This window comes from Miscanthus floridulus, chromosome 4, assembly GCF_019320115.1.
Source record: "Miscanthus floridulus cultivar M001 chromosome 4, ASM1932011v1, whole genome shotgun sequence".
NCBI lineage: Eukaryota > Viridiplantae > Streptophyta > Magnoliopsida > Poales > Poaceae > Miscanthus > Miscanthus floridulus.
Genome location: NC_089583.1, coordinates 43903453 through 43975541, shown reverse-complemented (window position 1 = coordinate 43975541; position 72089 = coordinate 43903453). Strand labels below are relative to the sequence as shown.

Genomic DNA, 72089 nt, shown 5'->3' with positions numbered 1-72089 from the left:
AAGAAGTCTTCTGAGTGATGTGCACTTTTTGAAGAAAAAAGTGCACTCACTAAGTGTAGCCCCTAAGCCTCTTGCTATTTGGAACAAAAAGTTGGAGGGTCTTGAATCTGAGTTGTTCAAAGGAACTAAAAATCTCTGCTGTTGCAGTCCTCGAGCATATATCCGGGTTCTTATATTCAGAAAGAACTCAGATGCAGGGTCTTGGCATATTCTCTAGTAGTCTGCTATTGTCAGATGTAGTTGAATGGTGGTGGTTGAGTGTAAATGCTATTTGTTAATGAGTTGTATAGTGTTGGTATATCCTTTCGAATATGCTTATCCTTGAGTACTCTTCCTTCACGCCTGAGTCCTCCTTCATTGAATTATGTCTTTACACTCTATCCTTTGTTAGGCTTGTTTTTGTTCCATTAGTGCTCCCGGTCTATGTACACCGCTTCTTTGGTCTATAAATACCTTCTGTTGTGCTGTCTTGATTCATCGAGCACTTTGTTGCGTGGTCTGAAATCTCCATAATCATGAATATGTTGGTTTGTGAAGTAGAGCAGCCCCCGGGCATATTTTGTAGTTCTTGTGTATCTTGTCGTAGCTGAAGGGAGTCTTGTGATAGGGATTCGAGGTAGGTTAATCCCGCAGCAGCATTGTACTTGGAAGTATGTGGCGGTAGTTGGAGGGAGTCTTGTGATGTGGGATGTGCTCCTTCATCTGGCAGTTCTGGGTTGATCCTCGTTGCCTGCCCTGAGACTGTCCGGTGCAGATCAGCATCATATCCAGCATCACATCAGACTTGGGTAGACAGATGCCTGTCGGCCTTCTCTGCTCCATGTTGTCCCACCGTGCTGCAGATTTCCGCCTTGGATGCACTACGTCCATCCTTTGAGGAAAACAGTGTAGCCGAGGGCGGTTTGTCCTTCCAAGTAGCAATTTGGAACACGTAGTCGTTCCAGAGCCTAGCCATGTTTGGGTTCTTCTTTGCTACTATGCTTTTCATGGTACCAAGTTCGTTGGGTCTTGTAAGATGTGTAATCTTCTATTTTTTGAAACCATTTATAATGGAAAGAATCTTACCTTCTAAGTTGTCATTCTTCATTCTCCTAAAGTCCTGGTTGTTGATGAGATTTCCGAGTTCTTTCTGTAAGGACTGGGTTGTTGCGCTCCTTGTGAGGTAACCTTTCTTTGCTTTATTGTTGATGAGTTCTTTTTGTGGTAATATGATAACTCCGCAGTGCTGCTGGATGGATAAGTCAAAAATCTGCACGCTGAACTGTACCATTGTGTGGATTTGAGCCATTCATCATTTTAGCTGCGTCGTTAGATGGACTGTTGCGTCCTCATGCTATGTTAAAACAGTCCTGGTGGGCCACGTTTTTATCGGTGTAAAATCTTTTTAAAGGCCTTTCTCCTCCTTTTCTTTGGTACCCTGCTTTTGCCTTGAAACCCTAGCCTTCACAACTCCACCATCGCCATTGCCGCCATCATCTGAGCACTGCTGTCTGAGCCTTCTCTTTCCCTAGTTCTTTTTTGCTTCTGCTAGTACATGGGTAGGAAGAAAGCCACAAGCAAGTCCTAGGCAGCCTTTGTGGATGAGGAATCATCACTTTCCATGATCGAGAACCAAGAGTTCATGGCCATGAGGGCTGCCCAGAAGGTTTGGCCGGCTCCGACAATGACTGAAAACCAGCTTCATGAGCTTGTTGGTGATGGTTTGATCTAGAGCAAGGACATTGCTGAATGGAGGGCTCCAAGAGAGCATCGGGTCCCTGCTCCAGGTCCTGGTGAGATTATTCTCTCCGTTTCCTTTATTCGTGCTGGACTTTGTCTTCCGGCTTCTGCTTTTCTTCATCGGTTTCTCGACTATTTTGAGATTAGCCTGAATCACCTTGCCCCCAATGTTGTCCTTCATCTTTCTATTTTCGTTCATCTTTGTGAAACCTTCCTTGGAATTTCTCCTTCTCTTTTCCTCTTTCATTACTTTTTCCGCCTGAAGCCCCAACCCCACCGCGATGACACCAATGTTCTTGGTGGCTGCGGAATTCAGTTTCACCAAGGTCTTAAAAGCAAGTTCTTTGACTATGACCTAGTTGATTCTGTAAGGGATTGGCATGCTGACTGGTTTTATGCTGCCAACTTGATTCCTCCTCTTTCCGTTCACTCCGGCTCTGGTCCCTTGGTTAATGACCGATGGGAAAAGAACCCTGTGACGACTGCCGAACTTTAGACAATCAAGCCTTTTCTCGATAGGATTTGCACTCTAAAACAATAAGGCTTGACCGGCTTCAAGATTATTTCAAGTTTTCTTCATCGCCGAGTTCAACCTTTGAAGGAGCGCGCACATTACGATTTCGAGTACTCTGGGGCAGAGGACCCTTCTCATATGGTCCCTGCCCTTGAGTTGACCAATGAGGAGGTGCTCGAGCATCTCCAGAAGATGCTGAAAGGAGTAAGCGTTGTTCCGCTTGCTGTCCTTGAGTACAGCGCAAAGAACCCACCCCCTGCTGTGAGTTGTTCTTTTCTTTATATGGGTAGTTTTGATTCTCTTTCATTGTATCTACTTTTGCTTAATCTTCCTTGTCTTGTTGTTTTACTCTTTTGTAGGAATTGGGGCGTAATTTCGCTGATCCAATTCCCCTTGATAATCTCCCTACAAATGTGGAGGCTAGGGTAGTCTTGCTGGGGTGTCCTTGACCAGTAAGTTTCAAACTACCATGATGCTTCCTAGTGTTTCTTCCGCATTTTTTTACGTATATGAAGAGTATGTTCCTCGTCTAGTTCCTCGAGCTCCTTGTACTTTCGAAAAGAGGGGACGAGTGGATAGTTCTTCTTCTGCTCCATCTGCTGCCAAGAAGTCTCGCCAGTCGAGTACTCGTCCAAGTACTCTAGTTGTAGCTAGCATGCTCTTAGGTGAGCATATTAATACGCTCTATCCTTTTGTTGTTTGTTTTTATCTTTGATCGAGTACTTTTGTCCTTTTTCAGCCGAAGCCATGGTGGCCTTGGTCAAGGTGAGGAGGAAGAGGATGATGATGCTGCCCTCGTTACTCATCGGTGAGTTCTTTTCTTGTTTCCTTGTTGTTGAACCCTTCTTTTTGTTCTGACTTTGGTCTTGTTCTCTTGTAGTAAGCGGTCATCAGATTCTAGTTCTTCTAGGGCTCAAGTACCGGCTGCACCGCTCCTGCCGTAGGGTGGTGGTGATGTTTTTGCCATTGTGGTTCCCCCTGTGAGGTCTTCTTTTGGTTTCATGAAGAAGAAGATAGCTGAGTGAGTGCATTCTGGTTTTATTTCTTTGCTTCTGTTCCCCTTTTTTCTTATTCTTTTTTACGAGTTTCCTTGTCAACTTTTAGGTCTTCGTCTTCCCCAAGCCTCCAATCAACTTCTTGTCAAACCTCTGGTGCACCCTTGCGTACCGAGTCTCAGGACTCGGAACACATGGTTGGCGAGGTGGCTGTGAGGGGGACGGAGTCCGCAGCTGCTGATTTGCCAGCTCCTGACTTGACCGTGGCCATTGTGGCGGGTTCATCTGAGGGATTGGCTATGGCTTCCTAGGAGATTGCCCTAGTCGTGCCTTCTTTGGCTCGGCCAACTTCTCCTTCTCCTCTTCTTGCCTCCGGTGGTCCGCCTTTGGCTGATGACGTGGTGCAACAATTTGATGCCACTCATCGATTGTCGGAGCTAACCATCGCCTAGGGAAGCTTGTCAACCCTTGTGACTTCTTTTGGGGAAAGGCTCCTAGTAAGTTTTTCTACAGTTATTTCTTTGGATGTTTGTTTTTTTCCTGTCCTTATTTCTTGTTTTTCTCTCTTTCTTTTTGCTCAGTCTTTTTCTCATGATCATACTGACTTCTTTTTCTCGTCTAAAAATGAGAAAAGGTTGTCTTCTAAGGTGAGTACCCTGAAGGCAGAGCTTGACCTCTATCGGGCCAAGTTGGAGACTGAGCGCCAGATGCATTAGAATGAGGAGAAGGCTCTCTGTGCCTGGGTAGTTGAGGTGGAAAAGCAGAGGGATGCAGCTACCTAGGAGGCCTCGAAAAATGTGGAGGCCATGAAGAAAGAGTGCCACGGTATCGCGAGTTCTTTTTCGCTTCCCTTTGTATTCAAATTTGCCTTTTTGTTGACTTGTCTTTTGTTGCTTGGTCTAGCTCTCTGAGTTGAAAAGTAGAAGCTCTCGGAGGGCATCGAGGAGATGAAGACACTCATTCACACTAACCATAATAAGGCTGAGGTAATTACTCGAGCTGAAGAAGAACTCACGCTTGCTAAGTTGATTAGGTGTGGAGCTGACAGAGATCTTGTGCAGGCCCAAAAGACCATTAAGGACTTGACTGGCAATTTGGCAATGGCTACTAAGAACTGGAAAGCTTTATGGAAGTCTTTTCGGTCAGTAGCCAACCTTCTCTGGACTCCAGCAGACGATGGTCATTCTTGGGCCTAGTTCATTCCCCAAGTGTCGACCCATTTCTAGGAATTTGTGAAGAGGTGTGCCCATCTTTGCACCAGGAACATTCTTGCCCAGGTCTGGGTTCTTTCTCTAGATTTTCCTTTGTCCAAGGTTGCCGATGAAGCTGAGAGCCAAGAGTACCTAGATGCTGTTGAGAGGTTGGAGCCTGAGGTCGATGACTTAGCCAGGAAGATTGTAGATAATCTTAACATTGATGTTTCTTCTCCTGATGACAATGCCTGATGTAATCGACCTTTGTATTCTAGCTTCTGTAACAAAACACTATACTTGAAAACTAAATGGAGAATCTTTATTTTTTGTTGATGTCTTCTTTGTCTATGTTTCTTTGCCTCGTAAACAACTCGGCTTTGGTAAATCATTGTCTTGACAAACTTTCTTTATCTATCGAGTGCTTTTCTGGCTTTTGTTTGTGCCTTGTAAACAACTCGGTATAGACCATTATCTTAACAAACTTTGTGTTCTTGTTAGTACTAAAAAGACTTAGGATATCTCTAGCTTCTTCTTCTTGGCTTAGCTCGGAGTGTGGTCAGCATCTGGTCCTATCTCTAGTTGCAAAAATATCCTAGGACCGGCAAGCCCCGAGCACTTCATGGTAGAGTTCTGGAAGCCTCATCTTGTTTTCTTCAAGTCTTGTTGAGCAGGAACAAGCTTTGTCCGAGTGCTTTCTTGAGCAAAACCATGTAGCGCTTCTTGGGATCTTCTAAGTGTAGCCCCTGAGCCTCTTGCTATTTGGAACAAGGAGCTTGAGGGTCTTGTCTTGAAGTTGATCTGATTTATGTTCAGGCTTAGTTTCAGTCATTTTGCTTTTTGGTTTGGGTGTTAGCTTATTAGCTACCCTCATCAATGGGCTCAAGCATGTTTTCAGCTCTTTTGCTCTCGGCCGGTATGCTCAGGCATCTTTTCAGCCATTTTGCTTTTTGGTTCGGGTGTTAGCTTATTAGCTACCCTCATCGGCGGGCTCAAGCATGTTTTTAGCTCTTTTGCTCTTGGCCGGTATGCTCAGGCGTCTTTTCAGCCATTTTGCTTTTTGGTTCGGGTGTTAGCTTATTAGCTACCCTCATCGGCAGGCTCAAGCATGTTTTCAGCTCTTTTGCTCTCGGTCGGTATGCTCAGGCGTCTTTTCAGCCATTTTGCTTTTTGGTTCGGGTGTTAACTTATTAGCTACCCTCATTGGCGGGCTCAAGCATGTTTTTAGCTCTTTTGCTCTCGGCGGGTATGCTCAGGCGTCTTTTCAGCCATTTTGCTTTTTGGTTCGGGTGTTAGCTTATTAGCTACCCTCATCGGTGGGCTCAAGCATGTTTTTAGCTCTTTTGCTCTCGGTTGGTATGCTCAGGCGTCTTTTCAGCCATTTTGCTTTTTGGTTCGGGTGTTAGCTTATTAGCTACCCTCATCGGTGGGCTCAAGCATGTTTTTAGTTCTTTTGCTCTCGGCCGGTATGCTGAAACAACTTAGGGAAAGCCATAATAAGATATATGTTTGTCGAGAAAGAACCATCTTTATTGATCATGAATATTGATAGGTCATAATAGCACATATGTTGTTGATGAGCGCTATCTTTGTTGATCACGAACGTTGATCTCTTGTGGCTTGTATATATATTTTCCCTTGAGTTGTTTTCATGCGTAGAATCGTTGTAGCTGGCTGATGTGCCATGTATTGTTGACTTCTTTTCCGTCTTCAGTTATCAACTTGTATGTGCTCGGTCCGGTGACTTTTGTGACAATAAAAGGACCTTCCCATGGACTGAGTAGTTTATGGCGTCCGTCGATTTTTTGTATTCTTCTTAGTACTAGGTCTCCGACTTATAATGATCAAGACTAGGTATTCTTGTTGTAGTGGCATCTTAATCCTTGGAGGTATCTTGTTGATTGAAGGGTGGCGTTTACTCTAACTTCTTCTATACTGTCAAGCTCTAATCTTTAGGTTTGTTCTGCTTCTCCTTCATCATATTGTTCTATCCTTGGTGATGTCTAGATCAAGTCGGCAGGTAGTACGGCTTCTAATCCATAAACCAGGAAGAAAGGTGAGTATCTGGTGGCTCTGCTTATTTGAGTTCGTAGCCCTCGTATGACCTTGGGTAATTCTTCAATCCATTTTGATCCATAGTCTACTAGTTCTTCATACAATCTTGGTTTTAATCTAGCTAGTATGAGTCCGTTTGCCCTTTTGACCTATCCGTTGGCCTCTGGATGTGCGACTGATGCGTAATCTATTATGAAGCCGTAGTCCTGTGCCCAACTTTGGAATTCTATGGCTACGAAGGGAGAACCCAAATCCATGATGATTCGATTGGGCATGCCGAAACAGTGCATAATGTCTTGGATGAACTCGACTGCTTTGGCTGCGCTGTATTTTGCGAGTGGTTTGAATTCAATCCACTTGGTGAACTTGTCAATTGCTATGAAGATGTACTCGAAGCCGCCTTTTGCTTTCTTGAGAGGTCCTACTTGATCCAACCCCTAGTAGAAGAAAGGCCAAGTAGGTGGGATGCAGACGAGGTTCTCAGCTAGCACATGAGCTTGTCTTGCAAACATTTGACAACCTTTGCATCTTCTAACGAGTTCTTCTACGTCTTTCAAAGTGGCTGGCTAGTAGAAACCGATGCGGAATGCTTTGTCGACTAGTGTTCTTGAAGCGACATGATTTCCACAGCAGCCTAAGTGTATTTCGTCTAGGATCTCTTTGCCCTCTTCAAATGAGACGCATTTTAGGAGTACTCCTAATGATGTGGCTCTTCTATAGAGCTTGTCTCCTACTAGGACGTAATTCTTGCTTCTGCGAACAACTCGGGTAGCTTCTTCTTTTTCCGCTGGCAACTTATTCTCCTTGATGTAATCAATAAAAACCTGGGTCTATGAAGTGGTGATTACCAAAATCTGGGTGCCTTTAGCTGAGATTTCTAGGGTTATCTCACTGGGTTGTTTGATAGAGGGAGTTGATAACTCCTCTATGAATACACCGAGTGGGACCTTCGCCCTGTCTAACCCAAGCTTGGCGAGGACGTCTGCCACAATATTAGAATCACGCAGGATGTGTAGAATTTCTATTCCTTGAAAATGTTTTTTGAGCTTTCGTATTTCTGCATAGTAAGCGCCCATGTTTTCTTTGGTGCAATCCCAATCTTTGTTGACTTGATTGATGACTACTGTTGAATCGTCGTATACGAGTAAATGCTTGATTCTGAGGGTAATTGCCACTCATAGCCTATGGATGAGGGCTTTGTATTCTACTTCATTGTTTATAGCTTGCCATAGTATCTGAAGGACATACTTGAGTTGTTTTCCATCTGGAGAAATGAGGAGAATGCCTGCACTGGCTCCGCCTAGCTTGAGTGATCCATCAAAGTACATCTTCCAGTGATCAAGGATGGTATTTGACATAGGTTGTTGAATTTTTGTCCACTCGACAACAAAATCAACCAGGGCTTGAGATTTAATTGCCTTCTATGGGGTGAAATTGATACTGAGAGCACCAAGTTCAACTGCCCACTTAGATATGCGCCCTATTGCATCTTTGTTGTGTAGGATGTCTCCAAGTGGGAAATCTGTCACCACGGTAATCTTGTGGCTTTCAAAATAGTGACAAAGCTTGCGTGAAGTGATCAGGAGGGTGTAGAGTAGTTTTTGCACATGCGGGTACTAGATTTTTTATTCTGATAGTACTTCACTGATGTAGTATACGGGGCGTTGTACTTTATATAAATGCCCTTCTTCTTCTCTTTCCACGACAATCGTTGTGCTGATCACAGTAGAAGTTGCTGCAATGTACAACATCATGTCTTCATATTTCTTCGGAGGTGTGAGAACGGGTGAGGGATGTGAGATATGCCTTGAGCTTCTTGAAAGCTTCATTGGCTTCTTTTGTCCACTCGAACTTGTCTGTCTTCTTTAGCAATTTAAAGAAAGGTAACCCTTTTTTGCCCAGTCTTGATATGAAACGATTGAGGGCCGCCATGTAGCCTATTAGTTTCTGCACATCTTTGACACTTTGAGGAGGGCCCATTTCTGTTATGGCTTGAATCTACTTGGCACTTGCTTTGATTCCGCAATGACTGACCAAGAATCTGAGTAGTTGTCATGAAGGAACTCTGAATACACACTTGTTTGGATTCAATTTCCACCTCCATCTTTTTAGGTTTTCAAAGGTTTGCTTTAAGTCTTCAATGAGTGTATCCGGGTTCTTTGTTTTTACTACTACGTCATCCACATATGCTTCTATGTTTTTGCCAATCTGATCACCGAGGCACGTTTGGATAGCTCTTTGGTAAGTGGCACCAGCGTTCTTGAGTCCAAATGACATGTTTTTATAGCAGTAGGCACCGAATGGAGTGATGAAAGATGTCTTGCTCTGGTCTTGTTCCTTTAATGTGATCTGGTGATATCCTGAATAGCAATCAAGGAAGGATAATAGGGCAGATCTTGCTGTTGAATCAACTATCTGATCAATGCGTGGTAGCCCGAACGAATCTTTCGGGTAGTGTTTGTTGAGGTCTGTGTAGTCGACACACATGCACCACTCGTCCGTATTCTTTTTCTATACCAGAACTGGGTTTGCTAGCCAATCTGGATGGAGGATTTCTATGATGAATCTAGCTGCCATTAGTTTTGTGATTTCCTTTTTAATTGTTGCCTTCTTGTCTGGTGAGAATCATCGTAGTTGTTGCTTTACAGGTTTGGAGCCTTCATTGATATCAATTCTGTGCTTAGCCAACTCTCTTGGGACCCCTAGCATGTCGGCTGGCTTCCAAGCGAAGATATCTTTGTTGTCCCGAAGAAAGTTGGTGAGCGTGAGTTCCTATTTTGCCGATAGGTGGGCACTGATGGTTGCCGTTTTTGAGGGATCACTGGTGCCTAGGTCGATTTGCTTGACGTCGGCTTCTTTTGGTGGTGCTAGGATGTTGGGTTTTTTAGCTGGTATCTCTAGCTCTTCTGGGCTCATTTCTGCTGCAACAGTGGCTATTTCTTTTCTTCCATCATTGGCATGTGCTTTTACTGCAATTTGGATTGCCTGAACATCACAGTCAAAAGCGCGCTTCAAATCACTCTGAAGAGAGAGGACACCATTAGGCCCTAGCATCTTAAGCAACAGGTACGGATAATGCGGTATTGCCATGAATTTTGCTAGTGCTGGGTGCCCGAGGATTGCGTGATATGATGAATCGAAGTCCGCAACTTCAAACTTGATGAACTCTATACGGTAGTTCAAGGGAGTCCCAAAAGTAACCAGAAGAGTGATTTGTCCAAGTGGCATTGCTGCCTTGCTGAGTACTATGCCATAAAAAGGCGTGCTTGTTGGTGTAATCATCCCAGCGAGTTGTAGTCCCATCTTCCTTAGAGTTTCTAAAAAATGATGTTGAGTCTAGCTCCTCCATTGATTAGTACTTTCGTAACAGTCATACCGGCAATAGTTGGGTCTAGAACCAGTGGGTAATGACCTGTGTTTCCTACGCTAGTCCATTGGTCTTCTCTTGAAAATTAGATTGGATACTATGACCAATTGAGATATCTTGGTGTAGCAGGTTCTGCTGCCATGATGGTTCGTAACGCTAGCTTTTCTTGATGTTTGCTTCTAGAATCTGGAACCCCGGCAAAGATTACTGCTACTATCCCTCTGGATTTTTGGAATCCCTTGTCTTCGTGGTTGTCTTCTTGTTTTTTTCTGATTGCCTTCTTTGGTATTCTCCTTACTATCTTTCCTTGTGTATCGATCTTTGAAGGTGTAGCAATCTCCGATGGTGTGATTTCCTTTGGGGTGCAAGGGGCAATGCATGTTTTCAATGTCGTCATACCTTCTAGGCTTTGAAAACTTCCTTGATTTGTCAGTCACTGCTACGGTGTTGTTTGGACCACATTTTCTTTCTTGATGTCTATTGTTTCAAGGATTTTGCCTGTCTGGGTTGTCTCTGTTGTTTCTATCCGGGAATCTTTCTCGTGTCTTTTCCTCTGTGGTAATCATCTTTTCCACTGTTCATCTGAATTCTTCATTGTTTCTTGGGTTTTCTTTGTAGAAATCTTGAAATTGCCACCTAGCCATGATTCCATGAGAGAAAGCCTCGATTACTTCTCGTTGGGTGATGTCATGTACTTGAGCTCGTAGTTCGCCAAATCATCGATAGTAATTTCTGAGACTTTCACCTCCTTTCTACTTGAGTCCTTTTAGCTCTGCATGGGTGATTGGGTGTGTAATGATACCCACAAAATTTTCACAGAAAGCTCTTTGCAAGTCCTCCCAATTTCTGATTGATCCTGGATTCAATTTGTCAAACCATTGAAGTGGCATGGTTTCTAGGGCCATGGGAAAGAACAAGGTCTTGATGTCATCATCTCCTTCGGCCAATTCAATCGATTGCGAGTAAATCCTGAGCCATTGCTTTGGTTCGGTCTTGCCATCATACTTGGAATGGTTGGATGGCTTGAACTTGTGTGGCAATCATATTGAAGCAAGTCTGTTTGCAAAACAGGGGAATCTATCGTGTGTTCTGGCTTCTGTGTATTATGATTCAGCGCCCCTTCTTGCCAACTGTTGTCTTGGTGAGAGTAGTTTTGCGTAGCTATCCGTGTAGGTGCTTTGCTTCTAGCCTTTCTTGGTTGTTCAACTTGGTCATTTTGACTATGGTTTCTTTTACTTTTCTCTATTGTGACTTCCACTTGGTCCAAGTCTCTCGAAGGCGGACTTCCTTTGATTTTGATCTTCCTACTCATGAGATGTTGCCCTTCCATCATGCGTCCTAAGGACTATTGATCGGAGGAAGTCTCAGAGCTGTTCTTGTTTTTCATTGGGATATGAAGCCGCCCTGAGTTCTTCTAGTGCTTCTCGGATCTTATCGTAGGGTGTATTCACTGCTTGTCCTTCTTCGACCTCTCGCTCTGATTTTCTTCTATTGTACTCGGCTAGATCTGACTCATATTTGATCTAAGCTTCCTTGCATTGCTTAGCATGATATTGACGTCCTTGTTTCAATTTGTTCTTTCTTTCTCTGGCTTGCCTCTGACTCTCAGTCTCACCATCGTGCCCCTGGGTAAATGGTGATATGTTGGACTTAGATTCATCTGAAGACCTAACATCGGGTGCTTCTAGGGGGACCAATGGTGATCGAGGATGGTGAATCATGAACACTTCTTGAGCGTGAGTTGTTCTGTCATCAGCATTGGTTTCTGTACTGTTAGAGCTATTGATAACTTCAGTAGAGGCTTCTAGGTCATAGATCGAGTCTCCTTCTTGGTAGGGTAGAGTTGTTGTTGTCGTATCGTCGACTAGTTGGGTGCCGCCATCCCCAGGAATGGAACCTAGCTAGTGGACGATGTAGTCTTGAGATGTTATAGTTAAGATGAGACCTTCCTGGGCTCCTTTCAGTGGCATTCTAAGCACCGGATTGGTGGATCCTTTGGACCATGTCTGATAAGATGTTGCCATGTTGTGGAGTCTGAACGGAAGAGGACCTGACTTCTTTAAAGTGCTCTGAGTGTACTCTGAGTTGTATCCTTGATAGGTTGACATTGTGCCTTAGAGCCTTATCAGAAAAGAACTTGGTTTTCTAAAAGAACTCAGATAAGACTCCATCTCAGAAGCGGAACTTGAGTTTGAATTAGATGCGTGAAACCGTGAAATCTGAGTCGGATCGGACATCGCAATCTACGTGAATCTTCCAGCAAGTTGATCTGTCATTATCGCTGAAATGGAAAGGTCTTGATGATGATCCAAATCTTCAAGGAGATAGCCTTGGAGCTTGCCATTGTCACCTGCCTCGCAGATCCATGAACCGAAGATGAAGGTTGACCCTGTTGAGAAGATCATGTTGTCGAGGTCCATCGAGCTCTCAGATGCAAAGTCACCAAAAGCCCCTACCTGGCGCGCTAGCTATCAATGTTTGACCACCGATAGCCTGCCACGGGGGTCCCTGGGGTAGTATGTTCAGGCTTCAGTGTATGCAGAACTCGATGGTTAATGCAAGAGACAGTCGATTTATTCTGGTTCAGACCCTCGATCTTTGATCGAGTAATAGCCCTACGTCCAGTCGATGTTAGCCTTTTACGTCAGATTGATCGTAAAGTGTTGTGTCGTACAATTGTTCTCTGAACTCTCGATCCAAGGAACCCTACCCTCCTTTATATAGTCAGGAGGCCAGAGTCCTAGTCGGTTTACAATGAGAGTTCCTAGTAGGATTACAGAATAATACTGCTACTAAGATTACAGGGGAAGAATCCTAGTTAGACTAGATCTTCTCCCTTCCTTGTGGGGTATCTCGTGGGTCCTGCACTGACACCATCCTACTGACCTCCAGCTTGCAGGAACCGGTGGCAGCTAGCCACAATCGGCTACCTGGTGCCTCCTAGCCAGCCGCCAAGACCTCTTAGCCGGTAGCCAGGCACAACAGGCCACCAAGTGTGTTCTGTCCATGTCTAAATCATGTATATTGTTTAGTAGCTAGTTGATGATTAGAGGCACAGCTTTCTGATAAGAGGGAAGGCTAAAACGCTGGTGTTGGTGAACTTGTCGCTAACGTCCACCTGGTCCGCCAACATGCCGGTCGGCAGCTGCCACTCGAACGCGTGCACCAGCGATGCCAGGACCAGTGGCACGACCCGCTCCACCATGGGTAGGCTAGGGCACAACCTATGGCCAAAGCCGAATGAGACGAACTCCAGCTGCTTCCCATGGAAGTCGAGCTCCCTGCCCAAGAACCACTCCGACATGAACTCGTCGGGGCTCTCCCACGCCGCCGAGTCACGCATGATGGCCCATGAGTTGAAGATCACCATGCAGCCCTAGGCCACCGTGTAGCCGCCGATCTCCACCCCATCCTCCACGGCCTTGTGCGGCAGCAGCACAGGCACCACTGGGTGTAGCTGCATAGCCTCTTTCACCATGGCCTGGAGGGGGTACGGCAGGCCCACCGTGTCAGCCTGCTCGATGGTGTCCTTGCCTCCAAGGGTGTCCCTAATCTCCGTGCGTAGCCTGGCCATGACACTCAGGTTGCGGAGCAGCTCGGCCATCGCCCACACCACGGTCAGCGCCATCATGTCGCTCCCGGCGACGAAGATGTTGAATAGGAGAGGAGGTGGGTCGTGGTGTCGCGGGAACAAGGAAACGACACGGGGAAGAGCGATGCGCACGAAAAAGGCTGCACGTATTTTTACGCACGATGCTGGCCTGTTTGCCAATTGCCAAAAGATGGGGAAGGGATATGGGGTACTCTTGGAGATGAGTTTTTCTTTTTTTTTCTTTCCAAAAAACATGGATGGGGAAGGGATATGGGGTACTCTTGGAGATGCTCTAAGCCTCGGAAGGTTCAGGAGGGTCTGAGCGTGGGTTTCAGATATCATAGCTGAACAGGGGGCATACATATGGACGTTATTCCTCTCAAAGATTTCTCAGAAATCTGAGGAACTGTTTGAAAGAGAAACTGGTATTATTTGATTAGAAGGAGAAAGACCCTTAGCATGTCCAAGTCCAATAAACATGGTCTGAACTTATTTTTTGGGAAATCTACATATCATTTTTAGGCAATAATGTTTATTTGTATATATTTAAAGCATTGCTCTAAAAATTGTAGAATGAAGCCTGGAACTTAAACATAAAACTCTTTCTCAGCCTGTTCCTATGTACCCAATGGCTTAAGTTAAAAGAGAACAAAAAACAAGTTAGCGAGCTAGGCCACATTCGGCTTGACCTAGTAACACGTACGTCCCACACGAACCTTAGGTCCGAAAACTTAGGCTCAGGCCGGGAATTTGCCATGACAGGCGCTTGTGACCGTTGTCGTATTTGTTATGGACTCTTTGAATTAATCTTGGCCTTTAGATGATCATAACATCTAATAATGTTGGTTGAGTCATGGCTAGCCTTGGGAGAGGTGCAGGAATAGCTCGAACACACCTTTCATTGGGTGTAAGGAATGGCTTATGGAAGAATTTCTTTTAATACTATGTAGAGAGTAGATATTTGAATACCACTCCTATCTGTTCCATTCACAATTACTTAAAGGAGAAGTCCAAATACTGGCTATAGAAAACTCTATAATCTATATGTTTCCTTTGGTTATAGTAAAGGATAGGATGATGCCTACCCCACCCTGTGCCCTTTGTAAGGGGAAAGAGAAGAATGAGGTTGGACACCTTTTGCTGTCTGTCATTGAGAACAAGGAACATAAACATAAACATTGTTGTGCATTCATTATGGCGAGAAAACATTCTTTGCTAGGCTAAGAACACCTTTCATTCAATATTTGTATCAACATGTCAAAGAAAAAGATTAAGCTAGCAGTTTGTTAAGATACCTTCAGGCTCTGAATTTGTTAGTCGCTGAATTCTTACTCTTGGTAGTAGCAGAATTTTTACTCTCATCGAGAGAGGATGACACTAGAAGTTGGGGCAATTTTCTGGTTTATTTCCAAATGCCATGCCAACCTGAGGGGTTGGGGATACATATTTATAGGCTGCTAGCCAGCCAAGCATATGCCAAGATGCTAGCCAGCCAAGCATATGCCAAGATGCTAGTCTAAGATGCTGTCCTTGATGTTGTCCTAGATGCTAGTCCTAGATGTTGCCCTAGATGCTATCCTAGATGCTAGTCCTAGATGCTAAGATGCTAGTCAAGGGTGCTATGCTGTCCTTGGGCAGCAAGACCACAAGGACCAGTCAAGGATGCTATCCTTCACCATGCAGCCACAAGGAGCACAACTACAGCCCCACAAAAAAAACACAGAGACTTATCCATCATTCTCCCCCTAAGTCTTGTGCATCGTCTTGTGGGAAAGTTGAACCATCCCGGTCCTAGAGCAGAGCTCAAGGAACTTGATCCTCCCAAGGGACTTGGTAAGCAGGTCCGCAAGCTGGTTGTTGGTGTTGATGTAGGTCACCTTGATGCTCCCTTCCTCCAAACAGCCTCGGATGAAGTGGTACCTCACCCGAATGTGCTTACTTCGTTCATGGAAAATGGGGTTCTTTGCCAGGGCCAGAGTGGACTTGCTATCCACCCTAAGCTCCACCGCTCCAGTGTCTCTGCTGAGGAGATCACCAAGCAGTCGAGTGAGCCAGAGCGCCTGAGTCAAAGCGGTGGAGGCCGCTATGTACTCAGCCTCATAGCTGGACAGGGCCACCACCTGCTGCTTGACCGACTGCCAGCTAACGAGGCATTTGCCGAGGAAGAAGAGGATCCCGCTCGTGCTCTTGCTGGTGTCAATGTCACCGCCATGGTCGCTGTCGCTGTACCTGACAAAGTGTACTGCCCTAGGGCACCTAGGGTAATAGAGGCCATGGTTAAGAGTCCCTGCAATGTAGCGGATGATCCTCTTCATAGCCTGCTAGTGCTCCATCATCGGTCGCTGCATGAATCGACTAACGTAGCCGATGGAGAATGCCAAGTCCAGCCATGTGTGGGTGAGGTAGCGAGGGCTCCCCACAAGACGCCGGTACTACGTAGCGTCCACCTCCTCCGTCATGCTATCATGGCTTAGCTTCAGCCTCTCCTCCATCAGAGTGAGAGTTGGGTTGCAATCAATGAGCCTAGCTAGCTCAACAACTCGCTTGGCATAGGTAGTCTGTCGAAGCATGATCCTAGAGTCATCTTGGTGCACCTCAATTCCTAGGTAGAAGGAGAGAGGCCCCAGGTCACTCATTTGGAAGGTGGCCTTTCATCTCTTCCTTGAATGCCGCCACCTCCACATCCTTGGTGCCGGTGATCACCAAGTCATCAACGTAGACACCCACCAGCAGAGCATTTCCTCCACTGCCCTATCGGTAGATGGGCGCCTCATGCGGGCTTTGCTCGAAGCCCATCCCCTTTAGCATGGAATCCAACTTGGCATTCCACACCCTCGGTGCCTGCCGCAAGCCATAGAGGGCCTTGCATAGGTGGAGCACCTTGCCCTCCTTGCCGGGGATCACAAATCTCGGTGGCTAGTGCACGTAGACCTCCTTCTTCAAGTCACCATTAAGAAACGTAGACTTAATGTCCATTAGATGAACACGCCAGCCCTCCTAGGCAGCTAGCATAAGGAGGAGTCGCACGGACTCCATCTGTGCCATGGGAGCAAAGGCGTTGTCGAAGTCGACCCCCTCCTGTTGCACGAAACCTCGTGCCACCAAGCGAGCCTTGTGCTTGACAATGGCATCGGCTTCATCCCTCTTTAGCTTGTACACCCACTTAAGGGTGATCACGCAGTGACCATGAGGAAGGTCAGCAAGCTCCCAGGTGTGGTTCTTCTCAACTGCATCAATGTCCAACTGCATCGCAGTGTGCCATGCTGCATGTCTCTCATCCTCTGCAAATGGCCGAGGCTTGCCATCGACACATGCAAGGTGCAACTGCGCCTCCAAGTCCTTAGGTCATGAGGCACCAATCTCGCCACTGACTGGTCACTGAGAATGTTCTCCATCATATGGTACCGCAACGGCTCACCGTCATGGTATGCGTTGATGCGCTCCTCGTCGTGAGAGAGCGGAGTAGCGAGCTCAACCGGGCTATGTTCGACACGAGCTGGTGTTGGAGTAGACATGCCCGGAGAGGTGCTTGTCAGTGCTAGAGTGCTGGCGTTGCCAGCTGTGGTGGAGCCGGCGAAGGACTCATCGTAGCCGAGGTGTTGGCTGGAGAGTGTAGTGCTATCGGAGTAGCAGGCGCTGGGGTCGGTGGAGGCTTGGGGACTGTGGTAGACGCGCTCGCTGAAGAAGAGCTGCCTACTCCCCTAGCTCCCTTGAAGTGGACATACTCAACAGTGAAGTCGTCGTACGTCAGAGCCGAGCCATCGTCCACCGCCTTGTCCCATGCCCATCATTGCCCTTTGTCGAACACAACATCGTGCGCCGTGCACATATGCTGTGTCTTTGAGTCGAGGATGCGGTAGGCCTTCAAGCCCTCCACATAGCCGATGAACACTCCTGGAGTGCTCCTATCATCAAGCTTGCTAATGTGGCCAAGCTCCTTGGCAAACATGAGGCAGCCAAAGACCCACAAGTGGGAGACCGCTGGCTTGCGCCCATGCCAAGCCTCGTACGGTGTCCTGCCGTCGAGCGCCTTGGTAGGCAAGCGGTTGAGGATGTAGATGGCCGCCACCACCACCTCTCCCTAGAAGATAGCTAGCATCCCCCTCTGCTTGAGAAGGGCCCAAGCCATCCCCATAACCGTCTGGTTGTGCCGCTCGATGATGCCATTCTGCTATGGGCTATACGGTGCGGAGTAGTGGCGCTGAATGCCCTCATCAGCGTAGTACGATGCAAATTCAGCCACCAGGAATTCACCGCCGTTGTCGGTGCATAGCACGTGTAGCTTGCGGCCACACTCTACCTCCGCAGTAGCCTGCGAGCGCCTGATGGCGTCCACAGCCTTCCCTTGATGCCAAGGACCATCACCCACATGTAGCGAAAGAGGTCCTCGATGAGCAGCAGGAAGTAGCATCGTCCTCCTGATGTGGCTGGTGTCACCAGGCCACACAAATCCCCGTGCACAATCTCGAGCCTCTCCTTGGCTCGAAAGCTTGCCTGCTAGGGAAAGGGGAGTCGCCTCTGCTTCATCAACACACAGACATCGCAGAGCTGCTCCACATGGTTGAGGCACAGCAGGCCTCGCACCATCTCCATGGTACTGAGCCACTTTAGGGCCTCGAAGTGAAGGTGCCCGAAATGCTCGTGCCACTACCATGCCTCATTGTCCCGACGAGCAGCGAGATAGAGGGGTTGTGCCACCTGCACGTTGAGGACGTAGAGTCAATTTGTGCTTCTGGTTACCTTAGCAATAAGGTGATGACGACGATCCCAAATCCTCATGACTCCATCCTCAACCACCACGCGTGAATCATTCTCATCCAGCTGTCCCAAGCTGATGATAGAGTTCCTCAACGCGGGGATGTAGTAGACTCTGGTGAGCAGCCTATGCTCACTAGACACGGCGGTGAAGATGACGGAGCTGATGCCCTTGATGCCCATGCCAGAGGCATCCCCAAACTTGATGGAGCCTCAAACGCTAGAGTCAAGCTCGGTGAAGAACTTCCATCGACTGGTCATGTGATGGGTGGTGCCGGTGTTGAGGCACCACCCGTTAGTCTTATCATTGCCGAAGCCATCGCCGAGGAGGGCATGTGCTTTTGGCTCATTAAGGTGGAGGAGAGCCGCTATGGCCAATGCCGCTGGAGGTAGCTTGATGCTTTCATGTGCCATGAACAGAGCTGGCTCCTCCTCCTCCACCTGTGCGACGTGGGCCTAGCCGCGTCATGGCTATCGACAGTCCTTGGCCCAATGGCCAAGCTAGTCGTAGTTACGTCAGGCGTCGTCTCGTGCCGGCTTGTGCTTGCTGGCGCCCTAGGCGCCTCTACGGGCATCACCCTCAGCACGTCCTCACGCCCTGGCCTAGGTGTCTCTACACACCTTGCGTGGCTTGCCACGCTTGTAGCCGCCTATCGCAGAAGAAGGCTCCCCCTTCTTCCGGTCACCTTGGCTGACAAGCCACTACTCCCGAGTGAGAAGGAGCTTCCCGCCAGTGGTGATGGGCCCCGAGAGAGCCTGTGGCTCATCACTGTCGATGACCTTGAGGCGACCTATCACCTCCTCGATCGACATCGTGGAGAGATCCAGCAGAGACTCGATTGAGCGAACCATCTGCTTGTACTTCTCAAGGACACAGCGGAAGAGCTTTTCGACAGCTCTCACCTCGTCGTAGGTGTCATCGCTGAACTGCACCATCTTCTACAATAGAGTGTTGAGACGGAGAGCAAAGTCATCAATGTCCTCACCTGGCTTGAAGGCTAGGTTCTCCCACTCCTTATGAAGTGCCTATAGTGTGGACTGGCGGGCGCGATCGCTGCCGATGCGTGCTGCAGCGATGGCGTCCCAATCCTCCTTGGTAGTCCGCTTGTTGGTAAGTGAGAACTGCATCTCGGATGGGACTGCAGCGATGAGGGCATCCAGCGCCCATCGATCTAGGTCATAGCCAACGTTGCCATATCGGACTGCCTCCCACATGTGCCGCACCTAGAGCTTTACCCTCATCACCGCGGCCCACTTGACGTAGTTGGTCTTGGTGAGGGTAGGCCACCCACCGCTGGGACCGACGTCCCTGACAACAGTCTAGAGCCCGTGGTAACCATTGTACCGATCCGAGGAGAGAGAGCCACGCTACCTGTGAAGGCCGCGCTCTCCATCGACCCATCGGTACCGATCCGGGGAGAGAGAGCCATGCTGCCTGTGAAGGCCATGCTCTCCATCAACCCGTCCGCCACCGTTGTCGTGCGCGCCTCCTCCAGGAATGCCGCCGCTAGTGCATCCGTGCCTATCTAGGCTGTCGCCGTGCTCGTGGGCGTGCGCGGCTACCCCTAGGAGCGCCACTACCGTGCGCGCCTCCTCTAGGAGCGCCGCCAGCGTGTCCACGCCTGTCTAGGCTGTTGCCACGCTTGTGGGCGTGCACGGCTACCCATTGCGCCGCCCGTGCTCGTGCTGCCTCCCTCTCTAGCAGCTCAAGGTCCACGTCAGCGGTGTCGTCAGCGGAAATGGAGCTGCTGATGTTGTTGCGCAGAGCCTCGACCTCCGCTGCCACCACACGCGCTGCATTTGCCGCCGCTGCTGCTTTTGCCTATGCTCTGGCTGCTGCCAGCTCCACCGCTACCAGCCTCGACACCCTTACCACCGCCACAGCGGTCTTTGCCGCCGCTCGCTCACATTCCTCTATCGCGGCAAGTTCGGCCTCCTGCCGACGCCGCATGCTCCAGGCGACCGAGCGCTAAGACTGCCCTGTGGACATGATGCGCTACCGGGGGGCTGCTGCATGGGGAGAGGGCTGCTTCAGACGAGTTGGGGAAGGAGTGAGCAAGAGCGGCCGGAGCTGCTGCTCGCAGCCAGAGCTATTGTGTGGCTGGGAGAGGAGATGAGCAGTAGATGCTCAAGCTATAGGATAGTACGGCTCTGATACCACTTGTTAGTCGCTGAATTCTTACTCTTGGTAGTAGCAGAATTCTTACTCTCATCGAGAGAGGATGACACTAGGAGTTGGGGCAATTTTTTGGTTTATTTCCAAATGGCATGCCAACCTGAGGGGTTGGGGATACATATTTATAGGCTGCTAGCCAACCAAGCATATGCCAAGATGCTAGTCTAAGATGCTGTCCTAGATGCTAGTCCTAGATATTGTCCTAGATGCTAGTCCTAGATGCTAAGATGCTAGTCAAGGGTGTTGTACTGTCCTTGGGCAGCAAGACCACAAGGACCAGTAAAGGATGCTATCCTTCACCATGCAGCCACAAGGAGCACAGCTGTAGCCCCACACAAAAAAACCACAGAGACTTATCCATCAGAATTGTTGATAAGTGTACTTAACATGACCGAATATTTAACATATTTGAATATGTATGCTGCTTCTCGTTAATTGTTTGTTTCTGTGGACTGAGTACATGATCCTTGCTTCTGCCAATTAGTTATGCTAGTCCATTTGACCTAACACCCAAGGTTACTAGTTATGTTTGAAATTAAAAGGGCAGAAAGTTTGCAACAACCTCTTGAATATCCTTCATTATGCTTGTAAAGTTGTTTAAATTTAAATAAATTACTTAAGAATGATACCTTATTAGAAGACTAGTAACTGTTGATTCGTGATGCACCTTTCAAGTTATATGAGGTGGCTGGGAGCAGCATTATCTATAATAATGTTAGTAACTGCCAGCATTGTGGGGCAAGGGGTGGATGTAGAGAAGAAAGCACAGAATATCTATGGTGGTGCATGTATGGTCCAAAATTGGTCTGGTCCCACATGAGGTCCCTTTTCTGTTTTTATCAATTAGCGGATTTGTAAATTGAAATCAACACTTCAGCCTTCATGTGGTGTTGGTCCTAGGCTGTGAATATATCTGCCTCTGCCCAAAGAGTATATTCATCATGATGCATATTCAAGTGAACAATTCCACCCTGGTTAAACCACATCCCAATCAAGTCTCTGTGTTGGCTGGTCTTTGTGGAGCTGCAACATATGGTCCTTGTGGCTACATGGTGGTCTTGCTGCCCATCAAGGACAACATCCTTGACTGGTTAGGACAGCATCTTAGCATCTAGGACAGTATCTTAGCATCTAGGACAGCACCTAGGACAACATCTATTTTAGGACAGCATATTAGCATCTAGCAACTTGACATATACTTGGCATATGCTTGGCTAGCTAGCAGCCTATAAATATGTATCCCCAACCCCTCAGGTTGGTATGACATTTGTGTGAGAAGTAAACTAGAAAATTGCCCTAACTCCAAGTGTCATCCTCTCTCGATGAGAGTAAGAATTCTGCTACTACCAAGAGTAAAAATTCAGCGACTAACAAGTGATATTAGAGCCGTACTATCCTATAGCCTAAGCATCTTCTGCTCATCTCCTTTCCCAGCCGTGCAACAGCCCTAGCTGGGAGCAACAGCAGCTCCAGCCACTCCTACTCACTCCTCTCCCTCTGCGCACTCGTCTGAAGCAGCCCTCTCCCCACGCAGTAGCCCCCCCGGTAGCACGTCATGTTCGTAGGGCAGTCTCAGCGCTCGGTCGCCTCGAGCACGCGGCATTGGCAGGAGGCCGAACTTGCCGCGATAGAGGAACACGAGTGAGCGGCGGTGGCAAGGGCGTCAAGGCTGGCAGCGGTGGAGCTGGCAGCAGCTAGAGCAGAGGCAAAAGCAGCGGCGGTGGCGGATGCAGTGCATGTGGCGGCAGCAAAGGTTGAGGCTCTGTGGGGCAGCATTAGCAGCTCCATTTCTGCTGACGACAGCGCCGTGATGGACCTTGAGCTACTGGGGAGGGAGGCAGCGCGAGCGCAGGCGGCGCATTGGGCAGCCACGCACGCCCATGAGCGTGGCGGCAGCCCAGATGGGCACGGACACGCCGGCGGCGCCCCTAGAGGAGGCGCGCATGGCGGTGGCGCCCCTAGAGGAAGCGTGCATGGCAGTGGCGCTCCTAGAGGAGGCACACATGGCAACGGTGACAGACGGGTCGATGGAGAGCGCGATCTTCATAGGCAGCATGGCTCTCTCTCCCTAGATCGGTACCATGGTTACCACGGGCTCCAGGCTATTGTCAGGGACGTCGGCCCCGGCGGTGGGTGGCCTACCCTCACTAAGACCAACTACGTCGAGTGGGTTGTGGTGATGAGGGTAAAGCTCTAGGTGTGGCACATGTGGGAGGCAGTCTGGTACGGCGACATCAACTACGACCAGGATCGATGGGCGCGGATGCCCTCATCGCTGTAGTCCCGTCTGAGATGTAGTTCTCGCTTACCAACAAATGGATTGCCAAGGAGGCTTGGGACATCATCGCTGCGGCACGCATCGGCAGTGACCGTGCCTACAAGTCCACACTGTAGGCACTTCACAAGGAGTGGGTGAACCTGGCCTTCAAGCTAGGTGAGGACATTGATGACTTTGCTCTCTGTCTCAACACTCTGTTGCAAAAGATGGTGCAGTTCAGCGATGACACCTATGGCGAGGAGAGAGCTATCGAAAAGCTCTTCTACTGTGACCCCAAGAAGTATAAGCAGATGGCTCGCTCGATCGAGTCCCTGCTGGATCTCTCCACGATGTCGATCAAGGAGGCGATAGGTTGCCTCAGGGTCATCGGTAGCGATGAGCCACAGTCCCTCTCAGGGCCCATCACCACTGGTGGAAAGCTCCTTCTCACTCGGGAGCAGTGGGCTGCCTGCCAAGGTGATTAGAAGAAGGGGGAGCCTTCTTCCGCGATAGGCAACCGTAAGTGTGGCAAGCCACGCAAGGCGCATAGAGATGCCTAGGCTGGGGTGCGAGGATGTGCCGAGGGTGATGCCCGTGGAGGCACCTAGGGCGGCGCCGCCAGCAAGCACAAGCTAGCATGAGACGACACCTGCCGCAACTGCGGCCAGCTTGGCCATTGGGCCAAGGATTGTCGACAGCCACAACGCGGCCAGGCCCACGTCGCATAGGCAGAGGAGGGGGAGTCGGCTCTGTTCATGGCACATGCAAGCATTGAGCTACCTCTAGCGGCACCGGCCGCAGTGGCTCTCCTCCACCTTAACGAGTCAAAAGCACATGCCCTCCTCGACGATAGCTCTAGCAATGACAAGACTGATGGGTGGTGCCTCGACACCGGCGCCACCCATCACATGACCTATTGATAGGAGTTTTTCACCGAGCTTGACTCTAGTGTCCGAGGCTCCATCAAGTTTGGGGATGCCTCCGGCATGGAGATCAAGGGCGTCGGCTCCGTCATCTTCACCGCCGTCTCTGGTGAGCATAGGCTGCTCACCGGAGTCTACTACATCCCTGCGTTGAGGAACTTCATCACCAGCTTGGGACAGCTAGATGAGAATGGTTCGCGCGTGATGGTTGAGGATGGAGTCATGAGGATTTGGGATCGCTGTCGCCGCCTTCTCACCAAGGTATCTAGAAGCACAAATCGACTCTACGTCCTTAACGTGCAGGTGGCACAACCTCTCTGTCTCGCTGCTCGTCGGGATGACGAGGCATGGTAGTGGCATGAGCGCTTCAGGCACCTTCACTTCGAGGCCCTGAAGCGGCTCAGTGCCACAGAGATGGTGTGAGGCCTGCCGTGCCTCGACCATGTGGAGTAGCTCTACGATGTCTGTGTGTTGACGAAGCAGAGACGACTCCCCTTTCCCCAGTGGGTGAGCTTTCGAGCCAAGGAGAGGCTCGAGCTTGTGCATGGGGACTTGTGTGGCCCGGTGACACCAGCCACACCAGGAGGACGACGCTACTTCCTACTGCTCGTCGACGACCTCTCCCGCTACATGTGGGTGATGGTCCTCGGCAACAAGGGAGAGGCTGCGGATGCCGTCAGGCGCTCGTAGGCTGCTGCAGAGGTGGAGTGCGGCCATAAGCTACGTGTGCTGCACACCGACAACGGCGGCGAATTCACAGCGGCTGAATTCACATTGTACTACGCTGATGAGGGCATTCAGTGCCACTACTTCGCACCGTATAGCTCGCAGCAGAACAGCATCGTCGAGCGGCGCAACCAGATGGTTGTGGGGATGGCTCGGGCCCTTCTCAAGCAGAGGGGGATGCCGGCTGTCTTCTGGGGAGAGATAGTGGTGTCGGCCATCTACATCCTCAACCGCTCGCCTACCAAGGCGCTCAATGGCAGGACGCCATACGAGGCTTGACATTGGTGTAAGCCGGCGGTCTCCCACTTACGGGTCTTCGGCTGCCTCGCGTTCGCCAAGGAGCTTGGCCACATCAGCAAGCTCGATGACAGGAGTACTCCGGGAGTGTTCATTGGCTACGCAGAGGGCTCGAAGGCCTACCGCATCCTCGACCTAAAGACACAGCGTGTGCGCATGGCGCACGACGTTGTGTTCGACGAAGGGCGAGGATGGGCATGGGACAAGACGATGGACGACGGCTCGACTCCGATGTATGACGACTTCACTATCGAGTACATCCACTTTGAGGGAGTTGGGGGAGTAGACAGCTCTTCTTCGATGAGCGTGTCTACCCTAGTCCCCGAGCCTCCATCAACCCCGGCGCCTGCTACTCTAACAGCACCACGCTCTCCAGCCAGGACCTCGGCTACGATGAGTTCTTCATTGGCTCCACCACAGCCGGTACCGCCATGCACTCCAGCACCGACAGGCACCTCTCCGGGCACGTCTACTCCAACACTAGCTCGCGAGCACAGCCCGGTTGAGCTTGCTACTCCGCTCTCTCATGACAAGGAGCGCATCGACGCATACCACGACGGCGAGCCGTTGCGGTACCGTACGATGGAGAACCTTCTCGGTAACCAGCCGGTGTTGGGGCTGTTGCGAGGTCGGGAAAGGAGATGAGCAGGAGATGCTCAGGCTATAGGATAGTACGGCTCTGATACCAGTTGTTAGTCATTGAATTCTTACTCTGGGTAGTAGCAGAATTCTTACTCTCATCGAGAGAGGATGACACTAGGAGTTGGAGTAATTTTCTGTTCTGGTTTATTTCTCACACAAAATACCATGCCAACCTGAGGGGTTGGGGATACATATTTATAGGCTGCTAGCTAGCCAAGCATATGCCAAGATGCTAGATGCTAATATGCTGTCCTCAAACAGATGCTGTCCTAGATGTTAAGATGCTGTTCTAGCCAGTCAAGGATGCTGTCCTTGATGGGCAGCAAGACCACCATGCAGCCACAAGGACCATATGCTGCAGCCCCACAAAGAACAGCCAACACAGAGACTTATCCCATCAAAGGTCACTAGATGAGATTCTCTCTTTTTAAAGAAAGTGTTGGCTATCATCAGGTCAAAAGCTACCGCGAAGTCTAGAACTTCCTCCCCCTCCTGATTCCTACTACCATATCCAAAACCTCCATGAACTGCCTCGAAACATATGCTTGTAGTACCTACATGCTCATTAAGATCTCCTCCTATAAAAAGCTTCTCACTACTAGGTACAACGCTAATCAGGCCATCTAAGTCTTTCCAGAATTGTCTCTTAGCACTCTCGTCGAGGCCTACTTGGACGGCATACGCACTAATTACATTCAAGACCATATCACCAATGACAAGCTTGATTAAGATAATCCTATCTCCTTGCCTTCTCACTCCCACCACACTATTCTTGAGGCTTTTATCAATCAAAACTCCTACTCTATTTCTATTCGCAACTGTCCCTGTGTATCAAAGCTTGAAACCTGTATTGTCCACCTTCTTCGTCTTCTGACCCTACCATTTAGTCTCTTGAACGCATAATATATTTACATGCCTCCTAGTCGCGGTATCAACTAATTCTCTTAACTTACCTGTAAACGACCTTACATTCCAACTACCTAAACGGATTCTAGTTGGTTCGACTAACTTTCTTACCCTTCGCACCCATCGACTCAGATGTGAAGACCCTTGCTCATTTTTCACTACATCTGGGCGCCGATGTAGCGCGCCACTAAGGATGCGACGACCCGATCCTTGCTCACTTGGCACCGTGCCCAGATCGCGACACGACGCGTCACGGGGGTGACGACCCGGCCCTTGCTCATTTAACACTATACCCGGGTTCCGATATGGTGCGCCGCTAAGAGGGTTACGCCCCAACGGTTTTCTTTCGGGTTTCATCTCCATTAGAATGGCTAGATTTAACGTTGGCTTGCCACGTCTATCACAACCCTCCTCCTTTATCAGGGCTTGGGACCGGCTATGTTGAGACAACATAGGCGGAGTTAGCTGTTTGGTGTATGCAACTAAATATGGTATCAGGGCCACGCAGGCGTAATTAAATAAAATAATTGAAGTAGGCTCCTATTTCAGCATCTGCCTAAGGAAACATGTATATGTCTGTGTGTTTGATGGTGTGGTGGTGGTGGTGGGGTGGGGGTAGCATAAGTACACCTTTCCGCTCAAATAGATACATTATACCTCAAGGCAAGAGTTGTCTTCTTTGCAGTAATAGATGCATTATGCCTCAAGGCAAGAGTTGTCTTTGCAGTTTACAGGATTTGTCAGTGATCTGATTTACATTCACCTTGTTAGTATGTTCTACTTCTAACTCTTTTTTCACATTGTTTTTATAAATAATTAATTATAAATGCATCTTTATGATAAAAACCAAACAAAAAATATTCAGATCTGACAAGTTTACTATGTCTGACCAGCACGCTTGCCTTTTTTTTGTGTTATTAGCCACTAACAAGTTATTGTTGCCAGAATGCAGTTACTCATGGAATCACTTCTGCTGGACATGATATCCTACAGTTTGAGTGAGCTGAACCTTTATTTTTGTTTACATACATTTATGCAAGATCTTTTATGTTTATAGGGCCATTCTAATTTAGACACCCAGAAGTGTGTTCGTTGATTCCCTGGTCATGTGGATTCTTTCCCTGATAAATTTCACACATCAATTCTTTGGAATCCACAATGCATAATTCTAGCCATATAAAATGGTTTCAATAGCTCCTCTGCTTTGATAGTTTCCTCATAACTTCGTTACCTAGTAATCTAACAGCTCAAAACAAGAAGACAGATATTCAGTTCTGACAATGGATTCTGCATGTATATAGATTGGCTTCAACACCTGCAATGTTCAACAGTACACTTACGGAAGATGAGAGAAGTCATATACCTGTTGATGGAGCCATAATGATAACAGGTATTTTCTGTAGTTTGATGTGGACCATTTTGAAACAAATTTATATGTACAGAATTGCAAGGCCTTTGCAAAGGCATACAAACTTGCTACTTGCCACATGAGTTATGTCACTAACACTATTTTTCTTCATCCATTGGAGTTTCATTTATTTAGTTTGAGCATGGTTGATCATTGTTACATTCTAATCTGATTACCTTGGATGGTCCAACACTTGTTTGATATGCCAAACTTTTTTTTTTAATTGCGGCATGAACCTAAACAGGATTCATGACATCCATAACTGCCAGTATCTTAGTGGATGTTTCTGAGAGAATTTATATATCTCCTTATGTGCAATGGTGGGACTTCAATATCTCTGATTTTCTATCTTGGTAATAAATGACTTCATCTGTTTTCAGATTTAAGAAAATCAGTTCATTTAACTCTGGTATATGTAGAAATGTAGAACTTCTCAGATGTATCATTTGATTATTGTTACCTTCTTAAACCAAATAAGGCATCATTGTATCATAGGAAAAGTCCAATTTAGCCCCCTCCTACTTTTAACGACTTCCAATTTCTGTCAGCTATTAGCGCTCACTCTGAACCCATTGTTTGCTAGAGACAAAGGTGCTTTCATGTGCTATATTTTAAAACTCATTTTTGACTTACTAGACTAGTACACTGTTGGATTTCTTGTTTGACACTTACATTAACTTTTCATATCCAGTTATCCACTGATAATTTCTGCAATCTATTTGATTACTTTTGTGTGCTCAATCAAATTCAGTTAGTTATGCCTTTCGTCCTCCAGTTGCACTTTTTAGCCCCTTAGGGCCTGTTTCGATAGAAGGTGAGGAGATCCCCTTCCATCTAAACAAGCCCTTACGATTTGTTGCAATACCAACTCATTGTTTGAGTTTTTCTTTATCTTATAATTATGATTTGTAGACACCATCCTATGTTATATTCTAGTTGTTTATTTTCTGCACTTCTTTACACACAGCAGAAATTATCTGTTTGTTTCTGGGTAATAAATTTCTACATGTGTTGAAACAAATCTATTGTCCATGGGGGTGATAATATGACACAACTTATAGGCTTCAGAAAAAAAAAACTAATGAAACAACTTGTGATGGTTATGTTTTTTTTCTTTGGCCTTAGAAAAACCATTGGAGGGACTGCATATAATCGTTGATGCAGGGAATGGTGCTGGTGGTTTTTTTGTGGTAATGTGTTACACTTCCAAAGTCCTGTAGCAATGTACATTTTTTAGCCTTGGTTCATTGTTATGTTGTATATCATTACCTTCGGTCAAATGGTTGATCAGTCTATTGAAATGCTTCACACTCTCCTCTCTGCAGTTTAATAGGTTGATAAGGCTCTGTTTGGCATTGAGATATATTATTGATAATCTTGTTTGGTAGAACTTCTTTTAAAAATACTAATGTTGGCTAACTGTTTTTATTCTAATCTATCTTGCATGTTAATATGTTTCATCTTACACAACAAGTGTGAGAAAATCAACAACTCAACAGTTGTGTAACACATTTTATCTAGACTTAATTTGATTTCTCTAACAATCTATGATATCTTCGTTATTTGCTTCCTATATAGCTGCCACAAAAAATAAAAGACTTTATTAGATTTCCCTAACAAACTATGCCATGTTCAGTTATTTGCTTCCTATATAGCAGCCTCAAATAATAAGTGCAGCACGGCACAGCAGCCACAAACAGACCCTTAATGTAACAGCTAGAGAAATCAAATTGTTTAAGTTCGAATTTTCAACCATTTCCCCCCTCAGAACATGCAATTTCCAACCATATAGGATAGCAGATAACATTAACATTCAATTTTCTTTCAAATGTTTTTTTTTTCTCGAATGACGCAGGAGAGCGTGTCATTTCATTAAGCAAGAATAAGAGTACAATGACCTGACAAACCTCAGGAGCTTACAGACGCGCCACACACCCGAGAACTAACCCCACACACCCACACCACAGGAGCTTACAGACGTGCCACAAAGCACACAAGACCACGACCTGACAAACCTCAGCCTAGACAGCGGTGGTCAGCAACCTGGCAAGAAGTTGCTGGAGCTTATAAGCTCCAGCCATGCCCCATAAATTACACTCATCCAACACATTCCGAAGCAGATCCGAAGTGCAAGGTCCAGCATTATCAAAAACACAAGAGTTTCTATGCTTCCAGACTTCCCATGCTACTAGAATGATCAAGGAGTTAAGGCCTTTTTTCATCTCCTTTGGCACAGACCTTACAACTTTTCTCCACCATCTAGAGAAACGAACTTCTGAAACTGAGAGCACCAGGGAGTACAGATTTAGAGACTAAAAGATCAAGTGCCAAACCTGCCTGGTAAAAGCCAGCCAATCATAAGGTGCTGAATGGTTTCCTCTTCTTGATCGCAAAAAGGACAGACCTCCGGGTGAGGCAGCCCTCTCTTGGCAAGCTGGTCAGCAGTCCAACACCTATTGTTGATTGCTAACCAAATGAAGAACTTACAACGAAGAGGAGCCCAGCTTTTCCAAATCCTTTTCCAAGGAGCAAACTTTATGGTTCCGACCGAGAAGGCGGCATAAGCCGATTTGCTGCTATAAACTCCGGATTGAGTTAATTTCCACCTCACTTGATCAGGAACATCATGATTTAGAGCCACACCCTCCATTAGATCCCAAATATAAAGGTAATCCACCAGCAGCTGGACAGAGTAGCGCCCCTCTGATATCATTCACCCAACACCGACTAGGAAGGGCCTGAGCCACCGTCCGTCTGTTGATCGTTCTCTTGGGAATGGCCTTGATCAGATTAGGTGCTAACTCCGAGATGGTGTGGCCATGTAACCATCTGTCCTTCCAAAAATGAGTGGATTCACCATTTCCCACAATCGAATCCACTGCCATGTTGAACAAAGCATGAGCATTTTTGGGTACCTGAATTTGGAGCCCAGCCCAGAGTCTGGTCGGGTCCGTCTTCTGAGCCCACAGCCAACGAATTCGCAATGCCCAGCCAAAAGTTTCCAAATTAAGAATCCCCAGTCCTCCATATTCCAGTGGCCGCTGGACCCTTTCCCACGAAACAAGGCAGTTACCCCCATTAATTAGCGTGTTCTTTCAAATGTTCAGTCGAGAATTTCAATCTGCTCTGTATAAAGCAAGTCAGTATCGATCCATTTCTAAAACTCCATCCTAGAGTAATTTGCCAATTCAAAGTTCCACAATTTTCCTTGCTTGATTTTCTTTTTACAGTGCCAAACTCTCCACTGAATACATAGGAGTGATACTCCTGAAACAACTAGCTATTGATAAAAAAATGGTTTTATGTTTGTCGTGTTTGTATCAGGATAAGGTACTCAAACCATTAGGAGTTGTTACTACTGGAAGTCAATTCCTTGAGCCTGATGGTAATAGCTTATTGTTTTCTTCATGCAATTATAATACTTTTGGCCTTACTCCCATTTCTTATACACCACATATTTAGGTTTGTTTTCCAATCACATTCCCAATCCTGAGGGCAAAACTGCAATGCAGTCTATATTACACAAGCAGTTATTGATAACAAGGAAGACTTAGGCATCATATTTGATACTGATGTCGACAGGTACAATATAGCTAGTCTTTGAGGTTCTGCTTACGTCTAACAGGTTGGAGCCTAAACCTTACCTTTTGCCGGTCTGCTGCTGTTGATTCGAGTGGTCGTGAGTTGAACCGTAACCGATTGATTGCTTTGATGGCTGCCATAGTTCTTGAGGAAGTAAGATTCTTTTCTGTGTTGCAGTTTTAATGTTTTATTTTGTACTATTTTATTAATTGCCACTAACTAATCCATTGCTCAGGTGCTAGCATCCAGGAACTACAGTTGTGACGGATAGTGTGACTTAAGATGGATTGACTGTATTTATTGAAAATAAACTCAGTATGTACTGTTCACAATGTCGTGATTTGTTGTAAATAATCATTTACTTATCTATTTTTTTCTTAAGGAGGGAAGCATCACTGTTTCAAACGAGGGTACAAGAATGTAATAGATGAGGCCATTCGTCTGGTTAGTTTATACTTTCTATGTAATTGAGTTAGTCCCTGGATTTCCCCCTAATTAACTAGCACTAGGATGAGATTTAGAATATGGAAAATTATCAGAATTCTATCGGTGAGGAGTCACATTTGGCCATGGAAACAAGTGGTCATGGAGCACTGAAAGAGAACCACTGGCTTGATGATGGAGCATACCTTATGGTAAGGACCGTTGGTCTACTACTCATTGAACTTAGCGAACAATGCAAGGGGGGATAATATGAATAATGGATAATCACTTTGACATTTCATGCATGAGGAAAGTTTGTCTTTTGTATTACCTGGTAAAGAAGTGTGTCCATGAAGTTATGTTCTTCACACATTCAATCTATAAATGATATATGATCTGTAGATGTATGAGGCTAGTCCTTGTTAGAGTGACTCGTAATACTTCTAAAATTTGTGGCGTGCTATTTTCGTGGTTTCATAAAAAACTAGGACTGCATCTTCTTTTGCAACTATGAGACTTGAATTTCTCCTTTTCCCTCAGGCCAAACTTTTGAATAAACTTGCTGCTGCTAGAACACTGAGTTCAAGTATTGGTAGTAAAGTTTTGACTGATTTGGTTTAGGGTCTTGAGGAAGCTGCTGTGACAGCTGAGATAAGATTGAAGATTGATCAGAATCATGCAGATTTGAAAGGAGGGTATGTTAACTCTGAAGTGTTTTTCTGGTTATTTCTCAAGGACATCATTGGTGCACTAGTAGTTTTCTAGTATTGTGCACTTAAACAGGAACGATCTATGTGAATGAATGATAAGTTAGCTCAGATAACATGAGACGTTCTTATTAACTGCAGTTGGTGAATTTTTTTCTGGAAACTGAAAAAAAAGAAATATGGTAGGTATCTTTTTTGAATTTTCCATAACCAAATGTGTGATCTTGCGGTAGCTTTTGACCTGATGATAGCCAACACTTTCTTTAGAAAGAGAGAATCTCATCCAGTGACCTTCAGTAGCGGACAACACTCTAGCCAGATTAATTTTGTCCTCGCAAGAAGAAAGGACAAATGAGCATGCTTGGGTTGCAAGGTGATATCAGGGAAGTGTGTTGTTTCTCAACATAAGCTTTTGGTGGCAGACTTTTGTTTTCAGGTGCGTGCCCATAGGGATAAACAAGATAAGATTGAAAGAACAAAGTGGTGGAAACTGAAAGGGGAGACGTCAAATGTATTCAGGGAAAGGGTTATCAAAGAGGGCTCTTAGAAGGAAGAAGAGGACATAAACAACATGTGGGAGAAGATGACAACCAACATTCGGAAGGTGGCCTCAGAGGTGTGTGGAGTAACCAAAGGAAGTGGAGGAGAGCCTAAAGATACTTGGTGGTGGAACGAGGAGGTCCAAAGGGCTATTAAGGAGAAGAAAGAATGCTATAGACGCTTGTACCATGACAGAAGTGTAGACAACATAAAGAAGTACAAGATGACAAAGAAGACTGCAAAGTGAGCTGTAAGTGTGGCAAAAGGTAGAGCGTATGAGAATATTTACTAACATTTGAGTACGAATGAAGGAGGGAAGGATATTTATAGGATGGCTAGGGTTCGTGAGATAAAGACAAGGGACTTCAACCAAGTTAAGTGCATTAAGGATGAAAGGGAGCATCTCTTGGTGAAAGAGAATGAGATCCGACATCGATGGAAAAAGTATTTTGACAAATTGTTCAATGGTGAAAATACGGACACAACCTTTCAGTTGGATGACTCTTTTGATGACACCAATAGGCACTTTGTGTGGAGAATCCAAGAATCTGAGGTCAGAGAGGCGTTGAAAAGGATGAAAGAAGGTAAGACAATAGGACTAGACGGTATCTCAATCGAGGTGTGGAGATGCCTTGGGGACATACCTATAGTATGGCTAACCTAGCTGTTTAACCATATTTTCGATTGAACAAGATGTCTGACGAGTGCAGGAGAAGTATATTGGTATAGATCTACAAGAATAAAGGGGATATTCAAAGTTGTACTAATTACCAGGGAATTAAGTTGATGAGCTATACTATGAAGCTATGAGAGAGAGTTATAGAGCATCGCTTGAGAGCAATAACGCAGGTCTCTATAAACCAATTTGGTTTCATGCCCGGAAGGTCAACCATGGAAGTCATTTTCTTAATAAGATAAGTTATGGAGCAGTATAGGGAGAAGAAGGACCTACACATGGTTTTTATTGACTTGGAGAAGGCTTATGATAAAATACCAAAAAATATTATGTGGTGGGCTTTGAACAAACATAAAGTCCCAACGAAGTACGTCGGACTCATTAAGGACATGTACAACAAGGTTGTGACTAGTGTTCGAACAAGTGATGGAGACACGGATGACTTCCCCATTAGGAACTACATCAAAGGTCAGCTTGCCTTAGTAATGGATGAGGTCACAAGGGACATACAAGGGGACATCCCTTGTGTATGCTTTTCGTGGATGATGTAGTGCTAGTTGATGAAAGTCGGACAGGAGTGAATTAGAAACTAGAGTTATAGCGGGAGACTTTGGAGTCCAAAGGTTTTAGACTCAATAGAACTAAAACTGAGTATATGAGATGTGACTTCGGCACTACTACTCGAGAGCAGGAAGATATTAGTTTGGAAGGTCAAGTAGTGCCTAGGAAGGATACCTTTCGATATTTAGGATCAATGCTACAGAGAGACGGAGATATTGATGAAGATGTTAGCCATAGAATCAAAGCAGGGTGGATGAAGTGGCGCCAAGCATCTGGTGTCCTATGTGACAAAAGGGTACCACGAAAGCTAAAAGGCAAGTTTTATAGGACGGCGATTAGACCTGCTATGTTGTATGGTGCAGAATGTTGGCCTATGAAAATACGACATATTCAACAGATAAGTGTCGCGGAAATACGTATGTTGCGTTGGATTTGTGGTCATACAAGAAGGGATTGAGTTTGGAACGATGATATACATGATAGATTAGGGGTGGCACCAATTGAAGAAAAGCTTGTCCAACACCGGTTGAGATGGTTTGGACATGTCTAACGGAGATCTCCAGAGGCACCGGTGCGTAGTGAAATCCTAAGCCATGATAGTAACGTGAAGAGAGGCAGAGAAAGACCGAAGTTGATTTGGGTAGAGGCAATAAAACGAGACTTGAAATGATGGAATATACCTAAAGACTTAGCCTTAAGTAAAAGTGCTTGAAAAACAGCTATTCACGTGTCTGAACCTTAATTGCTTCTGCTAGGTTTTAACTTTAGCCTACCCTAACTTATTTATGATTTAAATGCTTTGTTGTTGTTGTTGTAAACCAATACTACGATTCTCTGAGACTGACTGCGAATGCATCGTTTCTGGCTTATGGAAACATCCAAGTTTAGTTAGGGAAACGAGCTGTAATGTGAAAATAGGATTGGGGGTATCAGTTTACTCATGGTAACATAGAATCCTTTTTAGATGTTGGAGGTGGCTATTCTATAACAATGTTTAGCTTTATTATAAGACTAAAACAATGGGTCACCATAGGTAAAATAGGATTTGGGGGACAGTAACTCAATTAAATGCTTTACCCCTTTTGTTTGGCATGTTATCACAGTGGGTCATACAGGATTGAGCTATGACTAAAGAAGTCATGTGAAGATTTTAAAGATGTGATTTGATATCTCTACAGGTCCTTCCGTGACTATGGAGAATCAGTCTTGAGACATTTAGAGAATGCAATCAGCAAAGATCCAAATCTCCATAAAGCCCCCAAGAACTATGAAGGCGTATGTCCATATTCTTTTATTTCTTTTTTCGAAACATTAATATAGATCTTGATATATAGTTTTTCTTCTGCGAGAAAGCTGGATTTCTGCTTATTTTATGGCATACTACTATACACAGGTACGGGTTTCAGGATATGGTGGGTGGTTCTTGCTGAGGCTCTCTCTCCATGACCCTGTTCTTCCCCTAAACATTGAGGTAGTCCTCTTCCCTTCCTCTCTCAATCCTAATAATGAAGGCATTTGAGAGTCATGTGATGTGCGCATACTACAGGCACCAAGTAACGATGATGCGATTAAACTGGGGCTTGCGGTTCTTGCTGCTGTGAATGAATTTTCAGCACTGGATGTGACGGCACTGGGCAAATTCGTGCAGCACTGAACATAGAGATATTGTCATTATTCTGTGAGCAGCTTCGCATGGTGTCTTGCCCGCCCCGGTCAAGCGTGGCACGAGTATCATACAGAAATATACCTGTTTATACACAGACTTTTAGTCTGGGAAGGACAAGGGAGGTTCCAGTGGCTTCTCTTCTAAGATGTAATTTTCATGTTTATACCAGCTATCTGATTCGTGCGTGCTGGTGAGGCTGGTCTTTACTTAAGAATAAGATTTGAGTTACCCGAATAAGATCAGGAGGCTTGCTGTGAATCTGTGATGTGAGGCCATGAATTTGGCAAAAAGAACCTCTCCATTTTTCATTAACGTTTTCACCTTGATTTGAGTTACCCATTCGCTGTTCTTTGTCGGTGCCTTATTTACTGCATATGAGGGATGCTGCCAAGCCTATGGCTTTATATTTGTCTTTTTCTTTTATTACAAGAAGATATAGTAGAACACATTGGAATTTTAAGGACAAGTTTTTGCTTTGTTTACGAAGCCCTGGTAGGATACAATAGCAGCCGGCCCGTACGGTCTAAAGAGTGTTCACCGTATTCTGCAAATTTGCTACGTTTCGCTGTAAAAAGAGCCCGGATGTAGTACAAATTTGTCGTTTGGTGTAACATGAATGGACCGACCGCGGATGGTGGCATCTGACGTGGACACCAGGCAAGGCATGTGCCGTACCAGTTTGGGCCCACGTCCACCGCCTCGCCACTGTTAGCTGACGAGAAACTCGAACTTGTCCATGCACATGCATGTTAGTCTCCTATTCAGTACAGGTACTCAATTGAGCTAGGAATTTGTTGTAAACGTTCTCTTCAGGCCGTGTTTGCTTGGTCTGCTAAGTCAGACTAAAAAATACTATTGGCTAATTTATTATGAGAGAAAAATATTATTCGTTCGTTGAAAAAGTACGTCTTATAAGACAAGCGAACAGGGTAACGAAGGAATTTGTGAAGTTGTAAACGTTTTCTTCGTAGACGAAGGAATTTGTTGCAGTTTTTTTTCCGAATTACACAAATACAGACGCTGACGCTCAACACACACGCACACTTACCCTTATGGATACACTACGCAAATTATACTCCTATGAACACCTTCGAAAGACCGTGCTGGCACATCTCGAGATTGACGAAGTCACCACAGGCGTCTCACTATCGATGGAAACGTCGTCTATCACTGAAAGCACAATGTCATTAAATCCAGAAATAAATCCAAAAAAATACGAGCATCAGTGCCAAGTCAAGAACTTAAACCCGAGTGAACATGTCCTATCACAAGAAACCTAACCAGCTAAATAGCTCAGTTCACTTGTTGCAGTTATATATATGCGACATGCGACATCTAAGCTTTGTCCAGGAGAGCGATGAGGCTGCAAGGGAAATTTGAAGTTGACCCTTCTCAGTAAGAAGCTCGTCAGCAAATGCCCTCCAATATCATCTTCACATGTAGTACCTTTTTTATTCGAAAATTCCCCTGCACGGGCGTCTAGATTATTTTTCCCATCGGACATAATTTTAATTAGATTCAGCCCATAAAGATATATTTCTCTCCCACACCGTTGGTCGTCTTCTCGACGCGGCATTGGGGCGGGGCATTTGTGGCTGGCGGCACCGTGCTCGTCTTTCTCCTTCGCCGCTGACCGCCTTCCATCACTACCTCTTCCTCCCACGTGGCCCTGCCTACCAGCAGCAGCCACGCTGGCGTGCAGCCATCGGTCGTCGTGTGTGGCCAGGCAGCCAAGAGAGGTGGACGTCGCTGGCCGGGCCCTGGCTAGGCGCAGGCGCAGCTAGCCGTTGTCACTTGCCAGGCCGTGCCACCATCCTCGATCACCGGCTTGCCGAAATTGGCCATCCCCCGCTCTGTGTTGCGTCATACGGAAGAAGGGTGAAACCACATGTTGCAAGAGTATGTTTCAAGTGTTTTAGATATTTCAGAGGTATGTTGCAACTGTTATATATCTATGTTGTAAAAGTAGATTGAGATGTTGCATATGTTGTAATGGCTATATACGTATGTTTCAAGTGTATGATCCAAATATTTCATCTATTTCATACGTTATCTGGATGTTGTAAAAGTAGATCTAGATGTTGCATATACATGCATGTTGTAAACATATGTTTCAAATGTTTTTAGGTGTTTGATACATATGTTTGCATGCGTTTCATCTAAATATTGCATATGTTTGCAATGGTTTTTAAATATTTTTCAGGCGTTTTCCCAAGTGTTTCAGACGTTTGTTTCAAGTGTTTCATCTATCTTCTTTTGTACGTTGCAACGGTTGCATCTGGATGTTTCAAAAGTAGATCGGGTATTGCACATGGAATGCACGTGTGAAGCGGCTAACGGCGTGGGCGACGTTCGGGGTGGCATGGGTGATGTCCTGCGCAGCTTGAGCCCACTGCTGGTGTGCTCGTTCGCGAGTCCGACGTGCTAGACGCTCGCTCGCTCCGTGTGTGGGCACCGTCCGGACGCTAGCAATGCTCTTTTTTATTTGGTAGTGATCCATGGAAACTAACTGCATTGCTAGTACAGAGTAACATGAGTGATCAATCCATTGGAAGAGACAGAGTGGTTGAAGACGGCGAGGAAACACACATAGATCGGAGTCATGCATGACGCTATACCTCACAAGCTTCAACTGCTCCGCTAACTCATAAGAACTCATCCAACACAAAAGCCGGCTGGGGTCATCTGATCCTTTCGTTTCGGGACGTTGCAAGAACCCTTTTTATCTTTTATTAATGAAATGATAAGATGCCTAGGCCTAGTTTGCTAACAGCTAACTTGCTGCTGCCGCCCCCCAATTGAGCAGATTTGGTGTGTTTGGGATTGGGATCATGCTGCTGCGCGCTCCAACGGGTTGCACATGTGTTCGTTGGGGGGCAGTGAGTTTCGGATGTCGGAAGCAAATTGTTAGTAGTCGGTTCTGTGAGTTAGAAGATGCAGATCGGTTGTTCTTGGAGGCCAAGTTGTTATAGCCTCTTGGTGTACCCCGAGAATGTGAGTAGTCCGCTCAGTTCTTTTCGCCTAGCTTGACAGTCTGTCAAGCCTAGGAAGCTGTTTGATTCTTGCGCATGTAATTCTCTTCTCTTCTTATTAATATATGCCGGCTATGTTCCGGATCTTAAAAAAAAACAGCTAACTTGCTGCTGTTTCTTACGTTCCATTAAAACCTAACTATATGTATAACAACAGAGTGCCTTGCTTAAAAATATTCAAGGTGCTAATTAACCCTGCATGATTTCAAGAAATAAAGTGAGCGTAGATCTTGTGGGCAGCAATCAGTTATTGGACTACTTCCATTCAAAACATAAAGTGGCGCACGTTTTCTTAACGGAAGAGAAGGGGGTCATATTAAAACTCAGCACGTATATCCCTAACTTTAAAATAAAAAAATAAACATTATTCTATCTAAGTCATTTCTTCATCTTCTTTCCTAGTGGTTTTGATCGCTACAGTACGTTGATGCTGCAGAGGGAAATAGCATCATCGAACATAATCCTCATGCCAAATCTGTTGCCGAACCTTAAAACTATGGACATGGCGTAGCCCACAAGATCCAATATTCTGAATCAGTATACATCTGAACCAATGAAAAAACATTTGCGGTTGAATCGTCAAGTACAAGACATGAAGCATATTCAACACCCTCAACTCTTGATCCATCAAGTTGGACGTCTGTTTTTCTCTCCATGGCTGTCGACATAAGAGCTAATATCCCCATGAAGTGCCCATGAGCATCATGGTCCTTGAAGATAGTAACTAGAAACTGATCTCCTGCCGATGAAATTGACTTCCGCAATGGCGATCATGTTGTGGCCAATGTCCAAGTCATTGCAAGCAAAAAGTTTCCAACCAAACATCAGTGATGATTTCACTGGTAGATATATTTGACTAAACCTAAAGAACTATTTAACTGTAGACGAGGGATGGCCCCTCTCTTTTTCTTTCCGCCAGCGGCCTCACCAGAGAGGGGGGGGGGGGGGGGGGGGGGGGGGGGGGGGGGCTACGTGGAAGTGGCAGTGGCGGCTTTCATTCTCAGTTTTAGCGGTGCACTATTTAACTTGACACCATCTCAAAATTTAGAATTTGGCCTACAATTTTTTTATATACTTTAATGTTTGTTGGAACAAAATCATAATCCATATATAGGATACTACATTCAAACACACATCGATGATACCACTTCAGTGTAACAAAATTCATATCTTAACACACATCCAATGAGATCAGTTGTTTATAACAAAATTCACATCTTGTAAGACCAATTGTTAGTTAATTAGGAGGTTGGATCTTAATACAAGTGCGTTTCTTATAAAAATAAATGGAGGAAATATATAGCTTGTGGCAACAATCTTATACCATCTTACTCGATACTAGTACTCTTTCCATCCTAAATTTTAGGTTACTTTAGCACTTTCATAAGTCATTTGTGTTATAAAATAGAGAAATGTATTAATATCTACAACATCAAATTAGTTCATTAAATTGTCCATAAAATATGCTTTCTTAAAATTATTCATAAAAACTTGAGAAGTTTGAGTTAGGACAAAGTGACCTTTAATTTTTGATGGAAGGCATATATTATATTAATTCCTGTTTGTGGTCAGCGCATCTCACAGAGCTACGTTGCCGCTGTGTCTGGGTGGGGCAGGGGTTCGGGAGGTTTCTCGATCTGCGTGAGAAGATCTTCTTCTGAAACTAGAATACCCAAGGGTTGTCTGACCACTGTGGATCAAGTTTTTTTATATATATTAGTTCCTCTGAAATTGGGATGAATCGCTTATAATTAGGTAGTTACTGCTTCCTCCGTTTCAAATTGTAAATTGTTATGTTTTTTTTTCCAGATATATTGTTTTTAATATGCATCTAGGCACAATGTGTATTTAGGTGTATAGCAAAAGCAATCTACTTAAAAAAAAATATAACGACCTATCATATTTAAAATGAAGGGAGTAGAAATTAATAAATGATCAGTGTGCGCGCGCGCACTGTATTACGATTGCAGCGCTTGGGTTGGGCGGCGTACGACTGTAGCAAATGCAAAGAAGCAGGTACGTAAAGAGCATGAATTTGCCACGTAGATGCACATGGAGCAAAGCATCCGGCATCGGCCATCCGGGGCCAGGACACAAGCAAGAAACGTAGGAATCCCCATGCTGCCCCGCCCCATCCACGGATTTGGCAAGAAGGATGCATGAAACCATGGGCTGTTCAACCCAACGACGAGCCGTTGGATATACGCGGAATATTGGATCCAAATCCAGTCGAGACGGACTCTACTCGCTGCAACTTTTGTTCAGTTGCCGGTCATGTCATGTGAATTCGCCTCAGATTCTCATCCTTTTGGTCGGCGCACGCACGCACGCACGCCTTTTTCACCCCACAAACTCGATCGTCATGGATCTAGCTAGTTCGGCCAAACATTCCCTGACAAGAAATCAAGAATCCGTAGCCACACGCACCTATAATACCATACTCTAGTACCATTTTGGCACCAAGACCATGATCGATTTTCCAGCACAAGTGCATTTCCCATTATTATTATATATATAGTGGTGACGATGCAATGCAAGCGTTTTGGTTTTGTCCGGCCGGCGTGATCACTTTCGTGGACGGGATTCAACCACCGGCACGAAGAATACGATCGACAGCACTTGCCCAACCAGCGTCATTAGCTACCTAGTGTGGTGTGGCTAAGCTTTTCTCTGTCCTTGTTTATTTACTCTCTACTCTGTCTGTGATTGTGACCTAACTCTGAGCATGTATTCCATCGGGAGGCTGCTGCAGGGCGAGGCAGCCCTGGCCACAGGATGAGTCGAAAAGGCGCTGGTGGTTGGCCCCGGCCCGGTGGCCGGGATGGAGATGGCTTGAGTGTGATGTCGTGAGTGTGAGTGTGAGTGTGAGGGTGGGAGTGGAGGTCGGTGCAGGGCGGCTCTATGCGCCAAAAAAAAAAAAAAAACAAGCAATCATGCTAGTACCTTTTAGTACTTGTTTCTTGTTCTGGTCCACTTATTAGGACGGAGCCAGCTGATCGATCAATTATAAGGGAACAAGTAACTGGCTTTTTTATTTGTTTATATTGTTAGGATGCCATAACCTTATCCCAAGAGGTCGAGAAAGGCATGGAACATATGAGATGGGTATTCTTCAATAATATACGACCATACATATGGAATTATAGATTAAGTAGTACAAATTATGTTGGGCCTTGCTGCAAAAAGTATGACGAAATGAGTACATTGCTGCTGGGCCAAATTCATCATACAAAAAAAGTGGTGTATTTCTATTGGTTACTGTATGTATTTAAAACGTATACTATTGGTTACCCATGCTAACTGAAGTTATCAATCTGGCTTATCAGTCATAAAACAATATTTTTCTCTCACAACAAATCAGCTTCAGTCGACTTATCAGCTGAACAGGTTTGACCGAGATACAATAATTGAGGGCAAACGGAAAAAAGAGTTTAGGTTAGTGAGAAAGAATTAAACACATGTGCATTGAATTAAACACACTATAGCATTCTTTGGTACTACATACCTGAATAATTTCGTGGCCGTGGATTGTTTGGCCTGAATTCTTCAGTGTACAAGGGTCAGAAACATGATTTCCAGAACTGGGAAACACGGAAAATTCAGTATAGTTACAAGAGTTCACAACCTAACAATGGAATACTACTCGTATATTTATTTAATAAAACACACTATTACTGGATTTTGCATTTTGTATGGCATGTTTAATATTCTGATCAAGTGCTCTGTTTTTCAGAATCTAAATCATGTCTGACTTGCTATATTGAATTGGTAAACTGCATATATATAACCTACTTAACATTCTTCAAATAAATGTAAAATACTGTCGAATCCCATATACATCATGTAAAAGCAAATAATAATATTACAGTCCAAATGGGGCATTAGAGTTTCATAGTAAAGGTGAACCATCAATATGAGAACGCTTTCCCTCCACTATACAGTAAAATCCAAATTTATCCTGCTATATTTTACGGAAAGTTGTGGGAAAACAAAAATGAGAGATTCATTAATTTCACATTATATGACATAAATATGCATAGTTCACAACTTCACATACTTCATATTTCATATACTGCGCTGAAACTCAAACAATGAGTTTTGAGATGGGTCCTTACCTCATTCACATGTCCAGCGGGAAGTATGAACTTGCAAGACATGCACATGAATAGCTAAACAAGGAAACATTCTCTGCCCCACACAGAACATCTACCCATGAGCACAAAAAAATTCCATTTAAAAAAAAAACATTACTGCTTAATCCTTCATGGATGCCCTCCTCCATAAACCCCTATAAATACCCTCCATGACAGCCCTAAAACATCAACTCAAGCAAAGCAATCACAGCTTCTCAACCACCTCTTGCTCTCTTGTAAGCTAGCCCGCCATAATTAACTCACAAAAACTTTTGAAGAAGCTAAAATGGGCAAGGAGGTGGACGTGTCCACTCTGGAGGCCGGCGGCGCCCGTGACTACGTCGACCCTCCGGCAGCACCGCTGATTGACATCGACGAGCTCGGCAAGTGGTCCCTGTACCGTGCCGTGATCGCCGAGTTCGTGGCCACGCTGCTGTTCCTGTACATCACCGTGGCCACCGTGATCGGGTACAAGCACCAGACGGACGCAACGGCGTCGGGCGCCGACGCGGCGTGCGGCGGCGTGGGCATCCTCGGCATCGCGTGGGCGTTTGGCGGCATGATCTTCATCCTCGTCTACTGCACCGCCGGCATCTCCGGTGGCCACATCAACCCGGCCGTCACGTTCGGCCTCTTCCTGGCGCGGAAGGTGTCCCTGGTGCGCGCGCTGCTGTACATGGCCGCGCAGAGCCTCGGCGCCATCTGCGGCGTCGCGCTCGTCAAGGGATTCCAGAGCGGATTCTACGTGCGCTACGGCGGCGGCGCCAATGAGGTCAGTCCCGGGTACTCCACCGGCACGGGGCTCGCCGCCGAGATCATCGGCACCTTCGTGCTCGTCTACACCGTCTTCTCCGCCACCGACCCCAAGCGCAACGCCCGTGACTCCCATGTCCCGGTAATTACTGCACCTGCGAGAATCCTTTGAGCTGTGATCCTGCTCATTGCACGAACTTGTGCAGTGTGCTTCCATGGTGCTGTTGCATTGCCTCTTTTCTCTACTGACGAACGAGATGGTCACCAGGTGTTGGCGCCGCTTCCCATTGGATTCGCTGTGTTCATGGTGCACCTGGCAACGATCCCGATCACCGGCACGGGGATCAACCCAGCGAGGAGCCTCGGCGCCGCCGTTGTGTACAACAATAGCAAGGCCTGGAGCGACCAGGTATCACATCTCTCTCCCTAGTCCCTACCTACACACATTGTCCAAGATTGCAGCACTAATTCATACATTTTTGTTGGTCGTTGTTGCTACAGTGGATCTTCTGGGTGGGTCCGTTCATCGGCGCGGCGATCGCAGCGCTGTACCACCAGATCGTCCTCCGCGCCAGCGCCAGGGGTTACGGCTCCTTCCGGAGCAACGCTTAGGCTGACCTCGTCTTGGTCAACATCCACGGCCAGCCAGGCCGGGACTGAGCGCTCCCTCCTCCGGAGTTTAAGTTGAACGGAGAGGGAGAGCACCGCCGTGGTTAACGCAGTAGCAGTAGCTTTTCAGTCAGGTCAAGTGTTTAGCTGCTGGCAACGGCAGCTAGTGCAAGTGTTTGTGCGTTTTGTGCTGTGGAAAGCAAGTGTGACTTCGCCAGCGTCTGTGTACCCTGCTTGGTTGCAGTCAATTCAATTTAATAAAGACCGAAATGCAAGTGATGGGTAAACTGAGAGCGCCATTTTTGAGAAGTACCAAAAGTTATGCTTATTTGATTATATGTAAAACTACACCTCACTCGAGTGTTGGAACACTCGATTCTTCTCCAGCACCTCCTCTTCTTCTCCATCTCCAGCGCCCTTGGAAGAAATCTTTGGAGAGGCAGGCGGTGGGGATGGGAGACGGTGACAAGGCGGAAGCGGCGATGACGCCACCGGAGCGGATGGAGGAGGATGCGGCCGTGCCAGGTTGGGGCGGGGCGACCATGACCATGACGACGGTGGGGGGAGGAGATGATGGAGGTTGCCACGTGTGCGGTAGGGTCTCGCCGGAGCTCCACGACCGCGTCGGTGAGACCCTACTGCACTACAGTGGCACTGGGTGGCAACGGCACGTCGACAGGAGGAAGAAGGTGTGAAGAAAAAATATCGAGTGTTCTGGGCCTCAAAAACACTCGTGTGATGCATAGACAAATTCTTTGATCATTACCATTACACTCAATCCAGGTCTCAACCTATTTGGTAAAACTTTGCTTTCAACTTTAGGAATCAGAAGCTTGCCTACAGAGATGTCCAGAGCTTCAAACCATAGGCTTGTCTTCCATTAGTTTCTTTTTTTTGATAACTTGTCTTCCATTTCATTATTTGCTCCTGAAGCCCAAATGATTTGGTATTTTAGTTAATAATTTTGATTATGATGGACAAACATGACTTCAAACCGGACCAAATAACACAACACATCTTGACTTTAACATAAGCAGCCACTCGAAGGGTACGAGTTGTTTTCCCTAACTTCTAAGAGCATCTCTATCAGATTGAATAAATACAATCTCATCTCCCTATAACCCATCATAAAGTGGATTGAAGATAGAAAAATATGCTCCAACAGATCCCCATCCGCTAAATTTTTTGCTTAATCCCTCGAAACCTCTCCTAAACCCCTCAAAGAAAAGGAAACAAGTAGCAATTTTTCTTAATCCCCTTTCTTCCCTCCCCTCCCACTGACTATCGGGTCCACTTAGAAAGTTGTGTCATGTTCTGCATCGTGAGCCAAGAGGAAAGATACGAAGAGAAATGAGAGGAAAGGATAAAGACATACAAAAGGGGAATTTTACATGAGCCTCTAACATGTGGGTCCCACATATAAAGGTGACGTGATTTGTTGTTTTTCTACAGTGCACATCCCCTAAAACCATAAAACATGTTTTCTCAATCCTCTATAGGAACTTTTATAGGAATGGGGAAAGGAGATCTAGTTAATATTCTCTAACAATGACTGACGTAGTGTCCTATATGAACTAGGAGATTGTAAGGATCATGTGTCCATGATCATATCTTTTAGTGTTGATGATTGAGATGACAACATAAGTTTGAAACTAGCATGTGTGTTGAAATTGTGTTGGATAAGTTAGATCCAAATTATGACAAGAATTCCCTAAAGACTCCTCACTGGAGCATTCACCGGATCAAGAGATTCGGCCCACCGGATCAATAGATGGAGTCTAATAAGTTGGCCAGAGAAGACATAGCCCATAGGATGATACATTGGGTCACTAGTGCACAATAGAGACTATAAGATAATATTGTGCAATATGGAGCACCCCGCGGATCATCCGGTGTGGCTCAGTGTCGTCGAAATAGATAATGTCCAACAATAGAATTCCTCTCCAGACAATGAATGAACAAGCTTGGATATATATAGGACAATGGATCATCCGGTGAAGTGGGCCTAGTGTCACTGAGTGAAGGTTCAATGGTTGACGGAGTAATATACCCTTTTGGATGTTAAGGTGAAGTATAAAGGACCACCCAACAGATTAATGTACATCTCTTCAAGAATCCTGTGAGGAGCTAAATACCTCTCATGAGATTTTAAAAGCGACTCATGTCAAACTTGAAGAAGCTCATAACACTTTTCTTGCACATGAAGTCAACAATGCTAAAGTGGACATGGGTGTGACTTGTGACTTACTTGATAGTTCGCCAAGCACACCTAGTTCATCTAACCCTTCTTGCACATCTGAATGGCCCTTTGATAGGTAGCCCTGGTGTTTTTGAGTCCGAAGGACATAGTTGTGTAGTAATATGCCCCGAAAGGCGTGGTGAAAGACGTTTTTGATCTGGTCTTCTTCCTTGAGGGAGATCTGATGATAGCCGGAGTAACAGTCAAGGAAGGAGAGCAGTTCGCAGCCAGCCGTGGAATCTACAACCTCGTCTATCCGAGGCAAGCCGAAGGGGTCTTTAGGGCAGTGTTTGTTAAGATCAGTATAATCAACACATTCTCCATTCCTTATTCTTTTTTCGAACGAGAACAGGGTTTGCTAACCAATCTGGGTGATACACTTCTTTTATAAATCCAGCCGCTAACAACCATTTTATTTCTACCCTAATAGCCTCCTTCTTGTCTGGTGCGAATCGACGGAGTTTCTGCTTGATCGGTTTGGCGGTCGGCGAGACATTCAAGGAGTGCTCGATCTTCTCCCGTGGTACCCCTGGCATGTCCGCAGGTTTCCACGCAAACATGTCGGCGTTGGCACATAGGAAGGAGATGAGCGCACTTTCCTATTTGGGGTCAAGGTGAGCCCCAATCTTCACGGTCTTGGAGGGGTCGTCGAGGCCGAGGCTGACCTCCTTGACTTCCTTGGACTTGGTGGAGGCACGAGGAAGTTCTAGCTCTAGGATCTCCATGTCATCGACGGGCACCATCTTGGCTTCGACGACCACACTAGCCATCTGGATGGAGAGGTCGGTGGCTTTAACGAGAGCGAGACTCTCCGTCTCGCAGGCGTAGGCGACGGAGAGGTTGGCCCGCAAAGACAGGACTCCTGCAGGCGAAGGCATCTTCATCACCAGATATGCATAGTGCGGCACGGCCATGAACTTGGCCAGAGCTGGCCGACCAAGTATGGCGTGGTAGGCGGTGTCGAAGTCAGCGACGTAGAAGTTGACATGCTCGATGCGGTAATTGCTTGCCGTGCCAAACTGTACTGGTAGAGTGATTTCTCCAAGTGGTCTGGATGCCCTGCCAGGTACCACACCCCAAAAGGAGGAGTCCAAAGGTGTTAGATATGTTATCGCGAGTCCCAACTCCCTTAGAGCCTCGGCAAAGAGTAAGTTCAAAGCACTGCCCCCATCGACAAGGACTTTTCTGAAGAGCACCTTCTGGATAGTTGCATTGAGGACAAGGGGGAAACGCCCTGTGTAGGGTATGTCCACCCACTGGTCGGCCCTGGTGAAAGTGATGGGGACCTCTGACCATGGGCGATAGCTGGGGTTGGCGGTGGTTTCCTCTGATTCTACGGCGAGCACTTGTCGGGCGACGAGCTTTCATTCTCTTCTACTCTTGGCAGAGGTGAGGCCGCTGAAGATGGTGGCGACCACCTTGTCATGGTCCTGGAAGGCATTGCCATTGCCCCTAGGTGGTCGGTGGCCTCTGTTCCCGCCGTTGGTGTCGTCGTCCAGCTTTTTGTCTTGGAACTCCTTGGCTAAGCCGAGGCAGTCCTTCATCTTGTGTTTGGCATTCTTGTGGAGGGGGCACAGGCCGTTGAGGATCTTCTTGTACTGCTCATCGTAGTTGCGCTTGGCGCGTGGCTCATTGATGTTACCGACAAAGTTGTCTGGCCGGCAGTGGCGATTCTAACTTGGCTTGGGTCCTTCTGGCCGATCACGGTCGATGTCCCGGTGGAAACTTCATTTGTCATAGCGGTGGTCGTCGTGGCACCGGTTGTCAGGGTGGTCATCGTAGCGGTGAGGCGGGTGATTTGTGCCCGCGTCTTCGTTGAAACGTACTTCAGCTTCCTCCATGTCAGCGTACTGGTTGGCCGTCGTGATCATCTCGCCGATGCCTATTGGTGGCTTGCGGTTGAACTTGGAATGGAGCTCATGGTGATGAAGTCCTCGGACAAAGGTGGTGATGACCTCGGCTTCCGTGATGTTGGGGATAGAATTCCTCATCTTGGAAAAGCATCTGATGTAGCTGCGGAGGAGCTCGGATGGCTTTTGGTTGATGCGGTTGAGATCATGCTTGGTGCCCAGCCACGTACATGTAGCCATGTAATTATCAGTGAAGACTTTCTTCAGCTCTTCCCATGATCCGATGGAATCCGGGGCAAGGCTTGTAAACCAGCTCATGGTGGCTGGCGTGAGCATGACGGGGAGATAATTTGCCATGACGTTGGTGTCTCCTCCGGCGGTGTGGATAGTAGTGGCGTAAGCTTGCAGCCACTGAGTTGGGTTCATCCTTCCCTCATAGGGCTCAGCCCCAGTGATTTTAAAACCATAGGGCCACTGGAGTGTTTCGAGCGCCCTAGTGAAAGCTGGGGGACCTTCCGAGTTGTCAGTGCCGTTGTCTGCAGCGTTGCCGGCGGCGATCAGCTCTAGAGTTGAGTCTAGATCACCGTAGTCTCGCTCGTACTCCTGGCGGTGGCGTACTTCATCTTCATAGCGGCCGAAGCGACACTGCTCAATATGCCATTGTGCATCCCGAAGGTTACTGAGGTGCACTCGAGCGTCCTGTTCGACCTCCTGGTCATGCTAGCGATGATGCTTGGCTTGGTGGCCCCCGACTCCCTCTGGAGAGGTAGTGACTGGTCGGCGAAATGGCTTTGATTGGGGCGGCAATTGGATCTAGGCATAGCTGATTGGTGAATGGTGCTGGTGGAGCACGAAGGTCTTTGATCCTCTCGGATCTCATTGACTTGATAGTGTGCCGCTTTAAGCATAGCGGCGACCTTGGCGAGCTCGGGCGTCTGTGGGAGGCAGGCGAGTTCGTTAGCGGCCACCGCCAAATTGGTGCTTGGAGTCTTGAAGACGTCATGACTGTCAACGCAGAGAAAATCTTCATTGAGGTTGCGATGGAGTGGCCTTCCTTATGAGTCAAATTGGTTGTCGCGAGCAGCCTCAGCCATCGCAAGGGCACGCTCGTTTTCGCAGCGCTGCGCGCGGTTGATGTTCCTATTTTCACGAGCGGCGCGTTCCTCATTGATTTCACCGTTTCGAGGGGGGCTATCGATGCTGACGTTGAAGATTGCGCCACCCCAGAAAGGCGGGAGAGGGGGTTGCTCGGTGAAGGTTTTGGCGAGGGTCTCGGTGGAGCCCTGGGACTTAGAGTCCGGATGCTCCTCTAGGATGATTTGGAGGGATGCTCTAGGGCCTCGGCTTGCGTGCAGCATGTTGACTGTTGGCGGGAGCTGATCGGTGATCTGGTCGGCAAGAGGATGGATATCCCCCACCTGGTCGGTGAATTTGCCCCTCAGGGCGTGTTGGTATGTAGCGGCGGTGTTGTCGAGCCCATAGGGCAGGGCCGTAACCCTCGGAGTTTGCTGAGCGGCTTCCGATAGATGCGTATGGCAGGGTGGTCGGCGCTGAACCATAGTGTTCAGAGCCGATTCGGCGATGGAGAGGCAATCGGCGAGCTTCAGATCGACCCGATCGATGGATATGATCATATCGTTGTTGTTGATCTGCCTCCTCTGGTAGCGAGGAAGCGGGCGGCAAGTTGTCGATGAAGGCGACCCCGGAAGCGGTTCCAAGATCGGATCTGCAGCCGCAGGAGCAGGGGTGGTTGGCGTAGAACGGATCTACACCGTCTCGAGGAGCTCTCCGACTCCGTCAGCGTTGATGACCCACGAGATGGATCCGACCGTGAAGATCTGGCCGGGATGCGGGAGGGACGAAGCGCCTACGGAAAAAGCCATCTTGTTCGACAAGGAAATAGCACGCACACCCCTACCTGGCGTGCCAACTGTCGACAGAATATCGTCGGCAGTCCTCCAAGGGGTATCCCACGAAGGTAGATTGATCGGCAGAGGAGTGCGTGATCAAGAACAAGAAGGCAACAAAGACACACGAGTTATACAGGTTTAAGCTGTCAGTGCGACGTAATACCTTATTCCTGTGGTCTATTGGTTTGTATTAGCTATCGTATGATATGCTGTGATTTTGGAGGGGGCCCTGCCCTCCTTATATAGTCCGGGGCAGGGTTACAAGTCGGTTAGATCTGAGAGATAACCGAAAAGTAATAACAGATTACAAGCATCATGGGATCATACGTATCCTAACAGATCACAGTAGCATCTTCAGGATATCTTCCCCATGTCTTGCGAAAGGCGCCGAGCAGAGTCGTGCCCCGCAAGGCTTCGTCTTGTGGGCTGAGCCGCCCCTGGGGGCGCAGCCCATGTGGTCTGCCGTGGGTATCCCTTCGTCTTGTGGGCTAGGCCGCCCCTGGGGGCGTAGCCCATGTGGTCTGCCGTGGGTATCCGGGGTTGTACCCCCACAGAATGAAACCTTGAAGCGAGAAGTTGAGAGTTGACTCGTGATTTAGCCAAGTGTTATGTTGGTGAGGACAAGATTATGCAATGCTTGGATAGACAAAAGGTTTTCTTTGAAGAAGGGGGGCTTTTTGGTATATTCTCAAGAAGGCATAAAAGTTCTTGTTCAACACACAAAACTAATTTTGTGAAGAACAATGGCAAACATTGCAACAAGTGCAAGAATCTTGGTAATCTTCAGAAAGATTGCAACATAAAGGATAATAGCACATATCAAAATATTGGTAACTAGAGGTCCCAAACATAGTCTCGACATTGATCCTAACGAGATTGCTAGATAATAAGATAAATACTAGAAATTCTTGCAAAATCATAAATATCTTGCCATTAATCCAGTATACTCTAATCACTATCATAATAATAGCAATAAAATCTATTCTACTTTCTAAACAATTACCCACATATGCCATTATAAAGAACAGTATAAAGTAACCATCAAATTTGCACCTAATTACACCCCTACAATTACGATAAATAATCTAAGTAACCCCTCAAATTTCATCTCAATTACTGTTATTATAAGAAAAAACTAAAATGACCAAATCTCCGTCTAAATTACCAACATATGCTATAATAAAAATGTTTAAATAAAAAAAATCTGCATATCTATGTTTGTAAATTACCCATTTCTATTACCAAAATTAATATTTTAAAAACTAACAAAAGTAAACATAAATGTTGTGCCATCAATCCATCATGCGGATTGTCACAGATGCATGAGTGAGAAATATGTATAACTGTTTGAACAATCATGAAAATATTCCCTTAATAACATATATATACAAATGATACTAATAAATAATTTAAGATTATATTAATATTAGTGGCATACTTTTCGGTAAATTGTTGGTTTAGAAAATTTTATACATTTTATAATAAATAGTCCATTTTTAATATAAAAAAATACTACTACACATGTTCTTTGATAGGAAATTCAGCATTTTAACAAGTGGGGATGTTAGTGCACACAAAAGGCGGCTGTCACCTTCCTTATCTTTGAGATTCTTTTGGAGTAAGCAATGATTGTAAGGCTTAAATATTAGGGAATTCTACATCTCAGATCAAGCTCTACCGCTGATCTTCAGAGATGTGGTGCATGATTAAATGATCGCTTAGGCAAAAGAGTGCAGTTTACCATCTAAAATCCTTATTTTCAATAAAATACAAAAAAACAGGAGTTAATAAAATATATAACAAGAAGGAGACTTTGAACTCAATTTGAGGATAAAAATTATGACCACTAATAAGATTAACATTTGGTAATCAAAATCTATATTCTCATGAGACACGGCCTGCAACAAAAGCCACCATATTTTAAGATTATTTTGTGAAGACCATAATTTATGATAAGATTTTCAAATAAACGTATATTGAAGATTTTCAAATAAATGTGTATAAGATACATATATGTCTCTTGGTGAGAAAAAACTATGGACATGGATAAAAACATATGAGTTTATCATAATTGGACAACGACCATAAAATGAACAAAGAAAAGATATACAAATTAATATAAGGTTAAGTATATCTTATAACATTCTAAGCATGGATTCATACACTCAGTAGTCTACAGCCGAAACAGACTAGTAAAATCCTACCAAGCCTACTGACATCTCCTTCTCGGGGTACAATATGAAAAGTGGCTACTAGGTGTACGAATCATAGAAATATATTGAATTCGTCTAGGGATACATTGCTTTATGGACGGATCACAGGACTAGGCTGTTGTAGTGACATGGTAACTAATTATTAGAGATATGTATAGACTAACACATATGCCGTAACTTGTACTCTAAGTTGTTTTTTCTACACTAATGCTCTTCTTGCTATAGCATGTTTTTCTAGAATATACTTTTACAAAACTAGATTCAAGACAAAAACCTACCAAGCAATAATATCGGTTTTTATATCCATACTCAAGATATTAAAAGTAGCAAATACAATTCAACGTGGTTGAATTGAGAAAAGTCCAAAACGTCACTTATGACCAGAGGAAATATTCCGCAGAACATAAAAAAAATTGTAATCGTGACTTAGCTTTTCTTTGATTTTGCTTATCAACTCTGTGATGGTTACCCAATTTTATTCGATCACGATTGAGGAGGGTGTCATCAATTAGACCACGGGATGAGCCGAAATGGGAGCTGGTGGTGGACCTGGCAGCCTGATGGAGATGGATGGACATTAGGGATATGATGTCACGGTAAGGATTGAGGTCGGTGGTGGCCGGCTCTCCTAACTACTAGCAATCATCGATCATGAGGTTTTGTTTACAAAGGAACCAGCAATTGCCTCTCTTCTCTTAGTTTAGGGTGCCATAACCTTACCTAGCATTAACAAAATAGAAAAGAAAACAGTACTCAAGTTAGCTAAAGACAAAATTTCCAGTAAGGGCTCCGGCCCTTCTTGTTTCCTCAAAAAATGAAAAACGTTATGCTGTACAAGTCGTGCCATAAAAGTAAAGAGATAATGACATATGAAAATGTTTTTGTCCGTTACATATAGTACAACAGAAATTTGTGTCATGTTGGACCAAAAGAGGGATGAAATTAGACTGATTTATTGCCAGTACACAACACGTACAGACTTTTCATTCTTCATGTTTCCTAAATCATATATGTCGAAGCTTAAAAACATTATGTAATGCTGTGATTAGAGCGTCCGTCCGGACATGTGCGTCCGAACACCCCCCCATTCTCAGGCCTGCGCAGCGGTTGGGCCTAATAGACAATCGTCCCCTTCCCTTTACAATCTCAATCTCCTCTATCTATACCCCGCGAGAGAACCCCCACCGACAGAAATCCCCACTTGCTTCGCTCGTCGCGGCTCCACCGCTTCGGGCACCCGCCCCACTCCGCCTTGCCGCTGCACGCCGCGCAGCACCCCCATCCTGCCCCACTCGTCCTCCAGAACCTCATCGACGTCGGCGTGGTCGACGAGTCGGATGTCTTCGGTGGCGCGGGGGACGATGACGACGACCTCCGTCGGGCGCTCATCAACGCAGACATCCCCGGCAGGGACATCGACCTCAGTGTGTGGAGGCTCCTGGTCATCGCAACGCTCGCCTTCGCTGGAGTGTCTGCGCTACTCGGGTAACTCGTCCAAGCAGCAAGGTGACATTTGCGCAATGCATGTTGCAAGCTTACGTTTCAAGTGTTTCAGATATTTCATCTAGATGTTGCAAGTGTTTTATCTTGATGTTGCAAAAGTAAATCATCATGTTGCACATGTTGCAATAGCTATACACGTATGTTTCAAGTGTGTGTTCCAAATATTTCGTCAGTTTTTCATACGTTCATTGCAAGTGTTTCATCTAAATGTTGCATATATTTCACACACATGTTGCAAGTGTCTTATCTGGATGTTGCATATATTTGCAATGGTTTTCAAGAGTTTTCAAGTCTTTTACAAGTGTTTCAAATGTATGTTGCAAGTATTTTAGCTGTTTCATACGTATGTTGCAAGTGTTTTATCTAGATGTTTTAAAAATAGATTGAGATGTTGCACATGTGAAAGCTCTAGTTTGGTTTTGGTGAATTGATGAAACCCTAAGTGCTAACCTAGTTTATCAAGTGATCATGACATAGGTAGCACATTCCAAGTGATGAAGCAAATAAAGATCATGACATGATGATGGTGATGATAAAGTGCTTGGACTTAAAAAGAAGAAAGAGAAAAACAAAAGGCCCAAGGCAAAGGTATAAATGGTAGGAGCTATTTTGTTTTGGTGATCAAGACATTTAGAGAGTGTGATCACATTTAGGTTCGATAGCCATACTATTAAGAGGGGCAAAACTCGTATCGGAATGCGGTTATCAAAGTGCCACTAGATGCTCTAACTCATTGCATATGCATTTAGGATCTAGTGGAGTGCTAACACGCTTCAAAATGTTTGTGAAAATATGCGAACACATGTGCACAAGGTGATACACTTGGTGGTTGGCATATTTGAGCAAGGGTTAGGAACTCCACCGGCGCCCTATATAGAAAAGGCAGACAGGGGAGTCGCCGAGTGACCGGACGCTGGGTGAGTCCGATCGTGAAAAATCATTTCTGGATGCTAACTGGAAACAACCGAACGCTGAGGTCCAGCGTCCGGTCTCTTTGAGCTGCTGCGTCCGGTCATCACTTGACCTTTGAGATTGGGTGATCAACATTTGAAGAAAGGGGACATGTGGCACGCATCGCGTGACCGGACGCTGAGGTCCAGCATCCGGTTAATATGATCGAAGAGTCTGGTCACCCCGCATTGTGCCTAGTGAAGGGGTACAACAGCTCTATTTCATGGGGGCTTCTATTTAAGCCCCATAGCCGGCTCAAGCTCACTCTCTTGGCCATTTGCATTGACATAGCAACCTTGTGAGCTTAGCCAAAGCCCTCCCACTCATCTCCATCATTGATTCATCATCTTTGTGAGATTGGGAGAGAATCTAAGTGCTTTGCTTGAGTGTTTGCATCTACAGGCACTTGGTGTTCATGTTTTGCTATGGGATTCGCTTGTTACTCTTGGTGGTTGCCGCCACCTAGACGGCTTGGAGCAGCGAGGATCGTCGAGCGAAGGGTGGTGATTGTCTCTGGCTCCGATTGTGGTGATTGTGAGGGGTTCTTGACCTTTCCCCAGTGGAGAGCCAAAGTGTACTTTAGTAAATTGCTCATGGCTTATGTGATCCTCATCTTGTGTTGGTTGTGCGGCACCCTATTGAGGGTTTGGTGTGTGATGTCAATTAGCGCGTGAACCTCCAAGTGAGTGAATCGCCACAATGAGGACTAACTTGCCGGCAAGCAAGTGAACCTCAGTAAAAAATCATTGTGTTTATCATTTGATTCCGAGGTGATTGGTCTTTATTGTTATTCATTCTTGTGATTGATTGGCTCCTTCCTCGACTCGGCGGTATAACCTTCTTGCTCACTCTCATTACATTACCGCAAACTAGTTGTTAAGCTCTTTAGTGTAGCTAGTTGTGAGAGCTTGTTAGTTTGGTTAGTGTGGCTCTTTAGTTAGCTTTTGAGAGCACACTAACTTAGTGTAGTGCCATAGTCATTGTGTGGTTAGAATCTATAGAAACTAGAATTGTGGTAGGCGGCTTGCATTTTTAGTAGGCTAGAGCAACACTTGCTTTGCCTCATAATTTTCTAACTGGTTTGCTAAGTGTTGTTGTAGAAATTTTTAATAGGCTATTCACCCTCTCTAGCCATTAGTACCTTTCAAGTGGTATCAGAGCCGAGGTCACTGTGATTTGAGGCTTAACAACCTTCGGTGTAAAAATGGCTCAAATCAGCAACACCAAGAAGCCACCCCAACTTGATGGCACAAATTATCCATATTGGAAATCAAAGATGACCACACACATCAAGTCAATCAATAGAAAAGTGTGGAAGGTGGTAGAAACCAAAATTTAGATTGGTGATCTAGAGAATCCCACCGTGGCCGAAGAAATGCTTCTCCAAAACAATGATATTGCTCTATGTGCCATTCATGATGAAATTGATGAGAGAACATTTGAGCAAATCAAGAATATTGAGATGGCTCATGAGGCTTGGAAGAAGTTGGAAGAATTATTTGAGGGCACTCAAGCCATGATGGGTGCAAAGGCATACATTCTCAAAGAAAAGTTTGCAAGCTTCAAGATGAAGGAGGATGAGAGCGTGCCGAAGATGTTTCATAGGCTTCAAGTGCTTGTCAATGATCTCAAAGCACTTAGAGAAGAGGTGAAGGACAAGGACTTCTCCCACAAGTTCTTAAGATGCTTACCTTCAAGATTTGGCACATTGGTCACTATTCTAGTGAGGAGTGGTTTAGACACCATGACACCAAACCAAGTGTTGGGAGATATAATGACTGACGATACATATAGAGATGATGATGAGAAGGAAGAAAAGAAGGAGAAGAAAGATGAGAAGAAAGATGAGAAGAAGAAGAGTGTGGCATTCAAAGCCATATCATCCAAGGGCAAGGCAAGGCAAGAAACATCAAGTGAAGATGATGGCTCATGGGATGATGATGATGATTAGAAGATGGCTCTCTTTGTCAAGAAATTTGGCAAGTTCATGATGAAGAAAGGGTACCGTGCTAGAAGAAAGAAATCTTCATCCAAGAACAAGAAAGAGTCAAGAAGGTGCTTCAAATGTGAAAGCAAAGATCATTGTGTGATCTTGGATTCAAATGCATATTTGGGATAGATGATGTAGAGATCATAAGTGTAGATGGCTCTAACTTGATCTTCAAAGACTTTAGATATGAGAATCTATACTTGGTTGATTTCAATGCTAGTGAAGCTAGATTATCTACATGCTTGTTCACTAAGTCTAGCATGGGTTGGTTATGGCATAGAAGGCTTGGTCATGTTGGAATGAAACAATTGAATAGATTGGTTAAGCATGACTTGGTTAGAGGCTTGAAAGATGTTGTGTTTGAGAAGGATAAGCTTTGTAGCTCTTGTTAAGCCGGCAAACAAGTTGGAAACACCCATCCTAAGAAAAGCATGATGAGCACTAGTAAAGCATTTGAGTTATTGCACATGGATTTGTTTGGGCCAACACAATACACTAGCATTGGTGGTAACAAATATGGCTTTGTGATAGTGGATGATTACACTAGATACACATGGGTATTTTTTCTAGTGGACAAGAGTGATGTGTTTGCAACATTCAAATCATTTGTCAAGGGCATTCACAATGAGTTTGAAACAACCATCAAGAGAGTTAGAAGTGACAATGGTAGTGAGTTCAAGAACATTATAATTGATGAGTTATGTGATGAATTTGGAATTAGACATCAATTCTCGGCCAAGTACACTCCACAATCAAATGGCCTTGTTGAGAGAAAGAATAGAACACTCATTGATATGGCAAGGTTTATGCTTAGTGAGTACAATGTGAGTCAATCTTTTTGGGCTGAAGCTATCAACACGACTTGCTATTGTAGCAACCGCCTCTGTTGGCACCCATTGAAAGAGAAGACACCATATGAGCTCTTGAATGGTAGAAAGCCCAACATTGCATATTTTCGGGTCTTTGGTTGCAAATGCTATATCTTGAAGAAAGGCACTAGATTGGGAAAGTTTGACAGAAATGTGATGAACGATTCATTCTTGGTTATTCCACTACAAGCAAAGCATATAGAGTTTGGAATTTGGATAGTGGTACTCTTGAGGAAGTTCATGATATTGAATTTGATGAAACCAAGGGTTCACAAGTAGAGAATGAGAACTTGGAAGATGTTAGAGGCATTCAACTTTCAAATGCCATGAAGAACATGAAAGTTGGTGAATTAAGGCCTAGGCAAGTGAATGATAATGAAGATGATCAAGTACAAGTGCTCTCTAACTTAAATGTGCAAGATGATACAAATCAAGCTAGTACAAGTGGCTTCATGACAATGAACAAGATCAAGTGGCTAGTACATCATCTCAACCCAATGATCAAGCAAGTGCAAGCAATCAAGTTCCAATCCTCCAACCAACCAATTTTGCAAGGGATCATCCATTGGACACTATCATTGGTGATATTTCTAGAGGTGTACAAATAAGATCAAGATTGGCTTCATTTTGTGAGCATTTCTCATTTGTGTCATCCATTGAACCAAAGAAGATAGATGAAGTATTGAAGGATGTTGATTGGGTGAATGCTATGCATGAAGAATTGAATAACTTCACAAGAAATCAAGTATGAGAATTAGTAGAGAGACCAAAGGGACACAATATGATTGAAACCAAATGGTTCTTTAGAAACAAGCAAGATCAAGATGGGATAGTAGTAAGGAATAAAGTAAGATTGGTAGCATAAGGATATACACAAGTTGAAGGTCTTGACTTTGGAGAAACATATGCCCCGGTTGCTAGTTTGGAAGCAATTAGAATCTTGCTAGCCTATGCTTGTGCCCACAACATCAAGCTTTATCAAATGGATGTTAAGAGTGCATTTCTCAATGGTTACATCAATGAAGAAGTATATGTTGAGCAACCTCCCAGTTTTGAAGATGACAAGAAGCCCGACCATGTGTACAAGTTAAAGAAGGCATTGTATGGCTTGAAGCAAGCACCTAGAGCATGGTATGAGAGATTGAGGGACTTTCTACTCTCTAAAGAGTTCATGATGGGCAAGGTTGACATCACTCTTTTCATCAAGAAGATTGGAAAAGATTTGTTTGTGTTGCAAATCTATGTTGATGACATCATATTTGGATCAACCAATCAAGACTTTTGTGATGAGTTTAGAAAGATGATGGCTAATGACTTTGAGATGTCCATGATTGAAGAGTTAAGTTACTTCCTTGGTCTTTAAATCAAGCAATTGAAGAATGGTACATTTGTGAGTCAAGGCAAGTATATCAAGTACATGATCAAGAAGTTTGGCATGAATTATAGTAAAGCCATTACCACACCAATGGGAACAAATGGCAACTTAGACAGTGATGCAAGTGGAAATATGGTGGATAAAAAATTGTATCAGTCTATGATTGGAAGCCTACTCTATGTGACCGCATCAAGGCCGGATGTCATGTTTAGTGTATGCATGTGTGCAAGATTTCAAGCCTCACCAAGAGAAAGTCATTTGAAGGCTACGAAGAGAATATTGTGGTACTTGAAGCATACATCAAATGTTGGTTTGTGGTATCCCAAAGGAGCAAAGTTTGAGCTAGTTGGTTATTGCAACTCGGATTATGCGGGATGCAAGGTTGAAAGGAAGAGCACCTCAGGCACATGTCAATTGTTGGGAAGATCACTTGTTTCATGGTCATCAAAGAAGCAAAATAGTGTGGCATTATCAACCGCTGAAGCCGAATACATATCTGTCGGTAGTTGTTGTGCACAAATACTTTGGATGAAGGCCACTTTGAGTGACTTTGGAATCAAGTTCAAGAAAGTGCCATTGCTATGTGACAATGAGAGTGCAATCAAGCTAACCAACAATTCGATTCAACATGCAAGAACAAAGCACATTGATGTCCGCCACCATTTCATAAGAGATCACCAACAAAAAGGGGACATTTGCATTGAGAGTGTGGGCACCGAAGATCAACTTGTCGATATATTCACCAAGCCATTGGATGAGAAAAGGTTTTGCAAGCTAAGGAATGAGTTGAACATATTGGATTTCTCAAATATGTGTTGATGCACCCCCACTTATATGACATGCCTCTCCTTTGAGCAATCCAAGGTAAAAGTTGATTGGTATGGCATACATCCTTGCTAAGGACATGTTTAGTGCATCTAGTCACCTCTCACATTAAAAAGGCTCATTCATGAAAATCAAATGAATTTGATGATTGTATGGTACCACTATTGCTTCTATGCTTATTTTGATCTAGTGGTAGCATATGACATGTTTGTGGGCTTGTAAACCTAGTGTTTGATCTAGAAAATGAGCTCTAAGTGTTTGACTCAACATGGTACAAGATAACCCTTATTTGGAGGTGTGAAGAAGCTTGTCCTTGGATCAAACTGAGTTAAATATCTTTGGCAAATGATCTAGATTGGACCAAATGTGGGAAAATGATCCTCACCCCATTGATTGACATTGATAATCTCAACCTATCTACATTTTGAACCTTTGTGGTCATTGATGACAAAGGGGTAGAAAAACAAAGATATTAGTACATGGGGAGAAAAACAAAGATATTAGTATACTAAGATTATGAAAAGACAACAAAATGGGAGAACTTGACATAGGGGGAGAGATATAACGAAGGAAAAGGATCAATTAAAATTTTGAGCACACAAGTAGGGGGAGCAAGCTCATGAACTTGTATGGTGCATTTGAATGTGCATTTCATATGTTGGCTTGCATTGCACAAGTTTTAAATTTCAATATCCATGCTTGTGTGGTGTATGCTAGTTGTAGGTTTGAGTGTGAGTGATAAAATGAAAATCTTGCATGCATAAGTTTATCTAGTGATTTCATTTCCAAGAGTTTCCAAGTGGTATCGAGCTAACCATGGTGCTAAGGATGATATAATGGTGCACTCCGATTGGTATCACGCTTCAAAGGTCCATCTTTTATACCTTAGCATCATTTGGTAGACATTGTCTCCTATATTTCCTATCTAAGCATATGTGCAAGCTACAATCCAAACTCTTGGCACATATGTAGGGGAGCAATTGCTACCATTTGGGGTTCACAAAACTTGTCCAAATCCTTTTACACATGGTAAATATGCTTGGGCAAGCAACATGGACTCAATTGAATTTCAATTCATATCTTTGTGAAAGGGTTGTCATCAATTACCAAAAAGGGGGAGATTGAAAGCTCTAGTTTGGTTTTGGTGAATTGATGAAACCCTAAGTGCTAACCTAGTTTATCAAGTGATCATGACATGGCTAGCACATTCCAAGTGATGAAGCAAATGAAGATCATGACATGATGATGGTGATGCAATGGTGATGATCAAGTGCTTGGACTTAAAAAGAAGAAAGAGAAAAACAAAAGGCTCAAGGCAAAGGTATAAATGGTAGGAGCTATTTTGTTTTGGTGATCAAGACACTTAGAGAGTGTGATCACATTTAGGTTCGATAGCCATACTATTAAGAGGGGTGAAACTCATATCAGAATGCGGTTATCAAAGTACCACTAGATGCTCTAACTCATTGCATATGCATTTAGGATCTAGTGGAGTGCTAACACCCTTGAAAATGTTTGTGAAAATATGCTAACACATGTGCACAAAGTGATACACTTGGTGGTTGGCGCATTTGAGCAAGGGTTAGGAACTCCACCAGCGCCCTATACAGAAAAGACGGAGGTCACTGTGTGTGACTGGACGCTGGTCTTGGAAGGACCGGCGTGTCCGGTCAGTAGAAGCAGCAAAGATGCTGGCATCGGTCTCTGACCGGACATTGGGTCACTCAGTGACCGGACGCTGGAGGGTTGCGTTTGGTCCTACTGATGTGGCAGTGCATAGGGGAGTCGCCGAGTGACCGGACGCTGGGTGAGTTCGGTCGTGAAAAATCTTTTCTGGATGCTTACTGGAAACGACCGGATGCTGAGGTCCAGCATCTGGTCACTTTGAGCTACTGCGTCCGGTCATCACTTGACCATTGAGATTAGGTGATCAACATTTGAAGAGAGGGGACATGTGGCACACATCGCATGAACGGACACTGAGGTCCAGCGTTTGGTCAATATGACCCGAGCGTTCGGTCACCCCGCGTTGTGCCCAGTGAAGGGGTACAACGGCTCTATTTCGTGGGGGCTTCTATTTAAGCCCCATAGCCGGCTCAAGATCACTCTCTTGGCCATTTGCATTGACATAGCAACCTAGTGAGCTTAGCCAAAGCCCTCCCACTCATCTCCATCATTGATTCATCATGTTTGTGAGATTGGGAGAGAATCCAAGTGCTTTGCTTGAGTGTTTGCATCTAGAGGCACTTGGTGTTCGTGTTTCGCTACAGGATTCACTTGTTACTCTTGGTGGTTGCCACCACCTAGATGGCTTGGAGCAGAAAGGATCATCGAGCGGAGGGTGGTGATTGTCTCCGGCTCCGATTGTGGTGATTGTGAGGGGTTCTTGACCTTTCCCCGGCGGAGAGCCAAAAGGTACTTTAGTAAATTGCTCGTGGCTTGTGTGATCCTCATCTTGTGTTGGTTGTGCGGCACCTTATTGAGGGTTTGGCATGTGATGCTAATTAGCGCGTGAACCTCCAAGTGAGTGAATCACCACAACGAGGACTAACTTGCCGGCAAGCAAGTGAACCTCGGTAAAAATCATTATGTTCATCATTTGATTCTGAGGTGATTGGTCTTCACTGTTATTCATTCTTGTGATTGATTGGCTCCTTCCTCAACTCGGCGGTATAACCTTCTTGCTCACTCTCATTACATTACTGCAAACTAGTTGTCAAGCTCTTTAGTGTAGCTAGTTGTGAGAGCTTGTTAGTTTGGTTAGTGTGGCTCTTTAGTTAGCTTTTGAGAGCGCACTAACTTAGTGTAGTGCCATAGTCATTGTGTGGTTAGAATCTATAGAAACTAGAATTATGGTAGGCAGCTTGCATTTTTAGTAGGCTAGAGCAACACTTGCTTCGCCTCATAATTGTCTAACCGGTTTGCTAAGTGTTGTTGTAGAAAATTTTAATAGGCTATTCACCCCCATCTAGCCATTAGGACCTTTCAACATGTTGTAATCACTACTACCGTCTGGATTTATAGGGGCGGCTGGTAATAGTTTGTAGGGGTGGTTTCCCTAGCTATCCCTAAGCAATCGTGTCTACAAATCATTTATTTATAGGGGCGGTTCTCAAGCCATCCTTTCAAATTGATTTGTAGGGGCGGCTGGTGTTACGAGCCGTCGCTATAAAAGGATTTGTAGGGGCGGCTGATAACATCAGCTGCCTCTACATTTTAGATTTGTAGAGGTGACTATGACACCAACCGCCCCATAGTTTCCATTTGTAGGGGCAGTTAAATATAGAACCGCACCTATAGTACCTTTTCCCACCAAAAAAATTGAAATTTGAAAATTCAAATCTGACCAGAATATATATACATATATGATTCACAAGGCCATTATATCAATAGCGAATTCATAGGAAGATATATACATATACATATATAATTCACAAGAACATTATATCCAATAAGACTACAAGTCCAAATCACAAGAACAAATATAATTCATCATTACATTCACATAATCCATAAGTCCAACCGTTCCACAAGTCCGATAACATTATCAATGTCACATTCCATTCACAAGTCCAATCAATGGCCTAAGCCTAGCCTTTTCCACTCACAAAGATGTTGGTACTAAGGATTCCTACCTAATTCAGTCACTCGGTCATGGTAAATGCCTCTGACGTGTACAATCTGGTCCATTATGAAGTTGCAAAGGTCGCCGACGAGCTCCAAGAGGTTGTCATCTTTGTGTGGATCATTTCTCACACCTTTCTCATCTTGCTACTACAAGAAAATGTGTTTAGGCATGTCTAAAAATAGAGGGCATATCTAAACATAGTGGGCATATATAAAAACAATGAGCATGTATGAAAACAACGAGCATATATAAAAACAGTGAGCATATATAAAAATAGTGAGCATATCTAAACACAGTGAGCATATAAAGAGGTTGAAGAGGTTCAAACTTACCCTATAGGGGTGTCTCCTATAGGTAGTGGTGTTACTCATCATACTGCGTACGTAGTATCCACAATGTAAACTCCTGGGCTTCTACTCGGGGCACTGTGTGTTTCGTATATAAAAATGTTAAGTAATGCTTTTGACAGCAACATAATTGAGTACTTAAGTAAGTTACACTTCCCGCACATAGTGTTTTGACACATAGGTTATGATGCCTTTGTGAGTCTTAACATAGTACATGTACGCCCTGTTCAAATGAATTTAACAAATGCAACTTGTTAGTATCCAAAAGTGAATGTGTCGGTGCAAAAACGTGTCACTGCGCCTAGCACACAGCAAGCCAGAAGGATCTACTTGATGGAGCAAGGCTAGAGATCTGCTTGGCTTCAACGCAGGGCTAGCCGATCCTGCGAATTCCCAAAGGCCTGCCAGTCAATTTGACCCGCAATTGACAAGGAGAGAATATTTATCAATAATTTAAGATGGAACATGCTGGTTTTTGCCCAGACAGTTCCAAGTGTGCCGTTTTGGGAGCAGCCAGACGGGAAAATCGACTAAACAGCCGATACATGAATAAATCAGCTGTTAAGGACTATAAAGCTCATGGGTTGCGATGATTTTGTGATGACAAGTACAATACACACAGATATAAGTAAAATCATCAGCTAGGTGGATATAACCAGTGTAAAGCATTAAGCCGATGAACCTAGTGAGAAAGGATATAACATGCGAACAAATTGACTATCTAGTATAAATGGATCTACAAACGCTCTGAATCTAATTTGTTACCATCAACAGTGAGGTTCGACCGGATCGATGATAGCTATGATGATAATAATAAACTAAAATCAAAGAATCCATAAAACCGTTTATATATTGATAGATTTTCTAAAAGACATGCTATATGTGTGAAAGCACAAACGAATCGGCTAAAATAGCCGATTCAGGTAGAAAAGGGACTACAACATGTGAACAATAGACTATTTAACATGGACAGGTCTATAAACTCATCAGACCTAACCTATTATCATTAATAGTGGGGTTCGACCGGATCGATGGCAGTCATGATAAAGACTATAAATCAACCCTTTAAATTAAATAGATCTATTCACATTTAACAGAATCATGCAGACACACTATAGGCGTTAGAGCACAGGTGATTGGCTATTTAGCCGATGCGGGCATAGCAAACCGTCAGGATCATGCCTATTAGAAAGCAAATCTACCAACTAGCATCCTCTGATCTAAAGTACTAACAATGGGGGTCGACCGGATTGATACATCCATAATAGCGAGCTATGGACCAGATTCAACTAGCTAGTAAACCTTCTCAAGACTAGACATGCCTTGACCGCATACTGTGCATGGCCAAGATCGAAGTAGAACATCCGATGAAATATAATCCGTTGTTTAAATTAAGAACCGTCGCAATATAACATAATAAATGATGGATTAAAAGGATATGAGGCTAATCTAGATTGATCTCGATCGAGCAGGTTAATATTGCTGAAACTAATGACAATAAGAACATCAGCAAGATCGGTAACTTAATAAATCTACCCGAAGGACGCCACCCTTAGGTAGAGCCGATAACTTGACCTTAATCTAATTCAAGCAGTGTAGGTTGAACTTAACTGATGCAGAGTCAATAACTAGCTTATACTAGAGCTCGCAGTGGAGGTCGAACTTAACCGATGTAGCCCTGCTTGTTGAAGAACTCATCGAGATCTACACTACTCCTACTCCTAAGGGTTGGCGTAAAGCCAAAAAAGTAATTGGTATTGATTGATTAGATGTCCTTTTACAATAGCCGGGGTGCAATATTTATACCCGGAACCTAAGTATGAATCCTACTTAAGTACGACTCATTACAATCTTTGGTATAAGAGAAAATATTCCTAATTTAAGGTAACTTGGACCCTAATCTTTCCCTTTTTGTAGAGTCCGACATGTCTTTCCTGACGCCAACCGAAGCTTATTGTCGTTATCTACTGACGTCATCTGAAGAGAGCCGATTCTAGTGCCGCATCTGAATCAGCTAATATCGATCCTTGTGCAATCGATTCCTTGATGATACAATCTTGGAAGCTTTGAGTTCCCATGTTCTTCCTCCCAAATTTTGCTGTAAACACATGCCCCCAATTTTGGGATAAAAATAATTTTATTCCAAAATTCCTATTTACGTATTCACCATGTCGCAACCGTTTATTCTGAGATATACGCGTGACTCTTGATATTCTCGGTCTGAATTTTATATAATACCCTAATAGTATCACTTCCTATTCATTCAACCCATCTACTTTCCCCTTCTTCTTCGAGCGAGCCAAGGCCGCCATCGCCAAGGCCTCAACCCTAGCAAATCCTCTGCTTCATCAAGCTGTTATTCAAGCAACCTTCCCCAGATTTAGATCTATTTTGGCTGCAATGGTGACCAAGGACCACATCCCTGAGGTATGCTTCCAAGTTCCCATTTTCCAAGTGTCAGCCGTTACCCTGCAATTTCCTTTCTTCTCAAATTTATTTTATCTGGTCTCTAGGAAATGAGGAACAAAATTTTGATTCCATCGGCTGTTGCTCCCCATGTCTATTTTCTTGGGCCTATGGGTGACCCTAATTCATCTGATTTTATCCATCAAGAAACCAACCGAATCCCCTTCAAACAATCTGTAGTGGATTTGTCCTCCTGGAACACCAAAACTCCCTTCAGAAATTGACCCAAAATGCCTAGGGGATGGAGAGATTGGTTTCATAGGGTATCGGGGAAAAAGGCTGGAGATTGAGAAATTTATGACTTGAACGAATGCTTGACACTCTTGTTGTCTGAAATGGAGAGGAATGATTCACTCCTGATTTCTGCATCTTATTTCTGGTCTAACACCCTAAATGCTTTCGTTTTCCGTCATGGCCCAATGACCATCACTTTGGCCGATGTTTATATGTTGACCAGCCTTATAATAATAGGATCAATGCAACCTTATGACTTCTTAAGTGCTGGATCCAAGAAATTAGCCAAAATATTAGATTGCACAGGATGGGCAAGCTACATCTTGAACCATATTGGAGACGGACCAACTATTAGCAAAAGAGAATATGTGGCTTTTCTAAATATGTGGTTAGAGAGATTCATCTTCTGTGGGTCATCTTGTGGTTCCACTTACAATCATAAACTCATGGCAGAGCATCTAGCAGTAGGTGCTGAAATTCCTCTTGGAAAGTATCTATTGGGATCAGCTTACCATTTGATGCATCAGGTGGCCGCTCAACTGCTAAAGAATGAAGCAGTGCACACCATCAGCGGCCCTTGGTGGCTAATACAAATGTGATTAAATTTGTATATGCATAAGATTGTAAGGCCAAATCTCCAGAATTTGAGTTTTCCCTCCTCCAACTTTGATGAGGGATATAGAGGCGAAGAAGGAAAAACCCGTTAGCGCATGAACTATGGTGAAGCTGCATCGGCTATAACAATTGCTGTCGATATTGGCCATCTCTTCAAGAAATTTTATAGAGGGTTTGATGCAGATATTCTGACTTGGCTACCCTATGATAAAGATAAGAACAATGAGTTGGTCTTCCCATTCAAATTCCAATTTGAATCAGGCTGCTCAGATGAAACAGTGGCTGCAATCTTCAATTTCTTCATCAAACCTTGCGTCCTCCCAGCCGAATTTCGTCATGACCATGGCAAAATGTTTACATGTTCCTTCCTTCTAGGCAACCTCTCAACCTATGAGTTTTACAACCCTTCTTTTATAGCTCGTCAGTTTGGTCTTGGTCAACTGCCTCCTCAATTGTTCTTCAAGAATACACTGAAGCCAAGAGAAGGTATCAGTGAAGTAATGGAAGCCTCCAGAGTCTTTCTACTAGGATCAGATCTTTCTTCCTTGTGCTTGCATGACTGGACAAGAGTCAACTTCTCTTCTAACCTTTTTGACTCCTGGTGGCAAGAATGGCACTCCCATCTCTTCTATGGGTCAGTCCATCCTAGATGCATAGCTCTAGATAGAGATTTTGCTTCTAATAGAGAGGTAACTTACCATTCCTTTTTCAGAAAAATTATTTGATAAATTCCCCTACCAACTATTCTAATAGACCTTTTTAGAACACTGAATTTGATCCCCAAGCTTGGACAGGAAGGGGCGTCTTATAGAGTATCATCCAGCATGTCTAGCCTTAAGAATGAGATCAACTGCACCCACACTGAAGAAACTGATGAAAACTCAAGCTACCTCTACCATTGTAACGTATCAATCTTCAAAATGCAAGGCAGCCCAAGGGACAACCCAAAAAACTATTATTGGGAAAAGATTTTGCAGAACAAGACCATCAACTACCTAGGTAAACAATTCATCTTTTCCTCAAAGTGATATTTATCAACCATTGCACCCCAATTGGCTTTGGGTGCGGAACTATTGTCCCAGGCGTTTAATTCAGCATCAACTAAACCTTCATCGGTTGTTCCTCAAGGGGAGCCGATTTTAGTTGAAACAACTGATGCTTCTAAGATAGCAGAAGATGTGAGTCCTTCTATTTCAACCCCTGATGCTGCCAAGGTATTTTTCTTAAAATTCTTGATTTTTGTTCAGTTTTCATCCTTCCCTGATCATTTACCATGCCAGACACTCCCTGAGGAAACATTCAAGCAAGGACAGGAGTCTAGCAGTCTACCCATTGAAGGTGACCCTGTTGATGTTGTCACCTAGACTATCAAATCTCTAGTCTAGCAAACTATGGATGGTAAGAAAGCCATATGCTTAGTTTATCTTTCTGCAAAAAATATGAACTAAAAATCTTCCTTGATGTTTGTAGATACCAATGTTGAGAGTTTAGAGCTGATTCAACCAGATACCATTGGTGCATCATCAACCGTTCCTTCTTCTTAGATAGAAGCTATCCCAGAATAGGTACCATATTTACTTCACCATTTATCTCATTATCAACTGATTCAATCCTCCTAACAAGATTCTTTTATATATAGACACTTAATTTTCTCGCTCCGAGCTACTCTTTTAATCTTGAATAGTATCTAGATGAAGATGAAATTAGCTCATCAGCCACCTCTTCTAAAGAAGCTTTATCAGAAGAGACCAGAAATTAGCTAAGGGACATATTACCAATGCTTGAGAAGAATATAGCCGATTTGGTCCAAGATGCGGATTAAATGCAAAGAGTCTTCTCAGTCATTAAGGATAATTCATCCCTAGTTCTCACAAAAGTCTTGTCACCTTTATCCATCATTGAAGATCAAGCCCCAAAGGTGAAAAAGGCTCAAAGGAACTTGTCTAATCATGAAGCTTTATTGGCCAAGAAGAACTCCAACAGACAAGAGGACAAAGAGCTGACACAACTGATCGATAATTTGAAGAGCTCCTCCCTCAGGATCGATCTAGAGCTGACCCAACTAGAAACCAAGCGTGCAAAACTTGAGAAGGAACTGGAGAACATGAAGGCTGCCATCGATCTTCATAGGTCCAATCTGGCTCAAATACCTAATGCCATCAAGCAGAAGAAACAGGAACTACTGACCAAGATTAGAGAAGGTAGGGCCATCTATAGCAGTCATGAGGATATTCCTAGATCAACCGAAGAAGACAAGCAACAAATCATATCATGGAAATCAAAGCTATCCAGCTAGAAGCATTGAAAGCAATCTAGGATGTTCTAGGCTTTGTAATCTATATATTAACATATATCTTGTGTAGAATCAATGATAACCATATTTTCTACCATCCATTGTATTTCTTGTCTTAGCTAAAGAGCTAATTTGAAAATGGCCAATTCCAGACCTCTGATGATAATCCAATTAAGTCTAAGAACACAGCCTTTATTAAGGAAACTCCCCAATCTTCCGTCCTCAGTTATCAACGCTGCATTCTCTTTGGCATTAGTGAGGTGGTGCTTCACGTCCTATTAATTGTAGTTGCCTTTTGTACGTCCCAAGATGTCCACCACCTCGCTTTGTGGCTACAAATACTAGCCAAGTGTTCCAGCCTCGAACACATCTATACTCGCAACTACTCCTGTTCCTTTGCACTTCTCCACCTTCACAAACCCTATAGTAGTTTTCTTCCCCCATTTCATAGATCCAATCAACCTTATGGCCGGCAAGGACAACCGAGGCAAGCGCGTGGTAGAGGAGGTTCCGGAGGTGAACCTACCAATGAGCCCGCACCTCCACTATATGAGGTAAGATCAATATCTTCTGCTCATGGCGATGAACTTCTTCTAACTCATTTATAGGTTTGTCTTGAATGACAGCCTTTGTCCTCTTCCTCCAAGGGCCGGCGAGCCCTCTAATGCCGCATCTGATGCTACCTCTGTGCTGGACTCATCATCGGACTCCTCTGACTCCTACAACGGTGACGCCGCCCGGCGTTTCCTCTGGGAGTGGAGGGCAGCCTAGGACCATTTTTCTGAGGCAACTCAGGAAAATGGCCAGCTTGAGATCCGCTTTGGGGCCTCTCAAGACACCCTTCATGCCGCTGAGGAAGAGGCCAGCACTGCTCAGGCATGGCTAACCGAGTCCGACGCCATGGTGGCTGGTAAGATGGATTCTAGGAACACCTTTATTTTGATTTTCACTGTCTTTATCTTGATAGCTCTTCTGTTTCTATGATTGCCAGCCCTGATGGTGCAGTTGGAGCCAACTAGCAGCGAACATGGCTGTGGTGGCCATTAATGCTTGAGGCCCCCTCATCAACGCCCGCCTCCATGATGTCCCAACCTGCGTCCAAGAGATAGCCCTTCATGGCATCCGTCATGGTGCATCAGTGGCGCTGGCCATGGCATAGGTCTAGACCGGGTATGTGGGGGGGATGACCCCAGATACCCACGGCAGACCACATGGGCTACGCCCCTAGGGGTGGCCTAGCCCACAAGACGAAGCCTTGTGGGGCACAATGCTGCTCGGCGCCTCCTGCAAGACACTAGAAAGATATCCTGAAGATACTATGAGATCTGTTAGGATAACTATGATCCCATGATTCCTGTAATCTATTATTACTTTTCGGTTATCTCCTAGATCTAACCAACTTTTAACCCTGCCCTCAGACTATATAAGGTAGGTAGGGACCCCCTCCAAACTCACGCAATATAATACAATAGCCAATACAATCCAACAGACCACATGAGTAGGGTATTATATCATACTGATGGCCTGAACCTATCTAACTCGTGTGTCTCTATTGGCTTCTTGTTCTCGATTACACGAATCTCTGTCGATCAATCTACCTTCATGGGATACCCCTTAGAGGACTGTCGACAATATTCTATCGATAGTTGGCGCGCCAGGTAGGGGTGTGCATGCTGTTTCCATGTTAAACAAGATGGTATGTTCCGCAAGCTCTTCGTCCCTCCCACAGCCTAGCTAGATCTTCATGATCGGATTGATCTCGTGGATCATCAATGCTAATGGAGTCAGAGATCTCATCGAGATGGTGTAGATCACTGCTGCATCAATCACCCCAACACATGCGACTGTAGATCCAATCTTGGAACCACCTCTGAGGTCACCTTCGCCGACAATTCGCTGCCCGCTCCCTCACTACCAGAGGAGGCGAATCAACAATGATGATCTGATCACATTGATCGATCAGGTTGGCCAGAAGCTCGCCGATTGCCTCTCCATCACAGAATCGGCTCTGACCACTCTGGTCCAGCGCTGATCACCCTCCAATCTAGCTCTATCAGAGGCTACTCGGGAAACTCTAGGGGTCACAACCCTACCCCTTGGGCTCACCAACACCGTGGCCACCTATCAAGATGCCCTCAGGGGCAAATTTGCCCACCAGGTTGGAGATGTCCATCCTCTCACCGACCAGATCGTCGACCAGCTCCCGCCGACTGTCAACATGCTACATGTAGGCCGATGCCCTAGAGCATCCCTCCAAACCATCTTGGAGGAGAATTTGGACTTCGAGTCCCAGGGCTCTATAGAGATTGTCGTTGAGACCACTACCGAGCAACTTCCTCTCCCTCCTTTCCATGGGGGCGCAATCTTCAATGTCAGCATCGATAGCCCCCAACAAGAAGGGGAAACTGAGGAGGACCACACCGCCTGTGTCAATAGGAACATCAATCATGCGCAGCGTTGAGCAAACGAGGTTGCCCTTGTGATGGCCGAGGCTTAGCTTGACTCGTAAGGAAGGCCACGCCAACTCCACCGCAACCTCGACGATGAATTTATCCATGTTGACGGCCACGATGTCTA

General features: G+C 45.1%; 1 protein-coding gene and 3 pseudogenes across 1 annotated transcript; 2 read left to right on the top strand and 2 right to left on the bottom strand.

The window, feature by feature from the left end:
* Positions 1–12875: 12875 nt before the first annotated feature.
* Positions 12876–13468, bottom strand: LOC136548455 (oryzalexin D synthase-like; annotated as a pseudogene).
* Positions 13469–22185: 8717 nt separating this feature from the next.
* On the bottom strand, positions 22186–23297 carry LOC136548453 (uncharacterized; annotated as a pseudogene).
* Positions 23298–24722: 1425 nt separating this feature from the next.
* On the top strand, positions 24723–35671 carry LOC136548452 (uncharacterized; annotated as a pseudogene).
* Positions 35672–43046: 7375 nt separating this feature from the next.
* LOC136549650 (aquaporin PIP2-6-like) lies at positions 43047–44519 on the top strand. Its single transcript, XM_066541026.1, has 3 exons — positions 43047–43737; positions 43864–44004; positions 44097–44519. Exons 1-3 carry the CDS (start codon positions 43129–43131, stop codon positions 44205–44207), a joined length of 861 nt encoding a protein of 286 aa, XP_066397123.1. The 5' UTR covers positions 43047–43128; the 3' UTR covers positions 44208–44519.
* The last annotated feature ends 27570 nt before the right edge of the window (positions 44520–72089 follow it).

Excerpts from the sequence above, each read along its gene's own strand:
- LOC136549650 (XM_066541026.1), top strand. The coding sequence starts at position 43,129 with ATGGGCAAGGAGGTGGACGTGTCCACTCTGGAGGCCGGCGGCGCCCGT. Across the intron at positions 43,738-43,863 it reads CCCGTGACTCCCATGTCCCG|GTGTTGGCGCCGCTTCCCAT; the intron begins GTAATTACTGCA and ends GATGGTCACCAG. Across the intron at positions 44,005-44,096 it reads GCAAGGCCTGGAGCGACCAG|TGGATCTTCTGGGTGGGTCC; the intron begins GTATCACATCTC and ends TTGTTGCTACAG.